Genomic DNA, 60,925 nt, shown 5'->3' on the forward strand with positions numbered 1-60,925 from the left:
GGTGTGTCTGTCATTGCCTGTGATGTTGAAGTCTTCGGAGGCCCGATTTATGGATAGGTTGGAAGTCTGTTGTGATTCTTCGGTTCCTTTGGCAACTTCTCCATTGTGGTGCAAAAGGGTCAATCTTGATATTGATGTAACATAGGAAAAATCATAGTCTTGTATACATTCTCTACTGCACTGCAAATAAGGAAAAGTAAATACGAAATTCCATTTTTTTGCTGAATTTGATCGATGTTTAGATTTATTCTTGAGATTGCAGCTAAAAATGGAATTCTGGATTCTGGCAGTATAATCACGCTTGCAGTTCTATTTGTTAGGAGTACTTCGAAGTTGCTATGCAAATTAGTTTTAGCTTTTACATCTTCCTAGTCGTATCTTGCATCTTTTGCCACCTTTATTAGACTGCCCGGGTGTCATCTTTTGGACAACATCTGGGAGGATTTCGAATATTGTATTTGTTGGGAAGGTAAATATGATTGGGGATGTTGGCAGAGTGAAGCAGTTGATTGTGCTTCCTTCAGATTCTGCTGCTTAATCAGTTATTCTTGCAAAGCACATAAAAGAGTCTTGGAGGATTTTTGTGTTTTGGGTGCTTGTTTGCTGCGATTATGTCATGTTTGTATCGCTTTTGAATGCTTGAAGTTTCAATTTTGTTCCACCCTTGTATTCCTAGAAGGGGACGCTTCGCGCTTAATATGACGTTTAGTTTAGATTTGTAGGTCGTGGAGACAAATAATTTATGGTAGTACTTTATGGTCAGAGGGACTACCAATCGGGTACTTAAGGAGTGATTAGAGGGGAGCTCTTAGGATGATTATGATTGGAGGGAATACCAATTGGAACTTAAGAGAGAGGAGCTCCAATCGGGTACGTAAGACTGGTTAGAGAAGAGTTATTTATAGAGTTAGATCCCTCTGTGGATCAAAGACGATGAATTAAAAGTTGTGCATTTATAGAGTTTAGACTCCTTTTCATCATCATGTAGACTCAATCTGTCATTGACTGCCTGCTCTCAAACAAACTAGACTTAAAATTATTGTTGTCAACAAAAGCGTCTGCATATATCCCTATACATCCTTACTTTCATTCTGTAAATACCCGTATAAATTTATAGCTAAGTAGTTATTTGTCCCTTTAATTAGTGAGATAATAGCTTAGTACTAATCTTAAATATTATACGTAGTTATGTAGGCCACATAAAATTTCACTAATAGCTTGTTGCCATTTATTTTGGGGGTTGTGGTTGAATATCTGTTTCTTTGTGTTGCGTCGCATGATTTTTGCTACACCTGAGGAGATCCCAGCGTTTGCTATTGAACGTGTATTACAAGGACGAGGGACTTGAGGAGATCCCAGGCAGTTCACGGCCTGGATGAGGCCTCAAAATTTTGTGCGGCTCAGATCACGTCTTTTAACTCAATTTTCACGCCGTGTTGGATCCACAAAAATGTTGTTCTAGTATTACTCGCTATTGTTTTATTGTTACACTTTGTACAGATGATGTTACACCATGTATAAATGGTGTTACACCTTCCGGAGCGGTTGTCAGAACAACCGCTCCAGCCCCGCGTCAGTATTACAACTGCTACGACTGCAGGACATGACACTATGAGTTTCGAGTTTCTTACACTGGAATATGCATATGCCCGCGCCTTCTGCTTCATGCGCGAAAGCTTTAACGATTGTTGAGTTACAGTTGCACTAAAATTACGTTGTAGCAAATCCACTCGATGTGCGCCTCCCCAAAAAAATTGCAATTACATATCCTGAGGTGAAAGAGATGGTAAATGCAGGTGGAAGAAAAGAGAGAAAAGAAAACAAGGATGGACGGAATGTTGATGGAATGCATCAAGATTCCATTCATCAAGATTGAATGTGAGCCCCTCAAAATAAAAACCAAGCACTTGTTCTTGTTCGATTATAGCTGTGAAGACTTTATTTCTGAATTTCTTGACTCCGTGTGGAAAATATTTGTAGCCTGATCCAACAATTCAATGAATTCCTTCACTACCGCGTAGTAAACACCTAAGCTTTTTAATCTCATTTTTAAGTGTGTCTGAAAATAAAAAAAAAGCTTAGGTGTTTACTACGCGGTAGTGAAGGAATTCATTGAATTGTTGGATCAGGCTACAAATATTTTCCACACGGAATCAAGAAATTCAGAAATAAAGTCTTCACAGCTATAATCGAACAAGAACAAGTGCTTGGTTTTTATTGTGAGGGGCTCACATTCAATCTTGATGAATGGAATCTTGATGCATTCCATCCATCAACATTCCGTCCATCCTTGTTTTCTTTTCTCTCTTTTCTTCCACCTGCATTTACCATCTCTTTCACCTCAGGATATGTAATTGCAATTTTTTTGGGGAGGCGCACATCGAGTGTATTTGCTACAACGTAATTTTAGTGCAACTGTAACTCAACAATCGTTAAAGCTTTCGCGCATGAAGCAGAAGGCGCGGGCATATGCATATTCCAGTGTAAGAAACTCGAAACTCATAGTGTCATGTCCTGCAGTCGTAGCAGTTGTAATACTGACGCGGGGCTGGAGCGGTTGTTCTGACAACCGCTCCGGAAGGTGTAACACCATTTATACATGGTGTAACATCATCTGTACAAGGTGTAACAATAAAACAATAGCGAGTAATACTAGAACAACATTTTTGTGGGTCCCACACGGCGTGAAAATTGAGTTACAAGACGTGATCTGAGCCGCACAAAATTTTGAGGCCTCATCCAGGCCGTGAACTGCCTGGGATCTCCTCAGGTCCCTCGTCCTTGTAATACACGTTCAATAGCAAACGCTGGGATCTCCTCAGGTGTAGCAAAAATCATGCGACGCAACACAAAGAAACAGATATTCAACCACAACCCCCAAAATAAATGGCAACAAGCTATTAGTGAAATTTTATGTGGCCTACATAACTACGTATAATATTTAAGATTAGTACTAAGCTATTATCTCACTAATTAAAGGGACAAATAACTACTTAGCTATAAATTTATACGGGTATTTACAGAATGAAAGTAAGGATGTATAGGGATATATGCAGACGCTTTTGTTGACAACAATAATTTTAAGTCTAGTTTGTTTGAGAGCAGGCAGTCAATGACAGATTGAGTCTACATGATGATGAAAAGGAGTCTAAACTCTATAAATGCACAACTTTTAATTCATCGTCTTTGATCCACAGAGGGATCTAACTCTATAAATAACTCTTCTCTAACCAGTCTTACGTACCCGATTGGAGCTCCTCTCTCTTAAGTTCCAATTGGTATTCCCTCCAATCATAATCATCCTAAGAGCTCCCCTCTAATCACTCCTTAAGTACCCGATTGGTAGTCCCTCTGACCATAAAGTACTACCATAAATTATTTGTCTCCACGACCTACAAATCTAAACTAAACGTCATATTAAGCGCGAAGCGTCCCCTTCTAGGAATACAAGGGTGGAACAAAATTGAAACTTCAAGCATTCAAAAGCGATACAAACATGACATAATCGCAGCAAACAAGCACCCAAAACACAAAAATCCTCCAAGACTCTTTTATGTGCTTTGCAAGAATAACTGATTAAGCAGCAGAATCTGAAGGAAGCACAATCAACTGCTTCACTCTGCCAACATCCCCAATCATATTTACCTTCCCAACAAATACAATATTCGAAATCCTCCCAGATGTTGTCCAAAAGATGACACCCGGGCAGTCTAATAAAGGTGGCAAAAGATGCAAGATACGACTAGGAAGATGTAAAAGCTAAAACTAATTTGCATAGCAACTTCGAAGTACTCCTAACAAATAGAACTGCAAGCGTGATTATACTGCCAGAATCCAGAATTCCATTTTTAGCTGCAATCTCAAGAATAAATCTAAACATCGATCAAATTCAGCAAAAAAATGGAATTTCGTATTTACTTTTCCTTATTTTGTTGTAAGCAGATACAAGTGCAGTGCAGTAGAGAATGTATACATGACTATGATTTTTCCTATGTTACATCAATATCAAGATTGACCCTTTTGCACCACAATGGAGAAGTTGCCAAAGGAACCGAAGAATCACAACAGACTTCCAACCTATCCATAAATCGGGCCTCCGAAGACTTCAACATCACAGGCAATGACAGACACACCCCCCTCTCCACACACATCTTGTGCCTTGACTTTATCCTATTCTCTAAGCTAAACAAAAAATAGTGTGGGAAATCAACCAACTCCCTCAACTCCCTTCCCATTTCCACCACGAAGTAATTGAATTTGGGCTCTAAATTCTCCTCTATACTGTAACAAAACAGGGACGGAAACCTCCGAAATAGCGAAATGGCCTCCCTTTTGGGTATCCCAAGTTTCAAAAAATAGTCGAGACGAGGGATGAACTTTGATTCGACGCAGCAGGAGAGAAGAGGAGCGCACCTGCTGACATCGTCAATGCCAATGGTACCTCGGAGGAAGTAAAGGGCCGGGCGAAGGCGGCGGTCGACGCTGCAAGTGAGGAGGCGGGGGCGGCGGTTGATGACGTGGCGGAGATCCTTGCCGCTGACGTGGGCCTCCCGGAGGAGAAAAGTAACGGCGGGTCTCAAGACGGTTCTGAGAGGGGTGGCCAGAAGGTCGGGGCACATGGAAAAAGAGCGGCGGAGATCAGGGGTGGTGAGGCCGAGGGAGTGGAGGAATTTGACGAGGGATTTGATCTGGGAGAGAGGAGTAAAAAGGATAGGTGAGTGGGCAGCGAGGCAGTAGAGAGAGTCGAGGCCGAGGGAGTCTAAGTAGAGGAGTTTCTCCTGGAGGAGCTGGAATTTGAGAGGAGGGGCAATGTTGTTATTTTCCTGGGAACTGGATGATGGGGGGGCGGTGGAAGGGATGGAATTGGAATCGGGTTGCGGAGGAGGAGGGGCCAAATGGGCGTGCTTGGGGCGGGAAAGCGAAGGAAATTTTGGGGTGATGAAAGGGGGAGTGATGGAGGAGGAGGTGGAAAGGTGGTGGAGGGTATCTGGCATTGTAGCTACTGAACCGCTAGCGACATGGTCCTTTTAGGCAGTGCAATTTGTTCAGGACAATCAAGAAAAAGTAAAAAGTTAAGTACAAAAAGTATCAGTATTTCAAAGGTTAATAACTGAATGCACAGCCCCAACCAACCAAGGCATTTTTCTTTATTTAACGTGGACTTCAGCTACAACGAAAACCCCCCAAAAAGGTTACCTGCAGTGTTCTCAATGATTCGTCAACACTCCTGCCAATTGCAAGGTTGTTAATGGTTGCGTGTTGAATAACTCCTTCCTTGTCGATAATAAAAAGCCCTCTCAATGCAATTCCCTGAAATACCAAGAGCAGAAAAGTGTTGTCATGATGCTGCTCCATAAGAACTCGATCAGTTGCATGCCCTTGTAAATTACTAGTGTAGTTATAGTTGAAAGTCAAAAGGCAAAGTTATTAATCAAAACATTAGTTGAATGGATAAATCTCTTTCTCCTTTTTTTTGCCTGATTCAGTGTAAGGTGTTCATTCCAAAATCTAGAAAACTTTCACATGCAACAAATTAGGATAGCCTAAATTACGAGAGTTTCTTAACTTTATCCGATGCCTCCCCACATCATGCTCAACAGGTGTATCATGGACATCTTATGATGTTATCCACATAATCAAGATAAACAATGAATAAACAAATAACAGCATCTACCAATAGCTGCCTGCTCATTCAAGTTTTCTCCTGAAGAAACAATATGGAAGCCTGAAGCTTAACATGTTTAAAGGAAATAACCATGCAGTCAAGCTTAAAGTCATCATTTGATTGTCCCCCAGCCTTGTTTCTATTCTAGGCCTATGCACTTTAGTAGTCCCAAAAAGTCAAAATTTTCTCAGACTGGCACGAGTTGCATCCAACACCCACATAAACCACGTTCTGCCAGCTTTGGAGTGTGCTTGTGGTGGTGCTCAGGATGAAGAATCAGCCAAAGGACTTTAGATACATACCTGATCTGGGATCAATACATTATATGCTGCTGAGATTGACCTGGTGATATCAGAAATTAATGGATATTTCAAATCACCTAATCCACCAGCTTTTCTCTCTGTCTGGACCCATGCAAGATGCGAGAACTACGGGAACAATAAAGTAAACTCATTTTAGTATACAAGAATATCTTCAGCATGTGCTACAAGTGCAATACGATTGTTAGAACCAGGTGATCATGCAATTCAGACCTCAAGCAAAGCCGAGTTATGCAAGAAACCAAAATCTGAAATATATTCTAATGCCAGTAAAAATTGAGTTACTAATAAACATGAGTAGTGAATCACCACACACAACAGAACTAGGCAAAACTTCTGCTTGTCACCAAGGCTGGACATTCTCATAACATCCATGGGATGTGGATAAGCACCACTGCATGCAATTCTATGGCCACTAATACTTGAATTTGCTAGACAAGACTGCAAGTACTAACAAAAACCTCAAAATATTCAATTTTAGAATGACAAACACACACAAAACAAAATTTCAGCAACGCAGAACAGAGACGAAAAGTTTGAATCAATATAAACATGTATCTAATGATCATACTTGCAGAAGTTTTTCCATAATGAAGACTTTCTAGACATAAGAATCTTCAAGAGATCGTGGAAACGTCACTTACCACACTGTCTACTGAAACACCAAGTACCTCTGTATTCAACTTCCGAAATTCTTCATACCGGTCACTAAAGGCAGTTATTTCTACATAAACAACAAAATGGAAGGACATAAACAACGACATTTGACAACTTATATCTATTTGACATATAGCACAACATTCAGCATGTTAAATATAGCTGTACATCTCTTTGCATACTGTTACTCACCAGTTGGACAAACAAATGTGAAATCCAGTGGATAGAAAAAAAGGACAACATATTTCTTCCCAATATACTCGGAGAGTTTAACCTGCAAGAGTAATGCATCAAAGCTTGAGTAATTTCAGGTGCAAAGCTTCAAACCATGTCATGATTAGCCATGCAGATAGAACAACTATCAATTGTGTAAAAATACAATGTTTATTGCCTTTATTTCCATCTATTTACAAATCAAAGTGTTTGGTATTTGCAGCAAAGACAAAGTGCAAGTAGCTATTAATGAAATTTGGAAGTACAAGTGATTAATAGAATTGCTAACCGCAAGAAGAAAACCTATTTATATGGCTGTTCTAAGATATATTTTACCTTGATGAATTCTTGATCAAAAACAGCCTCTGCCTCAAAGTCTGGTGCTTGATTTCCAACTAGTGGAAGTTCACTCTGAAAGAAAAAATTCACTTTTTGAACTATATTCACAGACTCTAAATTTGGGTACAAGTTAGAGCGCTGTCTGAAGTATCAGTATTCAAGTACACAATTTTACAAACTGGAAACAATATAAAATACAATAAGTAAGAATGTAAAATATCAGCTTCCATGAATGCCAAGTTAGCAACAAAACTCTCAGTATATTTTATAACAAACAGAGGCCAGCATGAAGGACACCGCAATTCGCAAATATCAGTAGTTTAGTAAACCAAACTACAGGAACCATTGACATGATGTTCTTTTTTAGCCCTGTAAAAAGCTAAATCTCGAAGCAATGTTACCCTTGTCATATCAAAAGGAATATTTGTTGGACAGGATATAATCTACAGTGGATCTTATTTGTTTTCCAGGGAAGTGCTTGCTGCTTCGGTTTCTACTCTTCAAAATGTAAAACAATTGGACATCAAAATGTTTACCTGCAGGCAATTTGATTTGATTAGAGGTCAGCGAAAACTACCGCCACTCGTCCTAAAATTTTAACCATGAAGTCACACCTCTAGCTCATGCATCTGAGGTCAATTCCGGGTGCTAAATGTGTCAAATGTGGGCATTAAGAACCACACAACCTGCTCCCAGTATGACTTTTGCTTCAATTATTAGTGTGCTCTTAGAACTCTGAACTGTTGGATATAAGACAGAAATGCAAGGGCAATCCATTTTCATTCACTTATTCCATTTGTAATTTAGTTCAACTTTTTAAAACGAAAACACTAAACGTAAATGTGGTAACTGACAAGCTATTTCCTGTAATACAAGAATGCTCGAAACTAGTTGTTGCAACATCATTATGGGTCCTAATATCAGCTTGGAGTTCAAATTTTGCTCAAGTTGCTGCTGCTTAATACTACAAACTAACACCATAAATCAAAAAAACCACTTTCGTTGGCGCAACAAATTGAAAGCGCGTCTCTAAGTTTCTGGAGAGAGTACAATAACTTCACCATGCAGTGCATCAAGCAACTGAGCTAAAGTAGTTGAGACTAGCAAATCGGTAGATGTATCTGTCTCAAAGACACTCCCTGTTTGAAATCTCTTTTTTTTCTCTCTCCAAATAAAAATTCAGCATTCGCCACAAGAAGTTCCCTTCACGAATTAGAAAATTTTAAAAAGATACTAATAAAGGTCTGGCACAAATTCAAAAAAAAACATTGCGATAATACCTTTAAATCTCTATGCAAACACACAAGTAATATTACTTCGATAGTAGTGAACTTAATCATATACACAGCCCCAAGTAAAAGACTTTCCTACAAAATCAGCTCAATAATACCTAACCCACAAACAAAAAAAAAATTTGCAATTTTTGACGGCCAAAATATCGAAAATAGGAAAAACTGAAGCTGGCATAGAAAAGCATCTAAAACATGGAAAATGCGGGGGTTTAGAACTTACTGCTCGGACAACGAAACTTCGGCGATTGGGGAAGGAAGAGCGGGAAGAGAAGGAACAGGGGACATGGGATAAGGAGGAGAACGAGGACGAGGACTTACGGAGGGTATTGAAAGAGGAAGGAGTGGATAGGGTTTGAGAGGATAAAAAAGATTTGGGAGAAATGGAAGGCCTCGGGGGGTTTGGGGATGTTGATGATGAAAGCAAGGCTGTTGAAGCCGCTGAGCAGGCCATTGGAGTGGAGGATGGGAACTGAATGGAAAATGGAAGAATCTGGAGTGACGGTTCTTTGAGATGGCCAAAACGGGGGCTCCCTCTCAACTCTCAAGTCTCGAGTAGAAAGCAATGTTTTAAAAACCGGACCGTTCATTGAACCGGTGAAGTGAAAGGGTCGAGATTCAACCGGTCGGACCGGTTCAACCTCGGTTCAATGAATTTTTAAAAAAATTATTTATATAAATATATATATGTACAAAATAAGACATGTAATGGATTAATTTAATACTTTATATGATGAAAGGTTTACTATTTTTTAATAACTTGGATTTTTAAAAATAAATTTTTTAAATTCTAAGTTAAAACAAATAAATTTCATCTCAATTTCAATTATATCTAAATCCAACCCAAAAATATCACAATATTTTGAAATTATACAAAATTCACGTCTATGAGAATTTAGATATTGTGAACTTAAATTTTAATTTACGTTTTAGAGATTGCAATTTAAAAAAGGAAGTTTGGAGTTCGAAGGAAGTCAAGAAAATCGAAAATAGAAATGTAAACTTGATAAGAAACAAAAAATGAGATAAAAGTGAGTGGTTGTAGCATTAAATAATTTGGGTTAAAAAAATAATTCTTTTTGAACTTTTTTCAATTTAATGGACAAAAACAAAATTAAAAGATGGAAGAAAACATCAATAAATTAAAAATAAAGAGGTTTGATTAAAAAGGGAGTGACAAAAAAAAGAGGATAGAGAGAGAGAGAGAGAGTTGAAAATTAAAAAGAAAGAGCCATGAGAGGATGAGATTTTGTAAGAAAAATGGAAAAAAGAAATATGAGTGTTTGCTTTATATAAATAAGTTATCAAAAAAAATAATAGGATGTGATGGTGCAACGGTTAATACATTGGTCTTCTATTACAAAGGTCTTGAGTTCGAATCTTGATAGCTGCATTTTGCAAAAAAAAAAAAAAAAAGAGGAAGTTGAAAACCGGTTCAATAGCGGTTCGACCGCGGTTTTTACGGTTCGACCGGTTCTTGACCGGTTTTCTGACAAAGTCAACTATGGCATTGAACCGGACCGGTGCCATGGCCGGTTCGCGGTTCAACCGGTCGAACCGGCCGGTCCGGGTCCGGTTTTCAAAACATTGGTAGAAAGTCTGTGGACTGAGTGGATTTTGCCGAGTGTGGGAGGCAGCAGGGAATTGGTTTGGTGGTTGGTACTTGGTCGGTGGGAGTGCCAATGAGCTGTGGATAATTGGAATATGGCCATCTGTCGTTATGCATATTAGGACATATACATACCAGGGATCTCATCTTAGGGCCTTCTCTGTAAATTTTTTTTTTTTCAACTTTTTAACACTTTTTCCCCTAATGGTCGGATTTAAAAAGCACCGAGTAGAAAAGGAGGAATAGAATTAGAAACTAAAATCTCCTGAATCACTAAATTTAAATGATTAATATTTCTTACACTGACAGTGTAGATGAATAATAACTATGTAAATTTTGAATTTAAAATTTAATTTTTGTATATATGTCATGAATCCAACGGTAATAGTGTATGCACTGTCAGTGTATACTAATTCTCCATCACGCCTTTAGGATTTGGAGTTTTACTTACAGTAAAGGTTGCGAGATTTTATTACGACAGATTAAAGTGTGCTATTTTTCTAAATAGAGAGTATAGTCAAAAAAGTAGAAGGATAGGTTGCAAGATCAAATTTTTGTGTAATTTATGAACACTTTATTGGCGCATGGTCAATGTTGCTTTATTAATTATTTTCTTCTACATTTCCCAAAGATGAAAAAATAGGAAATTAAGACCTCCATCCTTTACTCTTTGTTGTTGTTCCTTTTTTTTGTTAAATAGACGAGACTCAGTCCTCTTTTTTTTTAAAAAAAAAAAAAACTAATTACTAGTACATTGTAATATATGGGGTTGAGTGGTTGACTATCCTTACACGCACGGGCCATTCGAACACGATCCAAGCCAGACGATCTTATTATGTTGACCTTAGTTCCAAACGTTTTAGGCCCATAGTTACTGAAGTCTGAAGAAGCCCCGTATTGTAAAATAGAACGGGGTGCACGAGCACTTGTGCTGATGTCGTATGAAATCCCAAATGGCCTCCGCTATCAAAATTTTCTGGTTATAAAAAGTTGGGGTTCCAGATTTCATCGGATTGGACATTGATATCCTCCTCTTATCTCCTCTCTCTCAAACAAGAAGCCATATGATATCGATGCCACCACTAGCACTTCTTCCCTCCACAATCTTCCAAAAAAACCTTTGAGAGCTCAGCTCCGTATCCAGAATTCTCCGGCCAATCCTTCAGAGCTCCACTTCACCGCCAAAGTTCAACCATGTCGCTAGCGGTTCAGTAGCTACAATGCCAGATACCCTCCACCACCTTTCCACCTCCTCCTCCACCACTCCCCCTTTCATCACACCAAAATTTCCTTCGCTTTCCCGCCCCAAGCACGCCCATTTGGCCCCTCCTCCTCCGCAACCCGATTCCAATTCCATCTCCATTTCCATCCCTTCCACCGCCCCCCATCATCCAGTTCCCAGGAAAATAACAACATTGCCCCTCCTCTCAAATTCCAGCTCCTCCAGGAGAAACTCTTCTACTTAGACTCCCTCGGCCTCGACTCTCTCTACTGCCTCGCTGCCCACTCACCTATCCTTTTTACTCCTCTCTCCCAGATCAAGTCCCTCGTCAAATTCCTCCACTCCCTCGGCCTCACCACCCCTGATCTCCGCCGCTCTTTTTCCATGTGCCCCGACCTTCTGGCCACCCCTCTCAGAACCGTCTTGAGACCCGCCGTTACTTTTCTCCTCCGGGAGGCCCACGTCAGCGGCAAGGATCTCCGCCACGTCATCAACCGCCGCCCCCGCCTCCTCACTTGCAGCGTCGACCGCCGCCTTCGCCCGGCCCTTTACTTCCTCCGAGGTACCATTGGCATTGACGATGTCAGCAGGTGCGCTCCTCTTCTCTCCTGCTGCGTCGAATCAAAGTTCATCCCTCGTCTCGACTATTTTTTGAAACTTGGGATACCCAAAAGGGAGGCCATTTCGCTATTTCGGAGGTTTCCGTCCCTGTTTTGTTACAGTATAGAGGAGAATTTAGAGCCCAAATTCAATTACTTCGTGGTGGAAATGGGAAGGGAGTTGAGGGAGTTGGTTGATTTCCCACACTATTTTTTGTTTAGCTTAGAGAATAGGATAAAGTCAAGGCACAAGATGTGTGTGGAGAGGGGGGTGTGTCTGTCATTGCCTGTGATGTTGAAGTCTTCGGAGGCCCGATTTATGGATAGGTTGGAAGTCTGTTGTGATTCTTCGGTTCCTTTGGCAACTTCTCCATTGTGGTGCAAAAGGGTCAATCTTGATATTGATGTAACATAGGAAAAATCATAGTCATGTATACATTCTCTACTGCACTGCACTTGTATCTGCTTACAACAAAATAAGGAAAAGTAAATACGAAATTCCATTTTTTTGCTGAATTTGATCGATGTTTAGATTTATTCTTGAGATTGCAGCTAAAAATGGAATTCTGGATTCTGGCAGTATAATCACGCTTGCAGTTCTATTTGTTAGGAGTACTTCGAAGTTGCTATGCAAATTAGTTTTAGCTTTTACATCTTCCTAGTCGTATCTTGCATCTTTTGCCACCTTTATTAGACTGCCCGGGTGTCATCTTTTGGACAACATCTGGGAGGATTTCGAATATTGTATTTGTTGGGAAGGTAAATATGATTGGGGATGTTGGCAGAGTGAAGCAGTTGATTGTGCTTCCTTCAGATTCTGCTGCTTAATCAGTTATTCTTGCAAAGCACATAAAAGAGTCTTGGAGGATTTTTGTGTTTTGGGTGCTTGTTTGCTGCGATTATGTCATGTTTGTATCGCTTTTGAATGCTTGAAGTTTCAATTTTGTTCCACCCTTGTATTCCTAGAAGGGGACGCTTCGCGCTTAATATGACGTTTAGTTTAGATTTGTAGGTCGTGGAGACAAATAATTTATGGTAGTACTTTATGGTCAGAGGGACTACCAATCGGGTACTTAAGGAGTGATTAGAGGGGAGCTCTTAGGATGATTATGATTGGAGGGAATACCAATTGGAACTTAAGAGAGAGGAGCTCCAATCGGGTACGTAAGACTGGTTAGAGAAGAGTTATTTATAGAGTTAGATCCCTCTGTGGATCAAAGACGATGAATTAAAAGTTGTGCATTTATAGAGTTTAGACTCCTTTTCATCATCATGTAGACTCAATCTGTCATTGACTGCCTGCTCTCAAACAAACTAGACTTAAAATTATTGTTGTCAACAAAAGCGTCTGCATATATCCCTATACATCCTTACTTTCATTCTGTAAATACCCGTATAAATTTATAGCTAAGTAGTTATTTGTCCCTTTAATTAGTGAGATAATAGCTTAGTACTAATCTTAAATATTATACGTAGTTATGTAGGCCACATAAAATTTCACTAATAGCTTGTTGCCATTTATTTTGGGGGTTGTGGTTGAATATCTGTTTCTTTGTGTTGCGTCGCATGATTTTTGCTACACCTGAGGAGATCCCAGCGTTTGCTATTGAACGTGTATTACAAGGACGAGGGACCTGAGGAGATCCCAGGCAGTTCACGGCCTGGATGAGGCCTCAAAATTTTGTGCGGCTCAGATCACGTCTTGTAACTCAATTTTCACGCCGTGTGGGACCCACAAAAATGTTGTTCTAGTATTACTCGCTATTGTTCTATTGTTACACCTTGTACAGATGATGTTACACCATGTATAAATGGTGTTACACCTTCCGGAGCGGTTGTCAGAACAACCGCTCCAGCCCCGCGTCAGTATTACAACTGCTACGACTGCAGGACATGACACTATGAGTTTCGAGTTTCTTACACTGGAATATGCATATGCCCGCGCCTTCTGCTTCATGCGCGAAAGCTTTAACGATTGTTGAGTTACAGTTGCACTAAAATTACGTTGTAGCAAATCCACTCGATGTGCGCCTCCCCAAAAAAACTGCAATTACATATCCTGAGGTGAAAGAGATGGTAAATGCAGGTGGAAGAAAAGAGAGAAAAGAAAACAAGGATGGACGGAATGTTGATGGATGGAATGCATCAAGATTCCATTCATCAAGATTGAATGTGAGCCCCTCAAAATAAAAACCAAGCACTTGTTCTTGTTCGATTATAGCTATGAAGACTTTATTTCTGAATTTCTTGATTCCGTGTGGAAAATATTTGTAGCCTGATCCAACAATTCAATGAATTCCTTCACTACCGCGTAGTAAACACCTAAGCTTTTTAATCTCATTTTTAAGTGTGTGTCTGAAAATAAAATAAAAATAAAAAATAAAGTGTGAGCCTCTCCGGACCTTGTGTTGGGTATAAGAATTAGTCGTGGTTTAGAATACTTGTAATCTCTTTATGTCTAATCTTATCCCAAAAAAAAAAAGAAGAGTTCCCCAGTCCCTAGCTCTGTAAAGAGCATGTCGAGAAAATGAGTTTGCTTTCTTCTTGCTCTCACATGCTTTCCTCATTCCCTTCCCAAAATTGCCAAATTGTGAAGTCTAATGCTCTAAGCACGACTCAATTGTAAGAGCGTGAAATTAAGCCAAATTTTGATAATCATCAAAAGTACAAAGATGAAGGCTCTAATGGATTTGGTTATGTAGAACCCAAAAAAATATATAGGAGATATATTTGACAAAATGACTATGAGGGGAGGCAATTCACACACATAAAAATATGTGTGGGAGAAAATGAATAATACTAGCAATATATCTTTTAATCACATCATAAGAACAAGATTATCAATCCTTCACTTTTTTGAACTAAACACAATAATATGACTCTCTATTTATAGATTAGATGACCTGATAAATAAGTCTTACAACCATAAGAAATTTCTTAATCAAATACTAATTCATAAATAATAAAACTACCATAACTTGACTTCAATAGAATTACTAAAACCCTAACTTGACTAGAACACTACTTAATAATAATATGGAAAATTTTAATTTTGAGTCTTGATTTAATGTGTCAACATTTTTTCCCTTAAATCAAGCTCTCTCTTGGATCTGGTTCACCGTCATCACGATCAATAATATCTCTTGATTTTTGCTATTGCAATATTTCACGCACCTGACAAATTTATCTCGTTACTCAACTTATTTTTCACTTGCAAAAATATATCCACGCTTCTAGATATGTCAACTTATTTGACAATTCACTTTGTAATATTGCAATTCAACTAACAAGATTTTTCTCCGATCTATGTCGTCACAACCACAATCAATTTGACAATTCTTTCGAGTCAATTTTATGGCCCAATCATCACAAATTAGACATACAATTTATAACTCCCTATTTATATATTAGATGACTTGATAAACAAGTCTTATAATCATAAGAAATTTCCTAATAAAATGCTAATTTTTAAATGATAAAACTACCATAACTTTACTAAAACACCAGTACTATTGTTTGGATAGGGTCTTATTTGAAATATTATTTGAAATATTATTTGAAATAATTACTGTAACACTTTTTGTGATGTGATGTATGTGAGATAAAAAGGTGATTGGGAATATAAAAAGTTGGGTTGGAAAATGTGTTTATGATGCAAGCGAAATATTATTTGGGATAAATTTCGTATCCAAACACCCCCGGCTATACTAAATAATAATATGAAAATTTTTAATTTTGAATCTTGATTTAATATGCCAATAAATTATGGGCCTGTTTAGAACCCCAAGTTTTTTTTAAGTTCATATGTTACTAGTTTTTTAACAATTTTTACTACAAAAATCCAAAAAACTTATCAAAATTTTTAACCTACACACTTAAAAAAATTTTCCCTTCAACTTTTCTAATACACAAAAAATTTCCTTTCAACTTTTCTTCTTTTTCCTCTCCCACCCAACTCACCAGATCCTCCGTAGCCAACCACCACATCGACCGGGAGTCTTGGCAGAAACGCAAACTTGTCCCCAATTTCTATTTCACCGCACTCACGAGTCCTAAAGGTGCTGACTTTACCGTGTTCGCCGCTGTGCACCCAAACGGGATTCTTTCCGATAACTTGGAAACGAACCCTGTTGGGTTCATTGGAAGGAGCAAGTTCAAATGCCACGTGACGCGGGGAAACGGTTTTGTCATTGGATTTGAGACCCAAACCCCTTCCCCATTCTTTTCGGTCTTCTTTTGCAAAGGCGGGCGAGGGAAGAGGGATGGGGAGAGGGGAGGATAGGAGTGGCAGGGAAGGGAGAATTGGGGTGGCGGGGGAGAGGGAGGGAGAAGAGGATAGGGGAGGGGGAGGAAGAGGGGTGGCGAGGGAGATGGGAGGATAGGGGTGGCGGGGAAAGAAAGGGGAAGGGGAGAGGGAGAAGAGGGGTGGCGGGGGAGGGAGAGGGAGGAGAGGAAACAGCCGAACAGGGGAAGGGAAAGGGGAAGGGATAAGAAGCGGGAAGGGAGGAAGGACAAGAAAAAAGAAAGAAAAAAAAAGAAAAAAGAAAAAGAAAGAAAGAAAAGAAAAAGAAAAAAATATTTTTTCATATCAAAAAAATTTTTTTACAACCTTTACAGTAATTTACAGTAAAATTTTATACAAACACTTAAAAAACTCACCTTCCAAACGGGGCTATAGACTAATAATAGATACATCATGCTTATAGGCCCCCACAGGCTAGGGGGAGTGGCGGAATAAAGGCTAATGGCCATTCTAATTTTTCAATTTTTCCTATTCCTTCGTAAACAGCAGCAGTAACCAGTAAGTAGTAACGAGCAATGTCAGGGGCAGGGGAGAAATAAGTTGGATGATATCGAAAGAGAAGCCTGAATGAGAGATTAGAAATGCGGGATAGGAATGAGTTAAACGGAATGAAATCAGGATTCATTTAAAAAAGGAAGAAAAAAAAACAATGTAGGGGGTCTGATCTCGCGACGTAGCTTAATTTGAGAGGCGGTAGCGACCCGCCTTGGGTGCCATGCTGTCACGTGACCTTTAGGGTTTGATAAGATGGATATATGCTACTGCTGGTAGTGGCAGTAGTGTATTCGCATTCAGCTTGGAGGAAGCGAGGGACCGCTTGCACCACGGCCATGAGCTGTGAGTGTGCAAGATAGTCGGCTGCTATTTAAGGCAGAGGGGAAAGCGTGCACCCCAGGATATTTGCTCATTTTGCAACGCTAGTCCGCCATCTTTTAGTCAAATCAGAAAACTTCCCTGCGGTGTTTTGGCCTTTTTTGGGTTATTCATACATTGTCACTCCCCTCATTTTATTAGATGCAAAAGTACTACTACAAATTAAACTGCATAAGCCCTTCACAAAAAAAAAACATAAAAAAATGTTAGAAAAATATTATTTGCATTTCCATTTTTTTAAGAGTTAATTTTATGTATACTAACAATGTATATATTATTACAATTGGATGCATGACATATATACATAATTTGAATTTTAAATCCAAATTTAGATTAGTTGTTGTATATCTAATAGTAACAGTGCATGCACTGTCAGTATATATAAGTTTAATTTCTTTTGTTAATCATAACCATACTATTTTTTTAGTTATTCAATTTTCATTTATTAGGTCACATGATAAAGTAAATGGTTAGAGTGCAAATAATAAAAATTAGAATACAAATAACATTTTTCAAAAAGGTTATGGTTCTTGAATAACATCAAATGCAAGATATTAGTTGTCCATGTATCAATAGAATGACATCACTTCAATTCTAACAACAAAGGACTAATAATTTTGTGGAACTGAGAAGGGAGTTATTGAACCAACATAAAGTTGAAAATCACGATTTTAGAAAATCCATTGCATAGTTTATTCTCCATTTATAAAAATAATAATTTACTATACCTTTTGATTTACTTATGTATTTACAAATTTGAGCTGTCTCTCTTATATTTGGCACTAATTAAATGATTTAGTGTAAAGAAAACTATTTGTATTAATCAATTGATTATACTTTCTAGATCACAAATCATTTCCTCCAAAAATCATATTTAATATTTTTAAGATACGAATATTAATTAACTAGTAAAGGTATTCATCATATATAAGTGCGTATGCATTTTTTTAGCTCTTCCAGCTATAATAAACTTATGCTACTATAGAAAATTCACACATACTATTGTAAATCAAGAAAAAAAATGGATACTATAAAAACCTTATTCTAAAGATTGGCCAACACCACTAAAATTTTAAGATATGTTATATATTGTTATGATAAACAAGCGTAAAACAAGAAAAGTTACACATAAAATATGCACATCAAACTAAATTAAGCATCCTTGTAGTTCCATGCTTAGTGTTTTAGGGTTAAAACACTGTATTTTCCCTTAAAAGGAGCCAAAAAAAAAAGAAAGAAGTGTATAAAGTTTCGAGGTGCAAATCACATTATCATTAAAAGTAGAAGGACCAAAACGCCAAAAAATATTCCACGACATTCGTGTCGAATGCCTTTTCATTTTTGTCTACGTTCCCTCCACATCTATCCGAACCAAAATTCCCTCCCTTCCCTCGTTTTCATTCTCCTCTCATACTACTACTAGTAAAAACATCACATAATACACACCTCCCCCCACTACACCTCTTTCCTCCTCGTTCTCACACACTACACGCACTAAAACCACCCGCCACCTTCCCACTCCAATTACCCAGACGCGCTTCCGATCAGTAACACCCACCGGGGAACGGCTTGGGTTCTTACTGTCAGTTAATTGGACCGAAAACATTAAGTAAATTGCAATTATAATAATTTAACGGTAATGTCTACGCCTCAAGCTCCGTCAAGAGGGGCTGCTGCCGGGGGCCGCCAGATTCCGCAGCCGATCAAGCGACACTTACCTTTCTCATCTATGAAGCCGCCTTTCGTTCCTCCCGAGGATTACCACCGGTTCTCCACCCCAGCTGGCGCCGGCACTGAAACTGTCCGGATTCAGGACGCCGAAGCTATCGTTGTCAAATCTCCTGTGAGTTCCGTTCTAAGCCTATGTTGTGGATTTGGTTAATAAAACCGTTTTTGGGTTTTTATCCAACCTGAAGCCTCATTTTCGCTCTGTCCCCGCCGCCCCTCACAGCCAAAGAAAGAAAATGATCCGCTTTTATATAGGATTATAATAACACGTATGAATTGCTGTGTTTTTCTCTAGAACACTCGGTACGATTCGATTTGTAAGTTGAGCATTTTGAGTTTGAGTGTGAAGACCTGTGTAATTCAAGCAGCCCCTTTCTGTTTTACGATCTAGGTTGTGGATTAGAAATGAGATGTGGAAGAATTCAAGACTGGAAAATCCTCATTCCATCAGAAGAATCGAGCTGTAGTTGTAACGGATTAGATAAGAACTTCCTAAAGTACAGCTCGAAGTTTCTAACCTTTTTGTATCGGATAAGAGAATAGGCAGCTTCCTAATTGTTGTCATCGAGTAGCCTTTCTGGTCTTAATGCTGTACAACCGCTCATCGCAATCATTTTCCTCCCATCCCCTCTAGCAAGAAATACTAATCCAACGATATTGCCGCATTTGAGCTTCCTTGCGATGGGAAATGATACCAATGTGCTACCGGATAGGATTTGACATGTAACTAATCAATGGTTACTGGATATTAGAAACAAGTCTGGCTGCAAAAAACTTGAAAAGGACCATAACATTGCTTGCATCCGCAATCCTCAATTCGTAAATGTGAGAAATTGCGGAGTGAATTTTGTTAGCAACATCTCTTCCCATAAATACTGGACGTTGTGTAAGGATATACTGTTACTAACCACTTTAATGGTTTTAGGTACCTTGATCACAAGTATTTCATTAGTTAAGGTTTCACATTGAGCTTTCGTCATTAATTCTTTTGTATTTTTATTTAAACCTTGATTGAAGCTTGCCTTGTCCATCTTATGCAATTGCTAATCTCTCCTCAGCCAATAAAACGGAAGTCCAGAACAGATAATCATGAAGTTTCATCTACAGACTGGGCTGCTAGTCCTGGGAATACTCGTACAGTCAGCAGCCCAATTTGCACTCCTGTATCTGCCAAGGGAGGAAAGGCATACGGCAGATCAAAGGTCACAAAAGGGGATATGTCTGGACCTTCAACTCCTTTGTCCAATGCAGGTATGATATGGTTTTGAGGAACTGCTTTTTGATCTGACTCGGGAAAGAGCTTGATTATCATGACCAATTGCTTTGGAATGGTTTATGACAAAGTTCTTTCCTTGTGGCAATGTTTGATTCAACTCAAAACAGTTAATAAGCACGATGGATAGTTCTGTACCAACTTATGCCATTGAAGAAAGCATATGACACGTTGAATTTGTGTTGATGCAGGTTCTCCTGCTCCTCTCACTCCAGCAGGCAGCTGCCGCTACGACAGCTCTTTGGGTATGTTTCTCTTTGCGTCAAAGTGACTCACAAAAACTGGAAAAGCTACTAGCATGAGACAAGTTATTTTCTGATTTGCCTTTCAGGTCTTCTGACAAAAAAATTCATCAACTTGATAAAGCATGCAGAGGATGGAATTCTGGATCTGAACAAGGCAGCAGAGACGTTGGAGGTGAATAATCTCTGTGTTCATTATATGTCTTACGTGTGTAGTCTAATTCGAACTCAGTTTTATGATGTTTCAGGTGCAAAAAAGACGGATATATGACATTACAAATGTTCTTGAAGGAATTGGTCTAATTGAAAAGAAATTGAAAAACAGAATCCATTGGAAGTAAGGTTTCTCGTCTTTACTATGACATGGGACATTTTGGCATTTTTTGTTCATCTCTCCTTCATCAAATTAAAGTTTATCAAGTAAATGAAGATTTCACAACTTACATGGAAATTTCTAAATTGGCTACATAGGGGCCTTGATGCATCAAGACCAGATGAAGTGGAAAACGATGCTTCTATCTTACAGGTGCTATGAACAACTAAACTTCGACAGATTTTGCATATTATTATTTTAACAAGTTTAGAGATGATGTCCCCTCATATGCCTTCAATGACCTCTTGCAAATTGAGTATCAGTCTTTATCCTTGATATCTTCATAAACAAATTTCCTCATATGTTGATCTTTAATTAGATTGCATTTCATAATCCTTGTCTGCAGGCAGAAGTTGAGAATCTTTCCATGGAAGAACGAAGATTAGATGATCGCATCAGGTTGTGTAGTTTGTTATCTTTTTAAGCAAACTGTGCTCCTGAAGGTTGTAATTTCGTGCTGACACTTAGGATTGTTACAGAGAGATGCGAGAAAGATTGAGGGATTTGAGTGAAGATGAAATCAATGAAAAGTAATTTGTCCTCCTGCACTTGATTACATTCTCGAATGCAGTTTGTAAAACTTCTATACCAACTAATACCTGTGTCCAACATTTTGACTGCTATAGATGGCTTTTTGTGACCGAAGAGGATATCAAGACTTTACCTTGCTTTCAGGTACTTTTTTATTGTTTGGTTATGAGGCAATGCCCCTTCAATGTGCTGGTAAGACAAATAATATGGAAAGAAGTTCCTACTATTATGCTGCATATTTGTATGTTTAAGTTTATTCATGGAAGTAATCCTGCATTTCTTTGTATGGCAGAATGAAACTCTTATAGCAATTAAAGCCCCACACGGTACCACTCTAGAAGTCCCAGATCCTGATGAGGTAAAACTTGGAAGAGAACTTCATGTACATATTTACACTTCAAGTAACTAAATTGTGTGAATGCAGGCTGTTGATTATCCACAAAGGAGATACAGAATAATCCTCAGAAGCACAATGGGGCCCATTGATGTCTACCTTGTCAGGTAATTGTTCTAAACTATCGCAAATTCTTAATCGTTTGATAATTCAAGATGGAATTTTTTTCTCGGTTTCAGTTAACCTTTTAATTTTGCAACATCTGTCATTGCAGCCAATTCGAGGAAAAATTTGAGGATGTAAATGGTGGTGAACCATCAATGAGGTATGCACTTGCTTCCAGTTCAGGTTCAAATGACAATCCAGCAGCAGAGACAGCTGTTTATGAAAAGACTGGGCTGGTGGTAGGCGAACTGGCAGAGCAGGATACAAGAATGGCTGCTGATCTTGATGCTTCACATGACTATGCTGGAGGAATGATGAAAATTGTTCCCTCAGAGGTTGGTGTGAGTCAGTTAACTCTTAATCGTTTCAAACACTAGGTTTATTGGAAACCTAATGTTTATGTACCTCAGTAAGTTTGTTATTAATAGGTTCAAATAACTAAAGTGAGCAACTGTTTGTAATTCCAGGAACTCAACTTTGCATTCTCTTCTTTCCCTCTCTTTAAAATAGCCAACTTCTTTCTGGCCTAAGGGCTTGGCACTTCTCATATTACATCAGAGTTTGCACTGTACCTGATTGCAAGCATGATTCAGTAGTTCTGAATAACGCCGTTGCCCGCGGGCGGCCTCTCTTCTTTTCCTGTTCCTGTTCCTCTTCCATCCTGATTTTTTTAGATGGTTAATCTTTGCTAGCTGCTCCTAATTTTTTAGTTGTAATCTGATCCCAATATAGATTTCATTGGTTTGCTTTTGCTATAAATAAAATGAATTAATCAGATTGACATAGATTTTTTTTTCCTTGAAGTTAGTGCGTTGAATTATCTCTTATCCTACTAATTATGCTTTTTGTGCCTGTGTACAATAAAACTGATGCTTTTGCTTTCTTAGAACGACGCAGATTACTGGCTTCTATCAGATGCAGGTGTTAGCATCACAGACATGTGGAAGTCAGATGGTATCACTTCTTTGAATGATTCTGTAGCATTGCATACTAATACGTATCATGTTTTCGTGTCTAAATGCTCAATTCTCTGACTTCAACTACAGCTGGTGTTGAATGGAATGGGGTAAATATGCTTCACGATGAATTTGGAATGAGTGACATCAGTGAGAGGCCACAGACACCGCCATCTGGTGTTGTTGACATGACATATCCCGCGGCAAATGCAACACCTAGGTGATGTAATTGTGCACTGAGTTGGATTTTGAAACTCAAGTCGACTTCATCAAGTAGTTGCTTAAAGAGATGCAGGTGGTTTGCATGATGAATCTCTGCAGCAAGGAACTCACAAGAGGATAACAATTTAAAATATGAGGTAAAGCTAATGCAGAACAGTTGAGCCATCCGCGTAGCCCTCTGGCATGGAGGCCAATAGAAGTGTCTGAAGTTCGCTTCAGAAATCTGGATGTTCAAAGTGAAAGAGTATAAGCGAAAGTCATGTGCAAGACCACACATTCAAAACTAAGATTATTTATTTTGTTTTACAGAACTTCACCAGATTCTTTCGTGGAATTTTGCAGTTGTAAAGGGAACTCCCTGAGAAAGGCAAGAGGAGGATTGGGAGAAGCATGATAGAAGTTCATTGTCATTGATTCTGTCTGTCTCCCTCTGGTAAGATCTGCATGTCTGCTTCACCTGACAAAACATGAAAAATGCACTTTGCCCTGAATATAGATAGGCCTCGAAGCGTTTCTTTCGTCCTTTTGTGACGAGGATCACGTTATGTTCCCGAACTAACTGCTGTCAGATTTGATCGCGACTTCTATAGATTCCTGCGATTACAGAATTTTACTTGCAAGTCTAAATGGTCACGTATTTAGTTTTTATTTAATCGATACATGAAATATTTTATTACTACTAAATTTCAAAAAGTTAGAGCAAGAGGCTGGTCACCATCACCTAATTGGACGGGCGACGTGGTTAAGAATATAAAATGTCCTTGTTTCAGTACTCTTTAATTGACTTTGTTGCTTAGCTGACTTGAAATTGAAGCTGGGAAGGGATTTTCAATCTGATAATTGAAAATTAGAATTATTCTCACGGCCCCTTAACTAATTATTGAAGTGATGAAAGATGTTCTATAATGTGATGTGAATTTTAATATTTTTGCGTGTAATTTGACTCGGAGTAATTGATTTTTCCCATTATGATTTAGATCTCATTCTCTGATTCTGAAAATGAGTTTTTAAGCACAAAAGTATTGACTGTCCCCGAATATAATGCAATATGATATCTTGTCATAATTCGAATCACAAAAATTCAGGTAAACCCAGAGATTTCTTTAGCTTGTTAAAAACTAAGTGACAATATGAGATTGAGCATATGCTATACAACTTCATCAGAAATACTCATTCTCGGAGTCGTTCGGTAATTTAGCCAAGGGACCTAGCTCAAGCCTAAAATAAGAGACAAACAATTTCATACCTAAGAATTAACTCATTTATCCATAGTTGTTCGTGTAATAACGAAAATTTAATTTATTGTCCCTATTTTTTTTCTTAAAACATAAAGATTTTGGATTCTGGTTCCTTGTCGCTTGTCACTTCTTAAATCTCATCGTTTCTCCATTAGAAAAAAGAAACCTACTTTAAACCATCCACAAAATCCATTTCTTAAGCTATCTAGTAGAATTTGGCCTACTTTAAAGCTTCCCCAAAATCCATTTCTTAAGTTATCTACTAGAATCTAAGGAGGACTTTTATAGTCTTTTTCACCGTCAGAAGTTTTCTTCACATTTAGTTCAGAGCTTGAATTCTATATTTGATAGTTGAGAGTAGAAAGAGTGTGAAGAGGTGTGGGAGGATTAAAAAATGAGAATGATATTAGCACTTTTCAAAAATCCTTAAGCACTCCTCTTCTTTTGCATTAGATGAAGTTTAAGCAGTATTTGAAATTTTTTAAAAGGTGCTAATATAATTTCCCAAAAAAATGTTATTTACTAGATTCTGGTGGTGTAAGCTTTTTAAAACGATATCAAAACACAAACTGATTTTTAGGTCCTAAGCAAATTTAAAATGCCATTTAAGTTCCAAAACTCAACAAAAATATAAAACCGGAATATTCCTTAAAAATTACTCCACTATATTGGTAGTGGTAGTAGCGTTAGTAAAGAGTAAGGATGACAATGGGGGCGGGGGGAATTCTTTTCCCCCCACTTAGAAACGGGGCGGACACTCCCTCGCCCTGCCACTCGCTTTAAAAAAATAAATATATAAAATAAATATATGTATATAATTATATATATAATATATAATTTAATTAGTTATAGCTTATGATAATGATATTATTAGTTATATGTATTATATAATGTATATTAGTATATGTAATATAATTGATATTATCAATTATACTAATAATTATATATGTGTACTAATACAAATTATTAATTAGTTATACTAAATTTACTAATACATTTATACTAAATCCCTAATTACACTTAATACAATAATATTTTTTTCTCAAAAAAAGCACAAGCGCGATAATGAATTTGGGATTGTATTTGTGTCAAAAGTGAAAACTTGACTATTTTAGTTGTATTTATTTCATCATATTGGATTGTATTCAAATAACTTTTGTTTGATTGTTTTTATAAGTTTCAATTGTGAAATTATAATGAATAATAATTTGGTAATATATTGATGTTTTAGTACTTGATTATTTGCTAAAATTTAACTATAATAAAATAATATAACAAATTTTTATTAACCCCACGGAGACACCCGCTAGGGAAGCGGAGCGGGGGACTGGGGATAGGGCCGGGCCTCGCCCCAGCCCCGCCCCGTTGCCATCCTTAGTAAAGAGTACCTGTGATAAATGAAACACTAATAAATGAAGAAAGAGTTTTTCATATTGTGCATCAAGGCTCATGCACAAAAGGCAACATTGAAAATGAGGCCTTGATTAGATTATGATTTTTTATAGAAAAATTTTATTTTTTTTATAAATATATTTTTTAATCATCTTTTTATTTTATATATATATATATATAATTATTATAATATTTTTTTTACAAAAATCTTTTAAAATAACAATTCAAAATTATATATCTCCCTAACAGTATACACCTTCGTTGAACACTTTATTGAAAGCACAGCATAGAAATTAGAAAGGCCAAAAGAAGCAATACGAAGTACTACGCCATTGGCCACTGATTGTTTGACCACCCAAAAAAAAAAGAAAATAAATAAAAAGAGCGTCGGTTGGCAAAACGAAATCCCAGCTCACAGTCAGAGAAGGCGACAATATTGACTGTTGTACACACCAATATATATATATATATATATATATATATTTTTTTTTAATATGCCATACGCCAATAATTGGGTCGATTGTACGATGTACCATCATGGATGCATACATGGATACCCACTACCCCGCCGCCACTCTTTCCACAACAATCCATGAAATCGAATCAAACTTGGACTCGTACATCTCTCTCTCGCTCTCCCCCACTAATTCTCCATAGAAGAGAAAACAGATTTGGAAGCTATGGACGACGTCGTGGCACCAGCTCCACTGCCAACAACCTCTCAAGACCACCTCCTCCGCCGCCGCAGCAACTCCATGTCCTCAACAGTAGTGCTTCCCATCAACCTCACCACCATCCACCATCAATCTTCCTCAAACTCCATCTCTGCTACTCCGACTTCGTCTTCTTCGACATCAACTTCATCCTCATTGGTTGATTTTGACTTCATCTCCATCAAGCCCGTCTCGTATATTTCCCTCAGGGACCTCCTACCTTCGACGCCTGTTAACTCTCCCAAGCCCAACTCCCCTGCCCAGACCGGCTCCGATATCTCCATAAAAAATCGTCTGGTCAAGCAGGCCGCTTGGGCCTATCTCCAGCCCATGTCCACTTGCCCGGACTCCTCCGCGCGCAACTTCCTCCACCGTCTCTGGAGCCATCTACAACTGCTCAAGAACCAACTCGCGGCTTTTCGAGACTTCTTCGATCTCCACATTTTTCGGAGGCTCAATCAGGCTTTCGATTGGCTGCTCCGGGCCGTTCGTGTTCGGAGATTTAGCTGACCACCCGGCATAAATCTGGACTGAGGTTTTATTTGTTGTGATCTCATGGAACGGAAATGTTCAAGCTTTTTTTATCCCCCCTTGAATGTAATATAACCATATTGGGGAAAAAGATGCATTGATGGAAAAGGTTTGATCAAGCCCGTCTGTAATATAACCAAAGGTTTGATCATTGATGGCAAAAAGCATAAAATAAATAAAATAATCATTTATTAAAAAAAAAAGACATACTACTATTCAATTACAAGAATCTCTCCCTTTTTTTTGTTTTGGGGTGTTGTAGTCGTTAAATTTTTCTTGCCTGGGGGACTATTTTTGTACATTCTTTTAAGGACTAATGGAAGCCTTTGGAGCGTCTAAGTTTGAGGCGGGCAACACGTAAGTGGTGGTCCAAATTAGGCTCCTTCTGTTCTGAGGCCTGTTTTGGGCTTGACCCGTTATCCGATTCCGTCTCCATGTCCATATCGATCTCGGACTGGCCCTCGCTTCGGACGAAGTGTGTTTGGTCGTGGAGATTGACATGTACTGACTCTGATACGGTTGGTTGGGTGGCGGAGCGGTGGGCTTTGAATTGGGATGTCGGGGGGACTGGCGGCCGCCTCTTGTCGGACGGCTGCTTGAGCCTCCGGAATATTCCACCTGCTGATTGCGGCGAGCTGGGACTTGGAGGGGCGGCCGGTGGAGTGGTGGGAGTTTCTTGATTTTGAGGTTTCTGCAAATGTAATCACAGCTAAATTTAGTTGGCCGGAAATGGTGGGCAGGCTCATTGGATCAGAAAGCGCAAGTCGCCAAATTTGATTTTTATTACTAGACCAGAGATGAAGGGTGAGGGTGGGCCAACTAAAAATAAAAGCAAAGGTTGAGAATGTGGGAGATTGATGGGTTCATTTCAAGTTGAGCAGCGGTAATGATTTGTATTCTCAAAACGTGCCAACTGGGGTTCTCTTAGTTATGATGGTGATTAGGGGACCAGGCAGGAAGGGTATGATTCCAGTACTCGTGAATTGTGGCATGCGTTAAAGATAAAATGCAAATTAAATAGATTGTAGGGGGGAAAAACTAAACTGGAAATCAAAGGATGAAATCAACCCCCACCAAGGCAGGCATGTCAAATTTAGGTTGTGCATCAAGAATTTGGGCTCAGCCTAAGGAAAAGGCTAGTAATGTTGTTACCGCTGGGCTGCTCAGTCGAAGCTTTCCAACATGAGTAGCCAAGAAATCAAGAGCTTGGAAGAATGTTGTCTGCCCCAACTGCGTGCAATTTTCCCAATAATAAACCAGCAGGTCCCAGGCTCTGGCCCTGAACTCCAGTAGATTTCGGTCAATGTCCGTCTCGTGCTTAATCATGTAAGGCTTCAATATGGTATCATAGACATAGCCAGATCCCTGTGAAGAAAGAACTCCGTGTTACTGCGATTTGATATATACGAAGCAAAAAAATGATTAAAAAAAATATTCACGTAGTTCCAAACAAAGCCTAAATTAACTCCCTCGTAGTCCAGTTTACCTTCGTTTTTGGATACCACAAGTAGATGAACAGAGCCAACTTCATCTCCCCGTACATGGGCAACCTGTAAACAAAAAAAGGGGTTTTAAAACGACTATAAAGACGGCCACAAAAATCAAATTACCTAGATTGAGAACATTTTTAAAGAAATTGAAAGGATTAGATACCATGATACAAATATATCACCAATTCTCTCCAAAACTGTGACCAACGCCACCAGTATCCTGCAACCATCATGACAGAAGACCTCATGAGTCACTCCATTTTACATCCACAGATCACACTATGGTACACTGTAGTAGCAATGCAATTTTTAAGTACACAAACAGTGATTGGATGATGAAAGGGAATGGGATGAATCAATGATGGCTTTTATGCCAAAAAATTCCTATTAACAGATCGGACCTTTAAGAATTTTTGGCAAATGGTTGCCCAGCAAAACTAAGAACTAAAGGCAAGATCTAACCTATATTTGCTTAATTCCAGTTGCGTAGTCTTGATTTAGTTCTAAAGTCCAATTGCACACTAATTCTCAAGATTAAAACATGCAAAACAAATGACAGCGTTTAGTCAAGCAGAGTCGAGCTTGTTTAGTTGTATTTTGTTCACTAAGATGGTCACTTTCTCAACCCAACATGGATAATGTGGCCATGTTTGGATAGCAAATTTTTCCAAAAAAATGTTCGCTTGTATCGTAAAAATATTTTTCAATCCATATTTTTATATTCTCAATCACTTTTTTATCTCACATACATCACATCACAAAAAGTGTTACAGTAATTATTCTAAATAATTATTTAGAATAATAGACTCTATCCACATGCTAAGGTCGTTTTCAAACAAATTAACCGCAACTAATCCAAATAATAAGCACCTAGTCTTTACTTTGCAGGCCCTAAGAACAATTTAATACTTACTACTTATTGGTCACCTTTCAACTCCACTTTATGGAGGAAACTTGACTTCTCAAATAAGATATGTGATTGGACCAGAGCCTAGAACTACTCTACCTTCATAGAGTGTCCTAAATCTAAGAAAAACTACGCAAAATCAAATTACTGCTAGCCCATAAAAGTTTACAAGGTTTACCTATAACAAAAAAAAAAAAACATTGACATGATGTTTAAAAATCAAACAGATGTAAAAATTTTGGGATGGACTCTTACCAGTATTGACACCAAAATCGGAGTTCTTCAATCCCTACTTTGTTCTTCTCTACAGTTTTGAAACATTCAAAGGCAGGGTAAGCATACCCTAGAACCAACCTGCCATTTAAGTTAATCATTCTCTTTTAAGTCAACTATTCAGGGATACCATTACAAACAAGTTCCCAAAAGTAAAAGATGAAAAAGAAAGTAAAGAACAAAAGGCACAAACAGAGAGAATCAACGAAACAGTGGGCATAACAATAAAAAGAATTGGATCAAGACAGCATACACTAAAATTCTGGTGATGAATTCTCCTAACATCTTTAATGAAACCAAAACCCTCTGCTTTCCTGCAACACCCACGTAATCCATGTGATTGACCGCAACCAGTCAAATGATTCGGTAACCATGAAATCATAATGATAACAAGAACCAACATAAAGACCAGCATTATTCATGTTGAATAAGAGGAAGAAATGTGAAAACTGAACCTTCAATGAGTTGTGCAGTCTTGATTTAGAAAGTACGACGGAACAAGCAATTGCACCCACCAAGTTTCTGATCCGCCACCAGGAAATATTAAATGGTTGACGGAATGAGCAACTGCACTTGCAGAGGAACAAAAAAGAAGCAAGATCAGAAATATTGCTGCCCAGGAAAAAAAAATCGCAAAGCACAATCCCATTGATAGCGATTCCGGAAAGGCAAGAGAAAAAGAGGAAAGATGAAGGGAAAATGATAATAAAAGTAAGAGATTCTTGAGGCAAAATGGAATTGTTTATGTTACCTTGGTGCAGAGGAAGAAGACTCTCTGGGTGTTTGAATATCGAAAACAAACACCCCAGAAGCGTAGGAATCGAAGGGAGGCAGAAGGAAGGAGTCGGTTATAAATAGTTATTTTATATGCAGATATACGAATGATCAAAATGATGATTGCGCTGAGCTCTACCCTGAAAGACAAGTAATTGGATTAAAAAAATTGGACGTGCGAAAGTGTATAAATATGAGCCGGTTGATGATTTTTAAGATCGGGTGAAACGTAGAAGAAAGAGGGATTAGTGACTGAGCGAGGAAGCTTTCTCCTAGGGGATTTCTTGCCATGGACGCCTTCTCGTTATTTTACACGCAATAATTTCAGTGAAAGTGCTCCTGAAACGAGTACTAATAATCAAAAGTAGGATTTCTTGAGATTCTTCGAACGGAATTTTCCCAATTAGCCTATGTTACTTGTGGTAAAGGGGCTTGTTTGTCCAATCATAACCGTCAAACCAGGGTTCAATCCGGGGAATGGAATTCATGAGAAGTGGAAGGAGCCGACACGTCGTAGTGAAAAAAGAGAATAATTCAACTCAGACCTTAAGATTGATGGAGAATAGGTCAAAATAGACCTCAAAATGGATGGGGAAAGGTGAAGTCGTTGATCTTCTGGACTTTATTGAGTATTCTAAGCTTCAGACGTTCGATTTGTCTACTTCATCTCCCAAGTCATTTTTTACTAATTTTTGAGTTGGATAATGTGACTTATATATATATAGGTCTTAGGCCTCATTTGGTTAAGCCACTGTAACTCACTTTCTCCTATTCATTTTGCAGTATCTTGACAGGTTACGGATTCTATACAAAATATTAAATAGCCTAAATTTTAATAATACTACTTGTTTTCAGTGATAATAAAGATTGAAGCAAATACTTGTGCTAGAAGGATAGTAGTTATCATGAAAAGAACAGGCGACTTTTCTTTCTGCAAAGAGATAAAAAGTAGGCCGAATTGCCATTTTATTGTTTTGCCTCGGCGGTCCTTAACGTACACCCTCATGTTTCCCTATTGCTTGTGGATCATGCAAGATTTTTTTTTTTAGTTACGATTGAATTCACTGTTGTAATTTACCAATTAAACCTCAGTTGTGTTATGTGTGACTGCAATGTGGAACATGCAACATACAGATACAGTTTTGAAGAACTTTTTGGGCTTGTAATCATCATCAATGATAAATCCAGGGTAAGTATTAATTCATACACTATCGCTTTTCTGGGCTTTTGATTTTGCCTTTGCCCTCAAAAGTTTAATGGTGCATACGAAATGAAACTAAAGGTGCAGCTTTGAGTGCAGCCGCAGCAGGGAGCTCAAGCGCTCAACCATTCTGAATAGAACAAGATGGATAATGCAATTTAAGCCCCCCAATGGGGTGACTGCCTTTGAATCTTTATTCAAGGTCATCAGATCATCGACTCCCGCTGATAATGTGCTGTGTATCTTGGACAGGCTCTGCATAACTGCAGGGAATTAGTATGATGCAAGTCAGGATACTCTTGTGTCGATTAAAAAAAAATGATAATGCAATTTAAAATATATAAAAAGAAGAAGAGGAAGAAGAATTCCTAGGGAGTTGCGGACCAAAGTTTAGTCGTTTAGTCGTAGTACTACTTTGTTTGTGACAGAGGAAGTGGATAGCCCATCAATCCTTCATTCAGCCATCGTTGGATGCTAATTTCAACCCTTTTTGAGTGGTACATATATTGCCTGTAAAGCTTCCACATACATAATTAATGGATAGACGATCAGCAGCCAATTATGTACTTAATCTTCCAAAAGTAAACCACTCAAGTATTCAAGGACACCATGTTTTAGATGATGCTATCCATATACATGCCTGAACTGAAACGCCTGCTGTTTTGTCTTTGCCTCTTTGCTAACGGGATACCTGAACACAAACAATCGTTAGAGTAGTTGTGTTAGTTGAACTATTAACCAACCAAAATTTGGGATTAGTTGGTAAATATATTCTTATATTCTGTAATTAAAGTTATACTTTGGTCAAGGATAATGGTATGAACGTACTAAAAGTTGCAGAATAATATAAGGTCAGCATCGTTGACATCATCTTAATTAATTATTATTATGGTCACGGTTAGAAGACACGCGAATTACTTACTACTGCTTTCCTTTTTCCATGCTTCAACAGTGGAAGCACTGTGCTTCCTTGCCTTGCAATTCTCGCAGCTTCATTCAAGAGTTTGTGCTTATTGAACAACTTTACAATATATAATATTTGAAAATCTTACAAAGAGTTAATTTGCGGTATAAGTGTCTGTCCAAAAGATTAAAAAAATTATTGAGGGTAGAAGCGTATGGATTTAATTAAAGATATATATATATTTGCAGCGTGCGATGTAGATTGCAAATAGAATATGTAAAAGACTTGAAGAGCCTCTAAGCTATTGCCGATATCTACTTTTGACTCTTCATCTAAATTTTGTTTCCGATCAGCTCTTGAACAAGTAAAACCGCACATTTTAAGGACTTTAGACATAAATTTGACCGAATTTAAAGGGCATTTTTGTCCATTCATAATTGAACCTTTGGGACCAGTATCAGAAACCCTCAAAAGAGGTAACCCTTCAATTTCTTAAGCACGCTATTAGATTTTTCTTCACAAAATCCTGTGGAAAAATTTGTGAAGAAAAATCTAATAGTCTGCTTAAAAAATTAAAGGGTTACCTCTCTTGAGGGTTTCTGATATTGGTCGCGAAGGTTCAATTATGAATGGATAAAAATGCCCTTTAAATCCAGTCAAATTTATGCCTAAAGTCATCGAAAGTTCTTAAAGTGTGTAGTTTTAATTGTTCAAAGATCAATTGAAAATAAAATTTGTATAAGGGATCAAAAGTAGACAACGATAATAGTTTAGGAGCTCCCCAGGTCTTTTACTCTTCTCCTTTTCAAAATATTTCTTTTTCTCCTTTCCAGCAAAATACGAACCAGAAAAAGAAAAAGGTAGAAGGAATGAAAGAAAATCTATGATATGCAAAATCACCATAAAAGAAAAGAAAAGAAAAAGCGTGATGGGCATGCAAATACCATATACACTAATTGCTCTAGCCGAACGAAGGAAATTCTGTAGAGTGGGACTCTAGCTTAAGGGGAAAACGTGGACTTGGATTAGCGGCAATTGAGCCCCAAAATCCGCTAACAATGGGCTCTAAGTACAAAAGATTTTTGTTTGAGAGTACAACAAGTCGAAGGCCCAAATAATAATACCATGATCCATCCAGCGACTCATATCTTAGGTGTTTTGATCCCCAACTGCCAACTAAGAAATTTAATGATGAGACGTAACAAAGGCAAAGGTCTTTGGTCCATATGACGTCTATGGCTTGGGGCTTCCACCTACCAGCTCTTGTTGCCCGATTTCTGCCTTCAACTGTTAGCGTCCGCTCCAGGTACTCAACTCAAATCAAACTTTGGAACTTTTACCCGCAAAATTCAATGCCTACAAACAAACTCGGACGGTGGTGTTTCAGTGGTTCAAGTTTACAAGTACCGGTTATTCTTCCTGATCCTCATTTCAACTCACTACGACACTTGATTCATTCTTCAGCAGGATATTCTTGTCCAGGTATACAAATTCACAGATGGGTCGGGATAACATCAAGTTAATGGATACAAAAACCCGTGCCAATTTCCGGCTCTGCAATGTGGCAGGGTGGGTGTATTATATTAGCAGTTTTATTTCTTTTGTTTCCTCCTTTTCTGTCTTCCCGCGTCATTGCAGCTCTTCCTCAATTCCTACCAAATGTCAATTTCTTTTGATTATGCTACTACTTAAGGATTATGGTAATTCATAATTTTCAAATTTTTTTTGCTAGTTATAAGACCGACTTGCTCGAGATTCATGCCCAAAATCCTGCCTTCCATGTTCTGTTCATTCCTGGAAACCCAGGTAATTATTCTGTTAGTTTCTTTCCTTCCTTCCTTTTTTTTTTTTTTTCATTTTTCCCCCTCTTCTAGTAATAGAAGGATGACCCACCACCGTTCCTTGGCGGTGCTGTCATTGGTACTTATGTGCCATGTGGTACGCCTTGAGATTTGAGCACCCAATACCTTCTCGAGGAGTTGGGCTGTATGTAATGCAGCCTTGAGAGATGATTGATGGCTGACGGGATTGGCAGGTGTTGTTTCGTTTTACACTGATTTTTTGGAGTCTCTGTACGAGTTGCTGGGAGGAGGTGCAAGTGTGACTGGTAAGATATGCTGCTACTTGCTCTCTTAATGCATTACCTAATTTGTAGCTGCTTTTTCATCGGTCTTGGATTTAGCAAAATGTAACTTATCTTTTGATTATATGCATTGTTAATGTGATCGACGCTGAAGCAGCTATTGCGCATGTATCTCACACAGAAAAGGTAAGTAATATGTTGAGACCAGCGTCAACGTTTGGAGCAATGTAGCCCGCATGCTTTTCTTAATCTTGTTTCCTTACCCTCTCTCTCATATAGTATCTGATTCTACTTGTGTTCCTTTTCAGCCATATCTGATTCTGACGACTGACGAGTTTTGTGGCTGTTGTTAAACTGGTAATATTTGTTTGATTGTTTTCAGAACTGGGAGCATGGAAGGTTGTTCTCCTTACAAGAACAAATTGAACATAAGGTGACCTATGAGATCGTTGTGATTTTTGTAGACAAATTTTCACGTCGTAAACGATATATACTGAACGTTTTGCCTTCTTCTCTTGATTCGTTCTTCACTTTTGACAGTTGAATTTTGTGGAACAAGAGCTTGAAGGCGTTGAAGTCCCTATAGTACTGGTAGGGGTATTGATATACTTGCTGTGTTATTCATGAACTCTTTTTTTTGGCAAGGAACCACCTGCAATTTGTTAACACTTGATTTTTTTGCTTATTGCTTCCCTCTGTCATTGAGGTTGCATTTCACTTTAGTGCAGGTTATTGAGGTTGCATTTCACTTATAGTGCAGATTATTGCTTGTTTGGCGTGTATATATGTACCAAGTGCATGGAAACCTGTTTATTTTAGTTTTTCTGGAGATTTATTAGATCGTTTAGTTTCTGAATCATGACATCCCTCTGAAGGTCGGCCACTCAATTGGTGCCTACATATCTATGGAAATGTTTAAAAGATCCCCAGACAAGGTGATGTGCAGATCTAGAAATATACTGTCCATGCCTTTAGTTTTTTCTTATATGATTGTAATCATGGTCTGTTGCATACTTCTGTGTTCTGCAGGTAAGATATTGCGTCTTTCTATATCCATTTCTGGCTGTAAATACAAAATCTTCAACACAGTCTTTGATTAGAAAAATCTCAGCGTAAGCTCTTTCTTTCTTACACTCATTTCTCACATCTCGTGTTATGTATTCAGCATGCTTCTTGTGCCTGATTACAATTAACATTACCCATGATAACGTGTTTCCCTGTACTCTTTATACCTTTATGCTTGGAAGAAATCTAGTTTACTTCCTCAGGTATTGATGCTTCAAGGTTGTGAATATAGGTCTCCACTTATATGTGCTGTACTTAGTTCAATTGCGGGTATGGTACCAATTTGGACCTCCAAATTTCTTGTTACAAAAACTCTAGGAAAGCTGTGGTCCTCTTCTGCAGTTGATGCATTATGTACTCATGTGCTTCAGGTGAAGTCCTTTTCTTCAGACTACCAGATTACTGTTCCTTATTTTGGTTTATATTATGGGGTAAAATTTCATACTGAAAACTGCTAAACAAATACTGAGTTTTCTTGGACAACAAGTTTAGATGTTATTGCTTTTTCTCCAAGTACCTTGCTAATTCATTTGCTGGGTAAGATGGATGAAGCTTTAATTACATTATGGTGCCTGTGGAACAATAGCTCTTAACAAGCATTATTTTATGCTCTCATTGCAATATTTTTCATTTTTGTTTCTTGGTTAATTATTACATTAAGTTTCCGTTAAGGGTGTGGATGAGTTACATAATCCTCCTGTTGACCTAGAATCGGTATAAATTTACACCTTCAAATGGTATAATAGAGGGCCAAGGCTTTGGCTTTAGGCTATATGGTTTTGAGTTTGATTCTTCTGCTCTGTCTGAATTATTTGCTTTAAAAAACTTGAGTTTTCCTGGCATGCAAGTGCCTCAGATAAGTTGGTGCTTTTGAAGACCCGAATCACAGAAATAAGTGGATAGTAGTTGTCATGATTACCATTTATTTGCTACCTGGAGCTATTTTTCAATAATTATGTATCAGGGCACTGGGTGAGATGTTAGACAATTAAGCGATCTAGCCATTTCACATGTATCATGTAAATGGAAGTTGTAAAGCGTCCTTGTGCATCTAGCTCAAGATTGTGAGCAAAGCTTCTAATAACTGACCCAACCCTGAGTAATTATAATCACTCTATTGTCAAATTACATATTCTAGAACTTTTTGTTAATTATTCGGTAAATAAGCTAAAACTAACTTAAGACTTCTTGAAAAGAAATATTGCCAAGCTGATCTAGTGAATGACAGCTCTTTTAAAAGGAGTTGAGCCAATGAAATAACTGCCATCTTGGCATTAGTATCTGGAATCTGGTAAAGGACACTATCTAGAGGGAGCCTAGTTAGGATGCGGATGTTTCATTTGTCAATTGCATCTTAATATGTATTTATTTACTAGGAGTCATGCAGTATCGAGCAAGATAATATTGTAGAACAATATGGTAAACCCTGCTGAATACAATTTTGTTTGTTTTCTTAGCTGCATTCTCACGGTGTACTATGTTGTCTGGTCTTCGTTAGTTTTGAGTTTCTTGCATTGCTAGCTTCAGATCATTGGGTTTCGTCTAGACTATGTAAATAAACAGCATAGACTTTGAATTTTTGTTGTTCTTAGCAATATGTGTGTATTTGGGTGACTCCTGTAATTGATTTTCTGATGGTAACTTCATTAATTTGCAGTACCATTCTATGAGAAATGTGCTCTTTATGGCCATGACAGAATTCAAAGAGGTAAATTGCTGCTTATCCACTTGTTTGTTTCACATCTAACGTCTTGGTCCTTAAGAAGAAAACATAAGGCGGTTCATTAGTCCATGGTGGGTTTTGTTTATGCTTTTCCAAGAAAAAATCTTGTGTGCTAGAAATCAATGGTTGAAGTTATTATACTCTAAGGCCTAATTCTCATGTTTGACTACTTATCTTAATTCCAAAAGAAATGTTTGTTTATGTATAGTTCCTTAACTTTCAGTCTTCGGTTTGTCACTACTCTTAAGGTGCTTATCTTGAACGGGCTTAGTCCTCTTGAAAAGGACTATGCAAGCAAAATATAAGTTTTGTCTCAATCATCATATGGATTTGTTATCTAAACGATGACATTTTATTTCAGCTTTCCAAAACTCCAGATTGGGACTTCATAAGGGAAAAGAGAGGTCAGATTGCCTTTCTGTTTGGCTTTGATGATCACTGGGGTCCCTTGCATCTCTTCGAGGAGGTAGGGCATTCACTTCTTTTTGAATAGTAATGTTCTGGGAATAATCTGTGACTTTAATCATTACTAACCTGATAAGCAGCTTTATAGACCTGTCTAGCTCTAAAACCAGCTAAGAATAGTTGCATTGTTACCATTAGAGAATTAAAAATTCATGAGCATTCATGTTTAGAAGTAGGACTGAGAAGAGGTTCAAGAATGTGTACCAATTACATAGAGGTGGCAGTTTCTGGAATAAGAACAATAGAGAGACATGCTTTACAGGATAATTTGGTAGCATTTGCATCAAACTTGGGGAGAGAGTTCAGTTGGATCCCCATTAGAAGTAGTTTCCTTTGGTCCTCTTGCCATTCAAATCATAAAGCAATTTTTGTCTCTCAAGCGAATTTAGACTGTTTTCTATTGTAAGACTATTATATTCCATATAGTATTGCACTTTATATGCGGAGCTCTTGATTCGGATGAAAGGAGTAGTTAGATTAGGAAGGATTTTATTGAAATAGAAGTTTCAAATGATGGGACTAAAACCTCACTTTGTCACGACCTCGTCTACAGTGATATCTTCTACTTGTATCATGGTGACACATCCTATTAATGTAATATTATTATCCTACTACCTAGTTTTTACGATTTGGTTATTGTTTGACCCTGGATCATAGTGCTACCCGCTGATCACAGTTTTGCTCGCAGATATCCAAACAAGTCCCAGATGCTGTTCTCGCGGTTGAACGTCAGGGCCATTCTCACACTTTCTCTTGCACAGAGGCTGGCTCATTATGGGTTGCTCAGCATGTTGCAAGCTTGATAAAGAATCACATGTTGAAGTCTAGTATGTGAAATGGAGATCAAGCTTTTGCTAATTTAGGACCATATATTGCTTCTGAATCGTTTTCTTTTCTTCTTCCCTTGGATTATTGTGGAATGGATGTTTGCCTTCTAAATCAATTGTGATGAATACCGAATTGGGTTTTCTTGGGTTCTGAAGAAGCCATACGGGGATCTTCAAACCCTGGCACAGGCTTTTGGAATTTCCAGCAATTGTTTTTGGTTATATGGGGAATTTGAGAACCGTTGACAACTAAGAATTAGGATTAGATTGTGAGATTGATTTATATTAGAACGCTATCAGTGCTTTGTAGAAATCTGTAACTTTTACTATATACCATCTAGCTGAACACTACCCAAAAAGAAAAAATCCTGACTTTTCCTCCTAGATGCATGATGATTAAAATTGAATACATGGTTTGAAGGCTCATCAGTTTCAAAGAAGCAAAATAAACGCAGGATAAATATAAACTCATCTAGTCAACAAACTAGGACTGATGATGCTGAAGTTAGGCGATTGGGTGAATCACTGAAAAACCCAGCAATTTAGCGAATACTACAGGTACGGGAGGAATTATGTAGACCTGAGATAGCATAATATTTTTGTTTCTTTCTCTTACTTTAACGTAATTCAAGAGTTGCATAACTTTTAACGTAATTCTTGCATTGATCTTTTGTTTCCTTCTTTTCTGTCCGTAGACCTGATGTGTGTTGAAGTTGAATTAAATACTGCATTTATTTTGGTAAAGGGCACGACTTGACTTCAATTGGGGTGCGAATGGTAGATGGAAGAGGGTACCAAACTATCGATTAGTATTTAGGGAAACACGCCTGATGGCTAGTGGTTTCTTATCAAGGTCTTGTCTTGAAGCCATGAACGTACTGAACAGCACTCAAACATTGTAGGAAATGATTTATCTTTGCATCAGTGGACTGTAAATGAGTTTCTGCACCATATGATCATTGCATATTTTCACATCAGCCTGTGATTTACCATTTTCTTCTTACTTTGCAGTTAGCAGGTGAAGGCGTAAAAGTTCTGCCTCCAGTTGCACATGAAAAAAAGGGTTTTGGATCATCTGGATGGCATGAAAACAAAAGGTGTGCACGTAGCCGGCTCTAAACAAAGGCTGAAATATCATCAAGTAGATGGTTTTACCATTCTAAGCTTTCACCTTGTCTCTGAAGCGTCCTCACGAGGCTCCTTTTTTCTTTTCTTTTCTGCTTTAGGCTTCATTTGGGAGTTGAGGATTTGGACAGAAAAGAAAGAGAAAGAAGAGAAAGTTTAGTTTTCCTTTTGTTTGTTAGTTTTTAGTAAGAAAGAAAAGAAAAGAAAAGAAATGGGAGGATTCAGAAAGACGAATGAACAGTAGCCAAAACTTTTCCTTCCAAATTGGACGAAAATGGAAAGAAACTTTCAGAAAGCTTGTCAAAAAAATGTTTATTTGTTCTTAAAAAGGTCTTGAACAAATATTTAATGACTTCTATGTCCAAATCATTCCACTAATTCTCAAAACTCCAAACAACATAATAATCCTTTCTTTTCTTTTCTCTTCTTTTCTCTCATAATTTGAGTTTTCCCTTCTTTTCTTTTCTATCCTAAACTCCCAATCTAAGCCTTAGTCTTTACCCTTTTTATATAAGGATAATTTCAGAAGCCTCCTGAGGTTTCTAACAATGTCACTGAACTCCCTTAAAATTTAAAAAATTACACATATCTCCCTTAATTTAATAGTTTTAGTAATAAAATCTTAAAATAATATTGATTTGGTCAAATTTTTAAATGAATACCCAAAAATGCCCTTGTGTAATGAGTTTTAATTTACTTTCCTATAGAATTATAAGATTATCTAATGTAATTATAAGGAAAAAGTGTCGAATTTTTCATGTTCATACCTATTATTTGATAAACAACTATAATAATAATTTTATCACTATGATACAATACATTTGATAGATTTTATTATGGATTTAGATTTATAAAATAGAAAATAAAATGTTAAAATAATGATTCAGAGTTTATGAATTTTCGAGTAGTGGGATTATCATAATTTAGTAACTGTTTTGGGCAATTTTTTTTTATTTATTGTTAATTTTAATACCAAAAAATAGAAAACAAAGATTAGCAAAAAAATTAGATTACGTATAAAGTTAACTTATCAAAAAAATCACTAGTTCAACATTTGATTACAATATAACTTAGAGATAATAGTGGTAATTCTACAGTTTTATTGGCAAAAAATTAAAATGAAAAGGAATAAGGAGGAAAAAGAATGAAAAAATAATTTTAAAAGTCATTCTAAGTATAAGCGTACCAAATAAGGGAATTTTATTAAAATATTTAAGGGTAGTATTGTCATTTTAAATAATAAGGGAAGTATATGTAATTTTTCAAACTCCAAGGAAGCTCAGTCAGAAACATCAGAGGAGGTTTCTCTGAGGTTTCTGAAATTATCCCTTTTATATATATGCTGTGAACCACGGACCCTCATATTATTGTCTTGCTCAATTCTGCGATGAGGAAAGTCAGAGACGTACATATAGTCAGAGCTTTAGTTCTTTATCTCCTCTGAGTTTGTTTACTTTTGACCGATGAGCGAGCACCAGGAGAGAATAGAATATTTGGATTTTTTTTTGAATTCCTTGAGCATGGTTTCCAATCAACTATTTTTCTTTTCATCTTTTACATTATGTACATCACATTGAAAAAGTAATATAATACAGTACTGATGTCCAAAAAAAATTTTCAGAATAATTTTCAATCCAAGTCCAATCTTTATTAGGCTCTCTATAAGTGTGTTTAGATAGTGTATTGTTTGAAATAACCAGTGTATCATTTTTTTTTTGTAATGTTATGTATATAATATAGAAAAAGAAAAATATAAAAAATTATTTTTAAAACGTGTTTATGATGCGAACAAAATAATATTTGATAATTTTTATCTTAATACAATATGTTTTTGGTCCGTTGTACAAACTTTTTGCTTCAAAATGAGCTATCAGCAAGTATTTGTGAAGCAACCATTTCATTTATTTCGGTTGTGTTTGGATTGCATTTTCCGTGATTTTTCATGGAAAAAATACTGTAGCGATTTGATGTATGTGAGGGAAAAAGGTAATAGGGAAATGTGATCACGGAAAACGATGTAATTTTTTGACGGAAACTGGCAATCCAAACAAGGCGGATTGTAGGTAGTTTATTGTAGGTAAAGGAAACCAGAAAAAAAAAAAAATTTTGGGTATCGGAGAGAGAGAATAATTCATATTGCAGCCTGCGTTTTTAATGAATATTGACGTTGAAAATCATCATGGTACTAAAATTAGTAATTTTTCCTCTCTTGGGGTAGAAAAGCACTACTATTAAGCTGCATGTGGGTGTGGGTTTCAATTATCTAAGATCTCAATCTTCTACAATTCCTTGAGGGAACTATTTGCTCATTGCTAAGGAATAAATTTTTCTCAGAAAAGCTTTAAATCTATTGGCTTATGAGATTAGCGGATATGTTCAAACAAGGGCAAATTATTTAGGGAGTCCTTAAATCATCATATTAATTGTCAACTATTAGTTCCTTATCTTTTTTAAATCTTATACTGTACCTTCAATAATAAAAAAATGTCAAATTATGATCTTTCAATCTATTTCTACCATTAGATCCATCAATTTTGCAGTTAGATCCATCAAATTTAACGGTGAAAACGATTGAAGGATCACAATTTAATATTTTTAAATTATTGAGTTGTCAATTTAAATTTTGAAATAAATGAGATTCCAACAGTTGACAATTAAAATAGTTCAGAAACTCCCTAAATAATATGAACAATTACAAGTTGGGGAGACTGTATACTTTATCATTTACTATAGCAACCCACTTTGAGCGTCTAGAATACAAGATCATCAAAGGGTTGAAAATATCAAGAAAAAAAAAGAGGTGATGGCATAGACGACAGTACGAGACTTCACCGGATACCACAAATGTAGAATTCCACATCGTAGGTGTTCCCACCATTGATAGTACTCCATACCACAATCCGAAGTGAAATAGCAATTGTTAATTTGGACACTTAGCCCGGGTTTTTTTGGTCAATTTTTAATGGATCCCTAGAATAGATCATCATCATCATCCCTCCTAACACCTGTCAGCTTCCGTTTCTCATTCTATACCTCTGCTACTACTCTGTTATTTTAAACTAACACAAGTGCAACCGTACGTATTAGATTACAGTAGCACTTTTTGTGATGTGATGTTTGTGAGATAAAAAGATAATTGAGAAGATAAAAAGATATATTAAAAATTATAATGGTGATGTAAGCAAATATATTTGAACAAATAATCTGCTATCCAAACAAACTCGGCCCATTTTCTCCCTTCCATCATTTATTTAATATTAATAATTCTACAGTCCGTTGTCTAGAGTGACTTGCATCAACACTTCACCTCCTTACCCACAAGGCCCAAATTTTAAAGATTTCCCATTTCCTCCAAAGATGCCAACATGGGGCGGGGGGGGGGGGGGGGGGAACAAGATAGAGATCTCAATTTTCCTTTATGCTTGATTTGGTTTCGTGTAATCCCCCAAGAGCTGTCAGATTAGCCTAGACAAATCCCAGAAAGGAAGCAGGGGTTGGGGGTCCCGTCTAAACTCTTAAGCAGGGTCCCTCCATCCTCACATGCCCAATTTATATCAGATTCTGCGCCCCATTTTTTTCAGCACCCCTTGGTTTGCACTCACTTTCCTCGAGTAACACCCCAGCAGACGCTACACTCGCTGCCTGCTTCCTTCCCAGCAGAGAAATCCATCCATTTTTAACTAGTATAGTAAGACTTGCTCTCTGGTAATCAATCCCTCCAATGTCAACGCCCGGCAAGAAGAAGCTCATTCGCAGCTCTGTGGCAGTGAATCTTGGCTGCAGCAGTTGCAGAAGGCCAAGACTCCTATCCCACGTTTTCCGCCCTAAAGCAAGGCGTAAAGCGGTCGCCTCTTACCACAAACCCAACCATTATTACTCTTCTTCCGGTTCCTTGGAAACCAACACCAGCACCTTCTCCACAGACGCGGATGACACCTGTAATGCCTACTATTCATCTGATACTGACTCTGATATCAAGAGTTTGAGGGCCGTTCAGGGCTTTGGGAGGATAGGCGGGGAGAGTGTGGCTGTGGAGAAAGACTCCGACGACCCTTATCTCGATTTTCGACAGTCAATGCTTCAGATGATTCTGGAGAAGGAGATTTACTCCAAAGATGACCTTAAGGAGCTTCTCAACTGTTTCTTGCAGCTGAATTCGCCTTACTACCATGGCACCATTGTGAGAGCCTTCACGGAGATCTGGAATGGTGTTTTCTCAGTGAGGTCGACTGCTGCCTCCCCAAATCTCTTGCATGGCCTCTGGAGGTCACGTGGCTTCTAGGTGGTGATGCACGTGACACTAGGTGTCCATCTCTATCAGTCTTGGGCACCGCACCACCGGATCATAATTCATAAATAAATAAATGTGTTGTTATCTTGGCCAACCATGCAAAAATGGCACCAGGGCAGCAGTCGCGCTTGCAGGGGCTGCTGCTACTTGCTAGTTTAGGCTGCTTCTTTTCTTTTTAGTTTCCCTTCCTCAGAGTCCATATATGCCAAATTACTAGAGTACCATCATAGAGTGTAAGGTTAATCACTCTTGGGTTCTATTTTCACAGCCTTTTTGACCACCTTTAGTAGTGGAGTACTTGTTAATCTCATCCTACTGTAGCAGAAAGAGTCTGTAGATGTTGTGACGGGTAGTCAAAAATGCTGTGAAAATTGTAATCTAGTACTAGCAATTACTGTTGTTAGTGAATGTGGTCATTTTATTTTATTGGTGTCGTAATTGAATTCGTTTAAGATGTGAAAGTAGTAGTAATGCTGATTTCTTTCTTTTGGTTATTTACCTTACCTAAATAGACGAGGCAGATTTGCCTGCTGCCATAATAGGAAGAGTTTATAAGCAGGCATGTGGTGGCCAAATTATGGGCCTGTTTGGAACCTCAAGTTTTTAGCAAATTTGTATAATACTAGTTTTTTAACAATTTTTGCTACAGAAATTCCAAAAAATTTATCAAAGTTTTTAACCTACACACTTTAAAATAATACACAAAAAATTTTTTCTTCAACTTTTCTTCTTTTTCCTCTCCCATCCAGCGCACCACGTCCTTCGTCGCCGGCCATCACCTCCACCACCACTTTCGGTGCTGGTCACTATTCCAATTGTTATTGCCAGCCTTCCTCTTTTTTTTTTCTTTCCCTCTCCCTCACCCCCTCTCCTTTGACTGATTTGTTGGTGTGTCTCTTTTTTCCTTTTTTTTTCTTTCTCCCTCCCCTGCCACCTTCCCCCTCCCGCTAGCTGCGATCTGGTCGCGCGACCAGATTGTAGCTAGGAGAGGGGAGGAGAGGGGGAGAGACAAAGCTAAAAAAAAAAAAATTCATGGCTGCAATAACTCTGGCATCGCAGGGCGAGGGGAAAGGGAGAGGAGAGGGAGAGGGAGGGGAAGAGGGCAGAGGTGACGGGGAGGGGAAGGGAGAGGTGCCAGGGGAGTGAAAAAGAGGGGGAGGGGGAAGGGAGAGGTGCCAGGGGAGTGAAAAAGAGGGGCAGAGAGGGAGAGGAAGGGGCAGAGGTGTCGGGGGAGAGAAAAAGAGGGGTAGAGGGGCAACTGATGCAGCGGAAGGAAGGAAGAGAGGTGCCGGGGAGGGGGAAGGGAGAAGAAGAAGAAAGAAAAGAAAAGAAAAGAAAAAAGAAAGAAAAAGAAAGAAAAAAGTTTTTTAATCTAAAAATTTTTCTTACAATTTTTACAGTAATTTATAATAAAATTTTAGACAAACATCCAAAAAATTTACCTTCCAAACGAGACCTATATGTTAGGGAGAATACGGTAGGGAAGTCGGAGCTTCAACTGGAGTACATGTCAAAGATGAAAGTACTGAAGTTGGCGCTTGCTGGTCAAAATCTCGGAGCTCCAGTGGGGAAAAGATAGACGTTGGGATTTGAAACTGCACCAAAAAGAAAAGAAAATGTACTCCTTTAAGTGGGACGAGACAGTGGTAGTTTTAATGCACATTAATGGGTGGTCACTACAACTTTTGTGACTGCTATTGCGGTACATTTTCCAGCAATGTCATCATTGTATGGGCGCTTCTTTAATTTTTATAGCGACTGCTCTAGCAAAGTCAATAGATTTTAGCTATTGCTTCACGGTAGCTTCCCTTCCCTGCATTTTAAGCAATGTACGCTGGTACTGTGGCAGAGATTTAAAGAGGCAATTGATTAACCACCGTAAAAGTGTATCATCTGGACACATGAGATGACATTCATTGGCCGAAAAGAAAATTCGAAATTTTTGAAAGCACTGATGCAGTACTTAAAAACATTTGAATGCATGTTCTACACCCTCAAAAAAAAAAAAGAAAAAAAAAGAAGCATGTTTTACCAGCAACCATGGAAGTTTGAAGTTCCCTTGAGCATATGCATCGCTTGGAGGACGCCATTTGTGGCTATATCTTTTTACTAATTCCTTGGTTCATCTTTTCAAGGTCCGGATAAAATGCTTGAAACGTATGAAGATGGTTGAGCAATTTAATTGGAGAGATACTAGCAAGGGTATCTGTTTCTTTGGTCCCTTCTACGGTAGCACATTTGTACAAGACGTAGGCTTATTATGCCCTCTCTTTTTTTCTTCTCTTTTTTTTTTTTGGTTGGATAAATCTTCTGCTACCTACAGAGTTTGTGCATTCAGGACCATGTTCAATTTTATACCCAGATGAAGAAGGGCTAGTGTAAGTCAGTCCTGAATTCCTATTTTCTACCCGTGTCATCACGAATGTTCAAGTCAAATCATCAACTAAGAGGTTTAGACGCGTGCATTAACTGCTTCTCAGAATCAAGTCTTCACAAAAATGTGCCGACCATCCATGAGGGATCCTCATGTGCTAGTGACCAGTGCAGTGCTGCTTGAAACTGATGAGTAGAAACTGAAGTTGACCATCATTAAAAACAGGGTTAATTCCACTTTGTCCCCTCAAACTTTGGGCGATTACCCACTTCAGTCCCTTAACTTCAAAATGGGACACTTAAATCCCTAAACTTATGAATTGCTCCCAGTTAAGGAAAATTGTTGACAGAATCCTGATTGCCGTTGGTGGTCGAAGTGCGTGGCAAACACTCTCCGTTAATGAAGATGGGGGAATATTGTTACTGAAAATGATAAGGACATAAACGTAAATTTGGGTCGTAAATTAAGGACAAACAAAGACAAATTCCAGAGAAGGGAAAGTGCGAAACAGTCAGAGAGTGGTCGTTTCTTTCCTCTGTCTTGGATGAAAAAATAGAGAGGAGGGGTAAAACCAAAGTGTGTAAAAATCCGAATGATTGTTGCTGAAAAACACTGAAGATTGCAAGAATGGGAAGAAAGCGAGTCAATGTGAGAGAAAAAGCGTCCGCGTCCGCAGCGAAACAATGGAAAGCAAAAGAGAAGACAAGTACTGGTATGAGAAAAATATTTTAGAGTTTTTTGTGTACTTTAATTGAATTTAATAATTGGAATTTGGGTAAGAATTTACGGTAGCAGTAGAAAAACGTTTTAAAGCCATAAGGATTGTTGAAAAGTTAGGGTTTTGGATGGTTGTGGAATGCATGTCCAAGGCATTATATATTTTTGATGGTACTGTTAGTGGGTCTGCATATTTTACTGAAAAGTGAGTGTTGTGGGAACCCTAATGTTCCTTCTGTTGAAGACATTGTGGTCCCAAATGCTAAAAATGTTGTTAATAATTAATGGGTTAATTATTAAAGATTTATTTTTTTATTTAACCAGAGTGTGGTCCAAATGACATTTTGCCCAACTCATTTTCCTTGGCGATACACCATCAGGGTGAGTTCAGAAGCTCTCCCAGCAAAGAATACGTGGGAGGAAGGGTAGACTATATAGACAACTGTAATGCTGAAAAATGGTCACTACAAGTGCTTGATGAATGTGCAGTAAGACTAGGATACCCGAAAGATGCTCGTTTTGGGTGGTATGGTAGGATTCCTGGTATGCCGCTTGAGACTGGACTATATTTTTGCATGTGTGATTGGGATTGTGATCTTCTAGTAAACACATTGCCACTGAATAGAGTGGCAGAGGTTTATCTACAAGTTGGCACTGATGATAATCCAGTGAGGTTTCAAACTCAAAAAACAGAGTATGTAGACATGCCTGAAGGCCACAAAACTTCTGCTAAGCAGGATACAAAAGATGTTATGTTATGTGCTTGTTATATACAAAACTTTTTGCATGTTATGTGCTTGTTTGCAGTTAAGCTCCAAAGCTGATGGTCGCAAACTTTATTCCCACAGCCACGGAGTAACGATGAGAGCACCACACTCATACGTGGACTTGGGGACAGCCTCTCATTCCAGCAGTGGACTTAAGCCAGCACAATTCACATGGCAAGGCAATTTGTGTGTTAACCTGTCTACATTACAGACAGCTGCGGGACATGCGAAGGAGTCACTTGGAATTGAAAATGTGCAGCTCCATGGGGATGGAAACCAATCTGTTAAGTTGGGAAAATTGCAGCAATAGGCCAAATAGCCTTCAAGCATGAACTAACTGATGCTGGACAAACCAACTCAAGAATTGTACAGGCATATAGCCTTTTTTATTTTGCAGATACAATCAAATTGGGCAGTAAAAGCCTCTGTTTTGCTAGTCCAGATGTGGCGAACTTTTGTTCAACTCATATAGTCCATTGGAACTAAGAATTTTTTTGTTAATATGGAATTTTTGTTAGCCTCTGTTTTTGGTAGCCTCTGTTGTGGAACTCATATAGCCTTTGTCTTGCTAGTCCAGATGGGTGAAATTTAGAGGCTGTTAATGTGGAATTTTTGTCATTCCTGGTATTGCTATTATGTATTGGATGATTTGTTGAATGATCAAAGGTTTTTGCTGAAAATTTTATGTTCTGAGTTGATTGCTGTTGTTAATGTGACATAGATTACTTGCAATAAACTTTACAAATTGGGACACTAAAATCCCTAAACAACAAATTCTGATTACATAGCAGGTCCAACGTTCACAATTATGGGACATAGCAGGTCCACTATATCCCTAAATTTGATACAATACATTTAAAACCCATCTACCACCACTCAGGTCATTTCACAAATACATTCATCAGACAAAGCTTTCACCAGTCACAAAAATTCAAAACAATGTGGTACATGTTCACAAGCAAGATGGTTAAAATCCCGACTGTATAATAACGCTGAAACCCGCAAGCGGGATTCTGTGTTTTTCCTACTTCAACGTTACCTCGCATGCGGGTTAATGTTATATTTTATGGCGAGAAGAAAAAATTGGTAATTAGGATAAAAATATGGATAAAAATAATTGGATAACGCAACCGACCCAATTAACCCATCTACCACCACTCAGGTCATTTCACAAATACATTCATCAGACAAAGCTTTCGTCCTGTCACAAAAATTCAAAGCAATGTGGTACATGTTCACAAGCAAGCAGGTTAAAATCCCGCCTGCATAATAACGCTGAAACCCGCAAGCGGGTTTCTGTCTTTTTACTATTTCATTGTTACCTCGCATGCGGGTTAATATTATATTTGATAGCGAGAAGAAAAAATTAGTAATTAGGCTTTTTGGGCATTATAAGTCAATATTTAAATTAATGACAGTTAAAAAAAAGGGTTGTATAAATTGGCAGTTAAGTTTTCAAAATTAATTTAGACGAATTTGTAAAAAGTTAGAATAAATAGGTTGTAAACGAGCAATTGGGTTGTCAAACTCGTTTTTTGACATTTCCATTGAACTACATTTACCCATACCGGCCATGAATAGATGGGTATGCGAATCTTAAAATTTTACTTATGGATATAAATAATTGGGTAACGCGACCGACCCAATTAACCCATCTACCACCACTCAGGTCATTTCACAAATACATTCATCAGACAAAGCTTTCACCTGTCACAAAAATTCAAAGCAATGTAGCACATGTTCACAAGCAAGATGGTTAACATCCCGACAGCATAAAACGCTGAAACCCGCAAGCGGGATTCTGAAAGTGCTGGTAATTACATAGTCAGCAAAAGCAAGAATTTCCTTCCTGCACCACTCAAAAGGTCCACTACTTAGCAATGACAGACAAAGGTGGTCCCATATTTGAGCAAACAAAACGGGCAGTCCGGCATAAGCGGTTGCTTCTTCTACAACTCATTTTGGACCTTCTCCCCCAGATTTGAACAAAAACAACCACATGACAATGGCAACCCAGTGGATAATCAAGTACATCCTTAGCTTCCTTACTTTCGATTGTTGGCACCTTGAATTTTCTTTCAACCTATCCAACTCAGCTTCCATCTTGTTCATCGACCTTAGCAGTCCAGGTATTATTTCTTTTGACCTTTGACACATCTCAGGATCAACCCAATCCCAGTATATGCAGCCTCCTTGTTCCTAGTTTGACAAGAACATTATGTTTGCAGACAAGATTAGGTGGCTGCAATTCATACAAACCCAAAATAAAAAACAAGTATAAACACAAAACCCTAATTTCCCTTACTCTGTACTTGGCACATCGACAAAACCTTCTTCCTGGGTTCATGGCAGTCCATGATGTCATCATCAATGTTTGCTTTCCACAATCACAAAATTGCCTCACCATTTCTCTTTGTTTGTTGAACCATGCGTTGGGTTCTCCTTTTCTTCTTCCTGCCCTGTGGATAGCAGAATGACAGCTTGGGTCTCTCAGCATACCGACCTGAAGTGCCCTTTTATGATTTGGATCGGGTCTACATTATCCATCTGAAGTGGGTAGCATGGAGGGAAACTTTCCCTCCATATTTCACCATTTTTTTTTAATCTATATATGTGATTTTTTGTGAATTTTCATTGTTGCCCTCAGTCAAAGGACAGTGTTTGCCACGCACTTCGACCACCAACGGCAATCAGGATTCTGTCAACAATTTTCCTTAACTGGGAGCAATTCATAAGTTTAGGGATTTAAGTGTCCCATTTTGAAGTTAAGGGACTGAAGTGGGTAATCGCCCAAAGTTTGAGGGGACAAAGTGGAATTAACCCTTAAAAACAATGAAGAGATATCAACGCTTTCTTGTGAAAGGTTAGAGGTTACCAAGGCATGTGCCAACGCAGTAACGCTGTCAAATTCTTTAATTTTGATTTTCAGTGGACAGACTCTGGAATTTTCACTTTGTTGCTACTAGTAGGCACTCCAGTACAGTACCCATGAAAAATTACAAAAAGAAGGGCCAGTTTTCACCTGCTCTGAAATGATGCTTCTGTGCGTGTGACAGAACGCTTGCTGCTTTGCAGATTTTGTCCTGTTGCAACCCAGCAAATGATTATGTGGATGTTAATCTGTTGTTTGGCAGAGGAGACTCTCCGTCCTTTTTCTTTTTTGGTTGTCTTTGCCTTTTCAGTTTCCTTCAAGTGGATATTTTGCAACAGATAATTGACGGCATTTTATTGTTAGTACGTACTACCATGTATTGTTTGTAACTACTGTGTGTGTGCAGAATTAGACAAATAGAAATACAAAAACCCACCATTTACTTGATCTTTCTGGGTAATTAAAACCCATCCTTCACAAGAATGTGATGTGTTGTTGTTGTTGTAAGTTACGTTTGTTTGGATAAGAGTTTATTTGGATGATTTATTTGAGATATTTACTGTAGCATTTTTGTGATGTGATGTATATGAGATAAAAGGTGGTTGACAAGATAAAAAAGTGATTAGGATTTGTGAGGCAAAATTTTTTTTTCCAAATTTCCTTTGTCCAAACAAACTCACTAATCTTGGTGGGAGACATCTTTTCGTTGGCTAAAAAGATATCCTGGTCCTTATGCCTCTGCTCAAGTCTCCACCATGAAACAAGACGAGACAGATAGCATCAACAGATAGAAGAGGATGCAAATCCGCGGCCCAAAATAAAAGTCAAGAACAAATATACGAGAATTATGTACTTTTTTAATAAATATAGGTCAGGAGATCAAATTTCTTTGCCTACCTGCATTTTAATATCCACCCATCTGAACCTACACACCCATAAGGATCGGTGGTGGTTTATCGGGTTTTTCTTTAGGTTCTTCCTCCTCCTTATGTAAATTAGGAGTAGGTCTAGAATAAAATTTATCGTGTCGACGAAAAAAAATATTGGACAACATTGATTTATACGACTCTAATGCAATGAATCGTTTCCGGGGCAATTAACTAGTTGGAACCGATCATCATGCCTTTTTTTTTCTTTTGGGAGAAAAGTAGCGGTACTTATTTTATTTGGAGTTTGATAGAAATCTCTTGACAAGAGTTGGCAGTTTTATCAACTTCAATAATTTTTTTTGAATTTTCCACCTGAAAAACAGTTTTTCATAATTCTAAACAAATATTTTGGAGTTTCCTAGTACAGCTTTTGTTATTCTTCGAATCTGACGTAATCTTTGTTAATTCTTCACATGTGTTTGTATTAATTGCATTTTTTGGTTATATTTTCTGCTATTAGTGCAACCTTATAAGATCAAATGAAAGAATGATATTTTTTTAAAAAGAATGAATTATTCTCAACAAAATGTTCCACTAGTTCTCGTCTTTTATTTGTTGCACCTTGTTTGGATCTGTTTGGGTCTCGGTTTTTTGGACCTATTTTTGGATCCAATCCGTTTTGGTTATTTGATTGTATATATATATCTTATATCCATTCTGTACAAAAGATTTGATACATTCCGAACCCTAATAAGAATCTGATTTCCCCCAAATTTGTTCTTGTTTGTTCTTCCGTTTCGCTGCATCTGTTTTAACAGGATCGTGATTTTTCGCTGAAAATTTTGTATGACTATTAGTATGGCCTTTCTTTCTTCATATGATTTGCGTTAATACTTTTCTTTCTACTGAAATACTAATTCTTTTGCACGTAGTCGTCTCTTCTTTTGCAAAATGTTTATTAAGACGGCCAGATCAAAATGAACAGATTGTAGAATCATGCATCATTATTTGTTTAGTAATAGTACGATTTAAGATATTGATAATAATTATTCAACAAAAGCACCGATAAAAATGGCACCTTGTGCAACTTGCAAGCCTGGATTTTGATTTATATAAATTGTTACCACATTAACTGAATTTCTATTACTACTAAAAGATTTACAATTTGCAAACGCGTTCAGATGGCAATGAATGATTTAGATATGAACATTTTTGCAGTTAAAATTTTGAACCAATTGAAAAAACAGCCAGCCAGGTACGCTTTTATGGACCATGGTTGTTTGATGAATCCCACTTTTAAGTTGGCCATTCCGTCCCTTAAAAATTATATACTTCACCACATTATCTGGAAAGAAGATAACTACTAAGGCCTTGTTTGGATTGCCGGTTCCGTCGAAAAATTACGTCGTTTTCCGTGATCACATTTCCCTATTACCTTTTTTCCTCACATACATCAAATCGCTACAGTAATTTTTCCATGAAAAATCACGAAAAATGCAATCCAAACACAACCTAAGCTTATTACTTCCCAATCCCTTAACTTGCAGCATATTAAGCATGCATGTCAGGACATTATTTGTCCACTAAACCATGACCTTTTTGCACAATCTTCATACATAGGATGATGAAAATAAATAGAGTCCAGACCAGCAACCTGCCCGCCCCTGAACAATAGAAGCCTCTTTACTTCTTTATAATGTCGTCTTAGCTATCAAAAAAATGATCTTGCTTGATAAAGATTATACATGAATTGACTCAGCACAAGAAAAGAATAGACATGAAATGACTTAGCTAAAGGAGGGAAAAAAAGAAAAAAGGGAACCATACACAGTACTACTACTATTAAACTTCATTCAAGTTGGAAACGGATCGGAGATGCCAAATATGCCGACAACAAGCTATCTCTTCCACCAATGGAAGGCAATATTCATTCTGATACGAAGCACCAAAATATGGGACTCTGAAGTAGTAGTAGTGTTGGCCATCTTGTTTTCAACAGTTCAAAGGCAAATCTAAAAAGGAGAACAGGTATATTATATATGTGAGATGAGACCCTTTCTGTCAGCCCACAAGGGAAACAGGTGATTGCCCCGCGTGTTTGATGAGGGGTAGGCAGTCTCTATTTTTTCTTGCAAAAACAATAAAAATAGGTTCGGTTAATAGCTCAGCCGGTGACCACATGCGGTAGTATCCCGTAGGTCACCGGTTCGAGTCTCAGTAACGAAAATGGGGTAACCCAACAACCCGAATAAGGGTTGGGGCCTGAAGTGGGGCCAAGTCCTTTTTTTTGACAAAAAAAAAAAAAAAAAATAGGTTTCCAATTTCTAACGCTTGGGAATCATGCCACTATGGAATATGGATAACATGGACTACACAGCCAAAATAGCTACCCAAATAACATGGCTAGTAAAGTTAACCCCTCTTTTATTTTATTTTATTTTTCCTTCCTTCTCACTTGAAAGCTGAAACTCACAAACAACAGAAAACTCAACTTCTCTCCTTTCTTCTCCGCTTCCTTCCAAATCTCACTACCCAAAGTAGAAATGAGACTTTACCTATTCTTTATATTATTGCAATGGTTCATATACAATTCCCAAGATAAAAAGACACATCGCCGAAGACCATCTTTCAAGGAAGATAAAATAAATGCGTTGATATCTTGTTTGTCCTCGTTGGCGTTTATTCATTTGGATTTAGTTTCATGATTTTGTTGCCAACTAAGAAAGATGTCAAGAATTTCTATGATAAGCGGCTGCTTTACCCTATTCTATTGGTAGAATGGGAGTGGATATGTGACAGCGTCGATTTGTCCATTTGCAAAGTCGTTTTTAAGGAAGAAAGGCGAAGAAGACGGAGACAATAATAATGAACTCGAACTCTTGCCTTGCTCCATTATTGTTACCTTCGGATTTCAAAGCAGGATGTGATTCGCAACTAATCAATCTAAAAATTCACTCACTTTCCGAACGCATATTCGCTCAATTTTGGTGCTCCGCTGCTAAAATTTTGTGGCCATCCCAATTCAAGAGTGATGAAAAATGAAGAAACTAACTAGTGTAACTTGTAGCAGTATATACTCCTACTATGTATGCTGAAGCAGATGTTGTACAGTAGCACTAGGCTACTAGGAGTAGCAGAGGAGTAGTTTAATTTCATAACTCTCTGTGAATTCAGGGATCAAAATCAGTGGTGATTGTGCTCCACTTTGTGATAATTGAATGGGGCGCAGATATTATTGATTACTGCTGCAATTCCGAATTTATGAACTCAATTGATTGTATGCGTGAGAAAGAAAAGGGAATAGTCATCCATCATATCTTTTGTGGATCACGAGGCCTGCTATGAAGATATTACTGCGTCTTCTTAAACGCTGTAAGTAGATTGTTTGCTCAAAATTAAATAATCCCAACAATGGAACACTGGGAGATTAGTCTAGTAAAACTGAAATATTTCTTGTGTTGAAAAAAATAATAATAATAACGAAACGTGCTTGGGCCTACCATATATGTCAAGTTAAATTGATCAATTATATTTTTATTTTTTATGTTAGTATTTATGGATGCACATCAGTTGTGCATGATTTAAATTTTAAATTTAAATTTATGTTATATTGTATGATCTAAATCTGTTAGTGTAAAGAAAATATTTTGTACACTGACGCTGCATAAAAAAACTTACTCTACTGTTATTTCATTTTTTCTTCAAAATTTGATAAATGACAAACCTTTAGCATTGTTTTTTTTTTTTTTTTTTGGAAATATCCATAACATCAAGGAAGTAGCCCTCTTTCTTGCTTGACCATTATACGTTCTTATCGAAAAATTGGATTAATTTTATATATATTGATAGTGTATACAATAAGGATGCATAATTTTAATTTTAACTTTTACACATGTGATATGCATGAATCTAAAAGTGTTAGTATATACACTGTCAATATATACAAAATTAAAACAATAAAATTTCACAGAGTCAATGAGATTTTCATAAACATTAATCGAAAAGAATTACTCCTGTGAAAATTGTGTCATAATTGGACACCCTTGTCTTGTCTTGCTCTCTTTTAATCGATCAATTGCGTGGTGCGTTACGTACGGCCAATGGGCAGTCGTTTTAAATTATGTTTGTGATGGAAGATTTTCTGTGCTGTCCTCGTTCACTCTCCGAGATAAAATTACGGTCAGATTTTTCCTCTTCCTTTTTTCCTTTCCAAAAACCAAAAATGTTGAAGTAGCTACATTCTTTTTCTTTTAATTTTATTAACATATAATCCTAATGGAGTAAGTTTTTTTTTTATATATATAACATCAGTGTACTTTTTTTCTTTTTACATTAACAGATTTAGATCATTGTCACGTAACATGAATTCAAATCATGAACATGCAACATATATTGATAACTGCTAGTGTAAAAAAATTACTACATTGTCAGTGCATAAAAAATTAATCTTAACAAATCCTTATTTCTGTGCTTAAAGCTTCTAATCTTAAAGTATCCCGTCACCGTAAATATTGTACTAATTTGTTTATCTTAAACAATACTTATTCCATTTCTCAAAACGAATAAAAAGTAGTAGTAGTATTTAAAAAAAAAAAAAAGAGAAAGAAAAATCAGGATTAGAACGAGTCAACCCGGAGCAGCGGGAAGTGGAAGTGTCTTGGGCCTCGGCCCAGTGATAAGCAATCAATGCCAACTTATTCAGGTAAAATGTTGACGACGGACACCAACTTCTATACCACCATGTACTGCCTCTGTGCGTGGTCATGAATTTGAAGATAAAATTTTCTTGGAAATGTAAGATCTCATTGAATGGAAGCGCCATTAGTGAGAAAATGACCCGACCCAGATGAGTTGATCCCTCAAGAAAGAAACCCGTATCGTTGTGCTACAAATGACAAGTTAAAACCTGCAGATAAAAGAGCTATATACCCCGTTGGTTTTGTCTGTCTCGGATGATGATGTACTGAATCGCCTCTCACCACCCCCACAATCTTAGATAATTTTCTCCCACCATGCAGATACATACATACATATATACAGTGCATTAATGATTCATTTACCCCACACTTTTTTTTATAAGAGTTTTCATCACTGACACATATTAACACTAACAGCCGTACCCAGTGAGATTTTGACCGTTCATCAATTTCCAAGCTTCTACAACTTCAATCAGGAGGAGTCTTATTTGGGGATGGGATTTTTTGTTGTTGGTTGTTGGGTCAAAAAGAAAGTAAAAAAAAAAAGGGCAGATAGGCAACAAGATCTCCTCTCCAAGTTTTCATTCAGCTTGCAAGGGACCGGCTGAGTTGTGATGGAGTATAAATATCAGCTGCATGGCCAGGCAAGTGGAGCCTGAGATGTTGCTTGTGTCTGCTTGATTTTTTCCTTTCCCTTTCCCCCTAATTTTTGGAGTGTGATTTGCATATGACGATTGTAAAAATTTGGTTCGAGAAGTACAAAAGACAGAGACGAGACAGATGGTGACCAGGGTCTTCGACTGCAATGTGACTCACCCAAATCTGGCTAAGGTAACCGAAACTAATCGACCTTCTAACCAACAAAAATGTGGGCTTCGAGTTTTAACCACAAATACGCGAGTCACGCTTCATTTGAGCAACGAAAGGCTGTCCAAACCTGAATGACGCATTGCCTAAGGTTTTGTTGCCACACTGAACGTTGAATTAGATCAGAACAGGACTCTGAACTATCACCATGAACAATTGAACAGAATCAGGTAAAAAAGAGAGAGAAAAAAAAAGGAGACAATTTAAGTATTTGTATCCCTAATTTATAGATACTTTATATTTCTTTTATTTTTATATATATATATTTTTAGTTTTTCTGAGACAATTTCGTTCTTCTTTTTTAGAATAATGAACTAGGCAAAATTCTCTTTTTATAGCCCCCAATAAAAAAGAGTTGATCCATTGATGGATTGATGGGGCAGCAGGGGCTGAACTTTGGAGCACAACCCCAGTGCTAGGAACAACTTGGAGAAACTTTTTGAGTAACCTCACTTCAACTAAGGTCAATTAATTAGTAGTACTTGAGAGGCACCTTTCTTATATATATACGCCCTCCGTCCCATTTTGATAGTCCTGTTTTCCTTTTTCATCTGTATCAAATTACAGTCCACTTCCCAATTGAAGAATGTAGTTGTATTTTAATTTTTCTAAAATGCCCTTATTCAATGTAAGTTGTTGTTACTATAAACTTACCCCATTTAATGAGAGTTGATTCTTTTTTTACCATCAATTCAAGTTCCCATAAAGTTGTACTCTATTTAATGTGAGGGTATTTTAGGAAAATAGCAATCTAAATTTACGTTTCCAACAAAATTAACTACTTTTTCTTAAACTGTGTGAAAAAAGAAACAGGACTATCAAAGTGGGACGGAGGGAGTATATTTTTTCCTTTGGGGAGCAGTACTTGAGAGACATAGCATGCAGATCATACGTAGATTTAGCTTTAAGTAATCATCAATCAATTAATTATCCGAGTGGGGTTATCATAAGATCCATGCATGCATGGTTTACCGCAAGAAGTAAGATTCATTTCACACTAGTATTAGAATTAAAATAAAAGAGTGGGCGAGCCTCAAGGTTTTGAGAAGCTTCGATGCCTGAGAAAAGAATCTTGGCTCTGAGATTGAAGCGAACCAAGATGATACTTTCTTTTTTTTTTTTTTGTTCAAAATCATTATCTTAATTTTAATATAGTAATAAAGGACAATTTGTTTGGGGGGTTTTTTTTTTTTTTACTGTACTCCATGCACGTAGTTGAACTCAAGGCGAGACAGCATGAAGAGTGGAGCATTTTGTGGTAGGATGTTTCCATGAGATTGCTGCTGCATTTTTTTTTCTTTTTGTTGGTCCTAAGTATTTTATTTACTAAACTGGATCCAGCTTTCCGTAATCATGGAGAGGAATTCTTTAACTGGATTCAGTTTCTGACTTAATTGCTATCACTACTCCACCATATCCTGATTAAATCTCTCTCGTTTTTTCAAAAAAAAAAAAAAAAATTTACCGGAGACCCGTACTTCTAACAAGATTTCTTGAACAATTACTCCTACTACCATATATGCACTCAACTCAAGTACAGAAATATCTAAAGCCCCCCGGGGTTAGATCACCCGGTCTGCGGCTGGAAAACCACTCGCAAGGTCGTGGGATCGAACCTCACCTAACGCCTGGGTGCGGTTGGAGTGGCGCTGTACTCCAGGCGCAGGGGATTAGTCGGGCCGCCTTCGGGTCTTGACCCGGACACCCCTGTGTTGACAAAAAAAAAAAAAAAAAGTACAGAAATATCTAAGTATTCTCCTTGCATATATCCACCTTTCCTGTTCTTGCATTTCCCTGCGTTTTTGCATCTCTTAAACACAGGACTGGTGCAAATTTTGTCAAGTAAGAATAAACATGATTGATGGGGTTTTGGAGTGGTAAAAAAATTTGTGGGTACCCATATGTATCATATGGCTATCATAAAAATATACTGCTTGTCTAAATCGATTGCTTGAGGTCGACGCAGGCATGGTGGGTCTGTGTTCTTTCACTCCAGTACGTGCCAAAAAGAAACGCTAAGATGTGCGGCATTTTGAATAGTACTACTCTGCTATGAAATGCTAAAGAGAGGCAAAGGAGAAAGTTATTATTGTCTGTTGTGCACTCTCTCGTCTCCTGGCCTGGCCTCTTCAATGCTCGCATTCAATTACAGAGTACAATTAGGTGAACCCATTTCAAATTTCTTTGCCGAAGCTATGAACTCTGACTTTCAATAAAATGTTTCGCTTTGAAACTTTAGCAGTAAAACTGTATGATTAATATGTTGTGTTTAAAAGACAGAAGCAGAGAGAGAGGGAGAGAGAGAGAGGTGCCTGTTCAATTACATGAATCCCTCCTGATTCAACCATGGAAGATTGGATGTGCCCGTTCAATTTGTGACATACTACTAAAAGAGATGTCATTGGTTCTTAAAGTTTAACCTCATATGGAACAACTTGCTTCCAAAAAAAAAAAAAAGAGCCCTCTTACGGAACAACTGCCGGGAGAATTATTAACGCCGAAACCTGCAAAATTTTGTATCCACATAGCGAGCTTTGTCCATAGAGGGGTTCAGAACATGAGCTAGTGCACCTTAGGACCACCAATACATGTGTTGTAGGGGCGATGGCATGAGAATATTTGTGTTTCTTGTTTTATCCTTCATCTTGTAGCTGCTACGGGACAGAGTGAAAGACTCGTATCCTTGCAGGGGAGTGCAGATTGTGGAGGAGGATAGCTGTATGGAAGCCATTGATGGTATCCATAATCCATTCCAATATTCCATGCATGTCCAACAATAGTTGCAAGTATTTTATGCTACCACTACTTAGTGACTACCGACTGCATACATCTCAGTAGAATCTATACTTTCAAAGTCACAGTTAACATTTAGAGACGTAAACATGTGAATGTAACATTTAGAGACATAAACATATGAATGTCTCATTCTCAATTTCAGGATTTACGATAATGTTGCGGCCACTGTCCCCGCCCCTGCAGGCGGAGAGGACTACAGAGAGGAACGGAGCAGGATTTCCAGGACCACACCACACCAAAGCTGGCGTGCATATCAGTATAGTAGCTATCCAGTGATCGTGACTGAATTTTGAAACCAAGAAAGGGCCATAAAATGCTCATATCCTGAGTGCCTTCTAGCATTACACATTCATTAGCATTACGCATTCAATGGTCCTTGCCACACATGACGCAACATAAATGATAAAAACTAGCTTGTCGCTGTTAAATTTGATTCTGGATATCTATCTATTCATTCAAGTTTATTTCACTGATGTTAAGATATACTTATCTCTCTTTGTTTTCTTGCTGCATATGCTCTATGCTCCGCTCTGCACCTTTTTTCACCTATATGTACAGTAATAACTCAATAAACAGCATGAAGGAAATAAACCAAAAAGTAAATGTAGCAAGACAACCCAGTGGTAAAAAGGAAAATATATATATATATAAAAGCACCGCTTGAAATTAGCAACTTGTTACTGACTTGCTATGACTACATTACCGAAGTGGAGTTGATATTCCCTCCCTGAGATCAAATCCAGAAGTAACATAATTCACGTAAAAGACAAGAAAGACGATGAATTACCACCCGAAACGGACAGTTTATGAAAATTAAGACAAATTTTCTTCACTTAATGCATAGCGATTTGCATTTTGTTCCTCGAATTTCTCCCCGGCTACTGACTAATCCAAATTTCCCACACACACACAAAAAGAAAAGGGAAAAAAAAACTAAAGTTTCATTTTCATTTCTGAATCTAACGGTATACATATACATATACTTTGGAGCATTGTTAGCAAGCCTAAAGTTTCATGCATCTGAAGATGAAGCATTGTCTATACTTTTTTC

At 37.7% G+C, this 60,925-nt stretch overlaps 7 protein-coding genes across 13 annotated transcripts; 5 read left to right on the forward strand and 2 right to left on the reverse strand.

Moving 5' to 3' along the window:
• Positions 1–3,879: 3,879 nt before the first annotated feature.
• Positions 3,880–9,038, reverse strand: LOC113774880. The gene is made up of 7 exons (XM_027319530.1): positions 8,707–9,038; positions 7,192–7,266; positions 6,835–6,916; positions 6,630–6,709; positions 5,968–6,093; positions 5,197–5,310; positions 3,880–5,024 (listed from the first exon to the last, which is right to left on the reverse strand). The coding sequence occupies exons 1-7, from the start codon at positions 8,935–8,937 to the stop codon at positions 3,990–3,992; spliced, it is 1,743 nt and encodes a 580-aa protein (XP_027175331.1). The 5' UTR covers positions 8,938–9,038; the 3' UTR covers positions 3,880–3,989.
• Positions 9,039–11,026: 1,988 nt separating this feature from the next.
• LOC113773016 (transcription termination factor MTEF1, chloroplastic-like) lies at positions 11,027–12,438 on the forward strand. The gene is made up of 2 exons (XM_027317527.1): positions 11,027–11,071; positions 11,297–12,438. The coding sequence occupies exons 1-2, from the start codon at positions 11,027–11,029 to the stop codon at positions 12,326–12,328; spliced, it is 1,077 nt and encodes a 358-aa protein (XP_027173328.1). The 3' UTR covers positions 12,329–12,438.
• A 6,062-nt stretch (positions 12,439–18,500) lies between these two features.
• Positions 18,501–23,521, forward strand: LOC113775591 (transcription factor E2FA). 3 transcript variants are annotated; one of them, XM_027320537.1, is made up of 14 exons: positions 18,501–18,932; positions 19,876–20,068; positions 20,282–20,335; positions 20,422–20,507; positions 20,581–20,669; positions 20,804–20,858; positions 21,052–21,104; positions 21,185–21,235; positions 21,332–21,428; positions 21,529–21,594; positions 21,661–21,737; positions 21,845–22,076; positions 22,623–22,689; positions 22,782–23,521. In XM_027320537.1, the coding sequence occupies exons 1-14, from the start codon at positions 18,729–18,731 to the stop codon at positions 22,913–22,915; spliced, it is 1,458 nt and encodes a 485-aa protein (XP_027176338.1). In that variant the 5' UTR covers positions 18,501–18,728; the 3' UTR covers positions 22,916–23,521. The 3 variants fall into 3 exon arrangements, with proteins under 3 accessions (XP_027176338.1, XP_027176339.1, XP_027176340.1); XM_027320538.1 differs by having other exon boundaries at positions 21,845–22,070; XM_027320539.1 differs by having other exon boundaries at positions 21,332–21,380.
• A 2,514-nt stretch (positions 23,522–26,035) lies between these two features.
• LOC113776433 lies at positions 26,036–26,958 on the forward strand. The gene has a single exon (XM_027321585.1). The coding sequence runs from the start codon at positions 26,224–26,226 to the stop codon at positions 26,764–26,766; it is 543 nt and encodes a 180-aa protein (XP_027177386.1). The 5' UTR covers positions 26,036–26,223; the 3' UTR covers positions 26,767–26,958.
• A 134-nt stretch (positions 26,959–27,092) lies between these two features.
• On the reverse strand, positions 27,093–30,421 carry LOC113776432 (putative HVA22-like protein g). The gene is made up of 8 exons (XM_027321583.1): positions 30,209–30,421; positions 29,913–30,024; positions 29,711–29,771; positions 29,440–29,538; positions 28,441–28,497; positions 28,274–28,337; positions 27,940–28,152; positions 27,093–27,478 (listed from the first exon to the last, which is right to left on the reverse strand). The coding sequence occupies exons 3-8, from the start codon at positions 29,740–29,742 to the stop codon at positions 27,101–27,103; spliced, it is 843 nt and encodes a 280-aa protein (XP_027177384.1). The 5' UTR covers positions 29,743–29,771; positions 29,913–30,024; positions 30,209–30,421; the 3' UTR covers positions 27,093–27,100.
• Positions 30,422–33,557: 3,136 nt separating this feature from the next.
• Positions 33,558–39,911, forward strand: LOC113775275 (lipid droplet-associated hydrolase). Of its 5 annotated transcripts, none has more exons than XM_027320084.1 (14): positions 33,558–33,642; positions 33,804–33,905; positions 34,069–34,142; positions 34,372–34,443; positions 34,577–34,605; positions 34,802–34,852; positions 34,960–35,010; positions 35,295–35,354; positions 35,449–35,531; positions 35,717–35,855; positions 37,142–37,192; positions 37,569–37,673; positions 38,361–38,499; positions 39,511–39,911. In XM_027320084.1, the coding sequence occupies exons 1-14, from the start codon at positions 33,563–33,565 to the stop codon at positions 39,519–39,521; spliced, it is 1,047 nt and encodes a 348-aa protein (XP_027175885.1). In that variant the 5' UTR covers positions 33,558–33,562; the 3' UTR covers positions 39,522–39,911. The 5 variants fall into 5 exon arrangements, with proteins under 5 accessions (XP_027175885.1, XP_027175883.1, XP_027175884.1 ...); XM_027320082.1 differs by having other exon boundaries at positions 33,562–33,642; positions 33,801–33,905; XM_027320085.1 differs by having other exon boundaries at positions 33,605–33,642; positions 33,819–33,905.
• Positions 39,912–43,227: 3,316 nt separating this feature from the next.
• On the forward strand, positions 43,228–44,323 carry LOC113776273 (transcription repressor OFP6-like). The gene has a single exon (XM_027321393.1). The coding sequence runs from the start codon at positions 43,346–43,348 to the stop codon at positions 43,904–43,906; it is 561 nt and encodes a 186-aa protein (XP_027177194.1). The 5' UTR covers positions 43,228–43,345; the 3' UTR covers positions 43,907–44,323.
• Positions 44,324–60,925: the final 16,602 nt, after the last annotated feature.

Source organism: Coffea eugenioides, chromosome 6 (assembly GCF_003713205.1).
Source record: "Coffea eugenioides isolate CCC68of chromosome 6, Ceug_1.0, whole genome shotgun sequence".
Lineage (NCBI taxonomy): Eukaryota > Viridiplantae > Streptophyta > Magnoliopsida > Gentianales > Rubiaceae > Coffea > Coffea eugenioides.

What these genes read in the sequence shown, in the direction of transcription:
- LOC113774880 (XM_027319530.1), bottom strand. Translation starts at nt 8,937, where the DNA reads ATGGCCTGCTCAGCGGCTTCAACAGCCTTGCTTTCATCATCAACATCC. An exon ending in GAAGTTTCGTTGTCCGAGCA is followed by an intron (nt 7,267 to 8,706) that starts GTAAGTTCTAAA and finishes TTTTTCTTTCAG; the next exon opens with AGTGAACTTCCACTAGTTGG. An exon ending in TTGATCAAGAATTCATCAAG is followed by an intron (nt 6,917 to 7,191) that starts GTAAAATATATC and finishes TTACTCTTGCAG; the next exon opens with GTTAAACTCTCCGAGTATAT.
- LOC113773016 (XM_027317527.1), top strand. Translation starts at nt 11,027, where the DNA reads ATGTCGTATGAAATCCCAAATGGCCTCCGCTATCAAAATTTTCTG. An exon ending in TCCGCTATCAAAATTTTCTG is followed by an intron (nt 11,072 to 11,296) that starts GTTATAAAAAGT and finishes CCATGTCGCTAG; the next exon opens with CGGTTCAGTAGCTACAATGC.
- LOC113775591 (XM_027320537.1), top strand. Translation starts at nt 18,729, where the DNA reads ATGTCTACGCCTCAAGCTCCGTCAAGAGGGGCTGCTGCCGGGGGCCGC. An exon ending in CTATCGTTGTCAAATCTCCT is followed by an intron (nt 18,933 to 19,875) that starts GTGAGTTCCGTT and finishes ATCTCTCCTCAG; the next exon opens with CCAATAAAACGGAAGTCCAG. An exon ending in AGGCAGCAGAGACGTTGGAG is followed by an intron (nt 20,508 to 20,580) that starts GTGAATAATCTC and finishes ATGATGTTTCAG; the next exon opens with GTGCAAAAAAGACGGATATA.
- LOC113776433 (XM_027321585.1), top strand. Translation starts at nt 26,224, where the DNA reads ATGGACGACGTCGTGGCACCAGCTCCACTGCCAACAACCTCTCAAGAC.
- LOC113776432 (XM_027321583.1), bottom strand. Translation starts at nt 29,742, where the DNA reads ATGTTAGGAGAATTCATCACCAGAATTTTAGT. An exon ending in TTCATCACCAGAATTTTAGT is followed by an intron (nt 29,539 to 29,710) that starts GTATGCTGTCTT and finishes CTTAAATGGCAG; the next exon opens with GTTGGTTCTAGGGTATGCTT. An exon ending in GGTGATATATTTGTATCATG is followed by an intron (nt 28,338 to 28,440) that starts GTATCTAATCCT and finishes TTTTGTTTACAG; the next exon opens with GTTGCCCATGTACGGGGAGA.
- LOC113775275 (XM_027320082.1), top strand. Translation starts at nt 33,563, where the DNA reads ATGACGTCTATGGCTTGGGGCTTCCACCTACCAGCTCTTGTTGCCCGA. An exon ending in TTAAAAGATCCCCAGACAAG is followed by an intron (nt 35,355 to 35,448) that starts GTGATGTGCAGA and finishes TGTGTTCTGCAG; the next exon opens with GTAAGATATTGCGTCTTTCT. An exon ending in CCATGACAGAATTCAAAGAG is followed by an intron (nt 37,193 to 37,568) that starts GTAAATTGCTGC and finishes ATTTTATTTCAG; the next exon opens with CTTTCCAAAACTCCAGATTG.
- LOC113776273 (XM_027321393.1), top strand. Translation starts at nt 43,346, where the DNA reads ATGTCAACGCCCGGCAAGAAGAAGCTCATTCGCAGCTCTGTGGCAGTG.